Source organism: Telmatherina bonti (genome assembly GCF_933228915.1).
Source record: "Telmatherina bonti genome assembly, chromosome: 23".
Taxonomy (NCBI): Eukaryota; Metazoa; Chordata; class Actinopteri; order Atheriniformes; family Telmatherinidae; genus Telmatherina; species Telmatherina bonti.
The window spans coordinates 13,017,174-13,083,369 of record NC_136632.1 but is presented as its reverse complement, the minus strand read 5'-3'; the positions used below and the strand labels follow the sequence as shown (position 1 = coordinate 13,083,369).

The window sequence follows — 66,196 nt, the reverse complement described above, 5'->3', positions numbered from 1 at the left end:
CTGTGCAACATGTGGCAGGACTAGCTGAACCATTAGGCAGTGTTTGAAGTGTGTAGGTCACATGACTAAAAAGCTATTGAACTTTGAAATCTTAAAAAATTCATATAAAATACCACAGGATGAAAACAAGGAAAATAAAGGCTGTGCAACATGTGGCAGGACTCGATGAGCAATTAGGCAGTGTTTTGAGGTGTTTAGGTCACATGACTAAAAAGCTATTGAACTTTGAAATCTTAGAAAATTCATATAAAATAACCCAAGATGAAAATGGAGAAAATAAAGGCTGTGCAACATGTGGCAGGACTAGCTGAACCGTTAGGCAGTGTTTGAAGTGTGTAGGTCACATGACTAAAAAGCTATTGAACTTTGGAATCTTAAAAAATTCATATAAAATACTACAGGATGAAAACAAGGAAAATAAAGGCTGTGCAACATGTGGCAGGACTAGCTGAACCATTAGGCAGTGTTTGAAGTGTGTAGGTCACATGACTAAAAAGCTATTGAACTTTGAAATCTTAAAAAATTCATATAAAAATACCACAGGATGAAAACAAGGAAAATAAAGGCTGTGCAACATGTGGCAGGACTAGCTGAACCATTAGGCAGTGTTTGAAGTGTGTAGGTCACATGACTAAAAAGCTATTGAACTTTGAAATCTTAAAAAATTCATATAAAATAACACAGGATGAAAAGAAGGAAAATAAAGGCTGTGCAACATGTGGCAGGACTAGATGAGCAATTAGGCAGTGTTTGAAGTGTGTAGGTCACATGACTAAAAAGCTATTGAACTTTGAAATCTTAAAAAATTCATATAAAAATACCACAGGATGAAAACAAGGAAAATAAAGGCTGTGCAACATGTGGCAGGACTAGCTGAACCATTAGGCAGTGTTTGAAGTGTGTAGGTCACATGACTAAAAAGCTATTGAACTTTGAAATCTTAAAAAATTCATATAAAATAACACAGGATGAAAAGAAGGAAAATAAAGGCTGTGCAACATGTGGCAGGACTAGATGAGCAATTAGGCAGTGTTTGAAGTGTGTAGGTCACATGACTAAAAAGCTATTGAACTTTGAAATCTTAAAAAATTCATATAAAATAACACAGGATGAAAAGAAGGAAAATAAAGGCTGTGCAACATGTGGCAGGACTAGATGAACCATTAGACATTGCTTGAAGTGTGTAGGTCACATGACTAAAAAGCTATTGAACTTTGAAATCTTAAAAAATTCATATAAAATAACACAGGATGAAAACAAGGAAAATAAAGGCTGTGCAACATGTGGCAGGACTAGATGAACCATTAGACGTTAATTGAAGTGTGTAGGTCACATGACTAAAAAGCTATTGAACTTTGAAATCTTAAAAAATTCATATAAAATAACACAGGATGAAAAGAAGGAAAATAAAGGCTGTGCAACATGTGGCAGGACTAGATGAACCATTAGACATTGCTTGAAGTGTGTAGGTCACATGACTAAAAAGCTATTGAACTTTGAAATCTTAAAAAATTCATATAAAATAACACAGGATGAAAACAAGGAAAATAAAGGCTGTGCAACATGTGGCAGGACTAGCTGAACCATTAGGCAGTGTTTGAAGTGTGTAGGTCACATGACTAAAAAGCTATTGAACTTTGAAATCTTAAAAAATTCATATAAAAATACCACAGGATGAAAACAAGGAAAATAAAGGCTGTGCAACATGTGGCAGGACTAGCTGAACCATTAGGCAGTGTTTGAAGTGTGTAGGTCACATGACTAAAAAGCTATTGAACTTTGAAATCTTAAAAAATTCATATAAAATAACACAGGATGAAAAGAAGGAAAATAAAGGCTGTGCAACATGTGGCAGGACTAGATGAGCAATTAGGCAGTGTTTGAAGTGTGTAGGTCACATGACTAAAAAGCTATTGAACTTTGAAATCTTAAAAAATTCATATAAAATAACACAGGATGAAAAGAAGGAAAATAAAGGCTGTGCAACATGTGGCAGGACTAGATGAACCATTAGACATTGCTTGAAGTGTGTAGGTCACATGACTAAAAAGCTATTGAACTTTGAAATCTTAAAAAATTCATATAAAATAACACAGGATGAAAACAAGGAAAATAAAGGCTGTGCAACATGTGGCAGGACTAGATGAACCATTAGACGTTAATTGAAGTGTGTAGGTCACATGACTAAAAAGCTATTGAACTTTGAAATCTTAAAAAATTCATATAAAATACCACAGGATGAAAACAAGGAAAATAAAGGCTGTGCAACATGTGGCAGGACTAGCTGAACCATTAGGCAGTGTTTGAAGTGTGTAGGTCACATGACTAAAAAGCTATTGAACTTTGAAATCTTAAAAAATTCATATAAAATCCCACAGGATGAAAACGAGGAAAATAAAGGCTGTGCAACATGTGGCAGGACTAGATGAACCATTAGACGTTAATTGAAGTGTGTAGGTCACATGACTAAAAAGCTATTGAACTTTGAAATCTTAAAAAATTATTATAAAATAACCCAAGATGAAAATGGAGAAAATAAAGGCTGTGCAACATGTGGCAGGACTAGCTGAACCGTTAGGCAGTGTTTGAAGTGTGTAGGTCACATGACTAAAAAGCTATTGAACTTTGAAATCTTAAAAAATTCATATAAAATAACCTGAGATGAAAATGGACAAAATAAAGGCTGCGCAACATGTGGCAGGACTAGATGAGCAATTAGGCAGTGTTTGAAGTGTGTAGGTCACATGACTAAAAAGCTATTGAACTTTGGAATCTTAAAAAATTCATATAAAATACTACAGGATGAAAACAAGGAAAATAAAGGCTGTGCAACATGTGGCAGGACTAGCTGAACCATTAGGCAGTGTTTGAAGTGTGTAGGTCACATGACTAAAAAGCTATTGAACTTTGAAATCTTAAAAAATTCATATAAAATACCACAGGATGAAAACAAGGAAAATAAAGGCTGTGCAACATGTGGCAGGACTAGATGAGCAATTAGGCAGTGTTTGAAGTGTGTAGGTCACATGACTAAAAAGCTATTGAACTTTGAAATCTTAAAAAATGTATATAAAATAACCCAAGATAAAAATGGAAAAAATAAAAGGTGTGCAACATGTAGCAGGAATAGCTGCTCCATTAGACATTGCTTGAAGTGTGTAGGTCACATGACTAAAAAGCTATTGAACTTTGAAATCTTAAAAAATTCATATAAAATCCCACAAGATGAAAACGAGGAAAATAAAAGGCTGTGCAATGTGTGGCAGGACTGGACTAGTAATTAGGCAGTGATTTTAGGTGTGTAAGTAAAGTGAGTAAAAACCTATTGATGTTTGAATTGATTAAAAATTCATATAAAATAGGACTAGATGAAAATGGAGAAAATAAAGGCAGTGCATCACTCACAGATAAATCGTAAACTGTTTAAAATTGTTTTGACATTCATAGCCCCAGTGGTTGCGGAGATAGTTATGTTTAAATTCTGCCATGGTTAATTTGTTGACGGTCCCTAACTATCCGCCGGTGGTGAAGACCGCTGCGGTGAAATTTGCTGTCACAACCCCACGACAAAGCAGCTTAGGGTCGGCAATTCATTACGAGGAGACTGGGTGTTCATATATAGATGGAAGGTATGAAGTTAAGAAGACCGTTGCATCGTGCATCTTAACCCCACGACGAGGTCGGGAGACTGGTGGCTTCGGGTCGGGAGACTGGGTGTCCGAATATCTGTTGAATATCAAACATCAAACTAACTTTACCTCGGTTACAAAGTCCATTTGTTTTTATTGCGAACCTGTGTGAGATGGTTAAAGAAGATGGCAAGACAAGTTAATCTCTTGAAAGGAGAAAAACGTTCAAGGGGCAGCAGAATTTGTATGTAAATGATCTTTTGGGGAACAAAAACCAGACTTTTTTTTTTTTAATAACTCCTTACAGCAGGGATAATAAATCCTGGTCCTCGAGAGCTGGTGTCCTGTGGGTGTTAAAAGTTTTCCTGCTGGAAAACGCCCAACTCGAATCATTGGGTAATTAGCAGAGAAGTCAGTCAGGTGTGTTGCCTGCAGGACTCGGGCCTTGTGGGACCTGGGCCGAGGATCCTTGCCTTTTAAAGTGAAGATTTTTACCAACTTTTTTGGCTTATAACATCAAATAGTCTTGACTTGATAAAAGTATTTTTTTTTATTTCATTGAATTTTATTTAACATGGTAAATATGTCCCAGTCTACCCCAAGTTTTTTTTTTAATTGCCCATGTTTATATTTACTTAAAAATACAGTGCCTATTCAGCACACCATTCTCATCACTGGCACTTAAATGTTTTGCACCCACTGTTGCCGCTATACATGCATTTTCTTTGTTACTCACACTGTCCTCCCCTTAGTCACAACCTCATGACACTAATAAAATCTGACCTATATGGCACAATATATTTTACAACCTGTCGAGCTTCTGGCCACATGCCCAAGGGAGGTGCAGTCTTGGCTCAGGCGTTGAGTGGTTGTTCTCCAATCAAAAAGTTGACGGCTCGGTCATCAGTTGATGTGTCCTTGGGCAAGATACCTGCACAAGACTGCCTCAGGTATGACAATTCATGATGAAGTAAAAAAAAAAGTGGTGTGAGCTTTTCAGTTGCAATGACAATTGAGCATGCACAAAATATCAAAAACACACTTAAACTCCTTAACAATAACCATTGTAATGGCCTCTAACATTGACATGATTCTCTTTTTTAAAAAAAAAAAAAAAAAGCTGAAAATGTTTTCTCTTTTGCTATAGAGCAAGTGACAGCTTTCCACACAGACATTTTTGGCAGTTCTGAGCACACCAAGTATAGACAGTAGACTGGATCTACCCATACATGTCAAATTGTGAGATGTGCCCTTAAAATAGTAGGCATTTATATTTCTGACAGCTACTTCTAAACTGTTTGAAACCAAACTGCTATAAAGTAGATGGCAACAGTTACTTGTTTTAAGAAGACTTAAATAAGCTAAAGGGATTTCCAAATCAGGTAAAAATTCCACAGGTTCACAGCAGGCGACTGAGTAATTAAATGCAATATTTTCTTCATCTCCAAATGAAGGGATTTATGTATATTATGGAACATTTTGAGCTTTGAGTTGACACACAAGCACCCAGACCGAAAGCCCTAGTAGTACATTATAAAACACAACCTCTCAAACAATAGGTTACCATGTCCTTCCAATTCCCACCAGAAGTGATTCCTCAGCTTTAGTCAGTAATGGATGACACAGTGAAGCTTCTATTGTTCATCAGCATTACACAAATTAGTTGAATCTATTCGTAACTCCCTGCTCATGTCACTGCTGCTCCCCTGTGAGAGTAGATTAGTTTCTAATTTCTTCTGTTTGAAGGAATAAGCCTGTAGAAACTTTCTTTGGGAAGGGGAACAGTGTTGCTATATTTGAATGGAACTATTATACAAAGGTCAGAGTTGTCAAACATTTGGTTTGTTTTCTATTTTATATCTGGGATCCATCTTGCCACAGACAAAAGAAGTGTGAGCATGAAGGGACCATTTAAGGATATTTATTTATGTCAAGAACTGGATCAAGAAGTGAATTTTTATTTGTATTAGAGTGAAGAACTTAATTTGCCAAACCTATATTGTAACAAATAGTGCTAAAGTTCCAGAGCATTCATAAGTCTAAAGTTTACTAAAAAAATGTCAGTTTTATTCATCTAGTGTGTCACTTAATCACAGTTAACATTGTGCATCTGAATTCTTTGAACGATGAAACAATAGCAGTTTGGCAGTTTTAAAGGTCACCTTTTTAAATTGATTTGAGTGATAGTGTTGATTGCATGTTATGCGAAAGTATTTGGTTAAATTAGTGTGAAGAGAATTTAACACATTCAATACATATCCATTCTGATTCAGATTATTCATGTTTATGAAATTTTTCCTGTTATATGCTCTGAATAGCAACTCTGCCTTTTACACGATGACTGGTTGGAATTAGTCATTTCGCCGATTTGATTAATTAGGGAATTATTCCTCCAGTGTCAGTAATATATATCATTTTAAACTTATAGCATCACGACAAGCTTCATCCATGCAAATATCAAACCCTCAAATAAAGGTGTTTCTGATTCTACAGTTTAAGTCCAGCGTAATTACATTTATCATATAAATGTAATCAACTTCTATATTATTAAGCTTCTCATTTTATCAAATAACCTACTTTCCATTTACCACCAATATTTCCTATTTTGAGTGCTATAAGTAGGAACGAAGTTGGCTACATCTGTACTAAAATGGCAAAATAAAATATTGTATTTTAGGATACACCAAACCATTTGTGGATCATCTCACAAAGACCTGCATTGTATGTTTTGCATCAAACTTTAGTTTGGTCATTGATTGGGTTCCTGCAGCACCACGTTATTGTCTCACCTTTCATGTCATTTTCCACAGCATGAAGTCCAGCAAGAGCAAACCCATTCCTAAAAAGCAGACGTACACAATCCCCTGTCTCAACAAGCCATTAACCCCTTGCGCAGTAAGGCTTCAGACATCGATTTCAGACTGTCCTCTGTCAGTTGTGATCTCTAAACTCATTTCTCATGTTGCATACAAAGTATAGAGGGCAGTGTGTGAATAAACACAGTGGCCACCAAACTGAGTCCATTAAAGGAAAGGATAAAACAAAACAAATACATTCTGTCAAACAAGTCAAAGGGAATATAAGACAAACTAAAGAGAAATAAAAACTAACAAGTTGGGGATTTTGACCTCCTGTGATGAGCAGCTGGTATTAATTCAATGCAAAGGTTAGAGTGGTGACAATTGTTAAGAGAGGACATGACCTCAGGATATAAAGAGTGTCAGGATGAGGTTATGGGTCAAAGAACGGACGCCTCAGGGTAATGAGGTCAGGCAGTGATACATTACTGTAATAGCTGATGCAAATGGTTTTTTGAGAATTAATAGAAACCAACCAAGACCATATTCATCATTCACACAATATACTACGCTGCACTGTTTTCTTTCAAATGTCTATCAGCATCAGATAAGCTGTTGAGACATAAAAATGGCTTTTAAACCAATTTTTTTCATACACTCAGGATCATCACAATTAGCATCAGCGTTGCTAAAGCGGCCGTCATGTGTTCCTTGACTAAATCTTTGCACTATTTCTTTTGTCAGACAAGAAACTATATGCTAAATCCCTGTATACATTGGCACTTTCACAAATACATGGAGTCAAAGATTAAATGCTAAAAGAAGTACATTTTTCTGTTTTCAATCTTTTAAATTTCAAGTTTCAGCCACTTACTTGATTTCATGATATCTTTAAAAAAAAAAAAGAAAACGGCATAAATACCGGTGGAGCATGAAGATTATTGTGACCTCTTGGCTTCTTGAAATGACCTCAATCACAACTGAGACTGAAGTGTTTGTCGGGTAATGATGACTCATTATGGTTATTAGCAGAAGATGGGAAGAAAAAGTCGAGGAGAGGGATATGTTGCTGGTTAAAGGCATTTCTTCTTCAGTCAATTGAAAATATATGAAGACAGTCACATTCTGTTTTTCCAGAATGCAACACACAAATCACCCTGTAGCAGCTTTGATCAGTAAGCTGATCACAGCTTTGATGCAGTTTTGGACCAATCTGGCTTGGCATATAGTTGTTGAGTGGTGTAAACCTGTTGTAATGTGATGGAACCTCTTTTTTTTTTTTTCTTTTTAGTTTTTAATTAAAGCTAACACCAGCTCCAACATTTACAAGATGCGTATTAAGATAAATGCACAATACAAGCAGTGTTGGGTAGATTATTTCTGGGTGCAGACAAAATAAAACATTGATGTCCAACCTTCTGTTCTGTGAAAAGTGATATTTGAAACTTTCATGTCAACAAAAGATAAAAATAAATTGTGCAAGAAATCATATTTGCATGACTAGTGAAGAGTAAAACTGTGACCTGAAGACCCGCAGACTGATGAAAGCACAGGGGTCTCTGTGAGGACAGCCAGACACAAAAAAAAAAAGACTGCCATGAAAACTGGTTGATCAGACAACTAGCCTGGCAATTATCTCCACTGCAGGCCAATCAGACACCGTGCACTGAGGCAAGGAGACCGCAATCAATCTCCACTGCTTGTAATGAGCAACATATTTTTCTCTGCCAGTGAAAAGATAATCAGTAGCCGAACAGATGGGTCAACAGGTCGCCTCTGCAAGGATGTACCGAAACAAATAACACAAATCTTTATCAGCCAAAGTAGCTTCATGGTTGAATCCTCAAACAAGGTTACCTTCACTCCAGCGAAACCCAATAACAGTGTTGCGTGAGAGATCTTTAGCCTCGAGGAGCAGCAGTTTGCTTATCTACTTTAACACACACGCTAGTTTGAACATACGAACAGTGAGACTTTGTTGTGATCTTTTTTCTTTTTAAAGCAAGGGGAACATCTGCTTTGCAACTGTGACAAGAATGAGCATCTCTGAGTGTTTTTTCTTAATTCGTAGTGCATTTTTAAATTACCACTGAATTAATAAATGCACGAAATTCCCAGCCAAATCTTCACATTTTGGAGCAAAAAGCATTGCTTTTAAAATCAACCGGAGGGAAAAAGCATTCAAGGGAATCCATTAGAGACATGTTGAAAATGAATGTTTTGGTTCACTCATTATTCATGCCCGTGCCCTTTGAAGTATGGCTGTGCTCTGTGCTAGGCTACATTATTTAATACTTTGCTTCATCATAGGAGGAGAATGTATGTAAGATACAATAAACTTATACTTTAGCTGCTCCAGATAATTGGCTTTTTAATGCAATCTTTTAAATACAGTCTAATTTGATAACAATCAAACTTTCAGGGTGAAATAAAATGTGAATAAACTTTGCATTCTCGACAAGATTTGTTGAGACTGAACAAGCAGATTTGGTATGAATCAAATTTGAAACCCAATTAAGATCCAATACGGATTTTTAAAAAAGAAAAAAATTAGAAGGAAAGAAACCTGAAGCCACAGAGTGTGAGTTTGTATGGTGGTTTTTGGGAAAATATTTAATTTAACAATGCCATGTTTATCAATCAAGCTAATATGGCTGCTGTTTTTCATTAAGACACCCTCTGAAAGCTCCCTCTGACTCAGGCTTGAAATGGAATAAGTTTCTTTGTAAGCTGAATTGATTTCCTTAAACCTATGAACCCATAATGAGTGCAGACAAGTATTGTGGTGCATACTGGTTGTTTGACTTGTTCCAAAATGCAGCATTGTGTGCAAGGTGTCATTCATATCCAGAGTTTATGAAGAAATATAAAATGTTGCAGCCCTTTTCCTAAATATTTTAAAAATCGTTTTAATGTGTGATATGAGAAAATGGAAAAAAATGTTTATTTGGACCTTTTATCATTTTAATTTGTTTTTTTCATCTACAAACAAACATTATAATCTAGCTGTGTTCTTTATCTGAGGAAAATGCCTCACTCTTTAAATAATACAAATTAGTTTATATTAATGTCTTTCATCATTCTTTACTTTGTTAGATCATCTTGACTCTGTGGTGCAGCTCTGTTGTTGGTGAATTATTGTATGCAGAGTTAATGGAAGTTGTTTTGTTTTTGCCATTGAGAGATGCAGGTGAAAGCCAAATAAAAAGTAAAATTTTCTAATACTTCTGTGACTTGGGCAATTAAAGGAATAAATTAGCGGTATGTGTTTGAAAGTGGGGGGAAAAAAAACATTAAGTCCCAAACAGAAAGCAGAAAAATAAACCATTTATTGTGCCAATTCTCTACTAAAAGGCAAAAATGTCAGATGCTTTTCTTGTGCAATAAGCTTACAATAAAAAAGAACAAAAGATAAATGTGTAGGCTACAGATGGTGTTGCATGTAAAGGTTTTGTAAGATGCATTTTCAGATGACTTTGTTGTTCAAAGTGAAGCACAATTCTGCTGCGATGTCATGTCCTGATAGTAAAAGTTGTACAGTTATTATATAGAATACATTGTCAATAAATATTTATATTTTTTAAACCAAAACTTAACAAATGTGTTATTATACTGTTGCTTTCACCCTTTGTGTTCTTTTTAATGCCATAGTCTCCTTTCACTGTTATGTGCCCTGTTGGAGTATTTGTCTAACTTGTCATCCATAAGTGTATACATTGTCTTTTTGGCCTTAAAGCTCAGCATTCTGGCTATTGGATAAATAGTTTGAGTTAGGGTACATCAAATATGAGAAAAGCACTCTGAAAGTACAAACCGCCAAGCACAATGTTAAAGAATGCTTTAAAAAATTGCTGGATCCAAAAGGTGATTGGGATTGCCACCAAAATTAAATTAAAAAAAAAAAAAAAAAAAAAAAATCAGTTCTTTCTCACATTTCCAATAACTCCTGAAAATCCATCCATAACTTTAGTTATTTTGAACACAGATAAAAACTCAACCTCATTGACGGATGTAAATATTCTCAACTGACATTAAATGTCTGTAACTAGAGATTCTACAGTCAAGTTTTATTCAGTTACATAAGAGTCTGATAACTATAAAGTGAAATGTTTTATTGCTTTAAAGCTACAAATAGAAAAGCACTCGGAGCGCAAACCTCTGCCAAGCACAAAGTTAGGTAGCAGGGAGGAGGTGATGAATGTCTTGACCAGATTCTCAAAACATTTTGTCACCATTGATATTAGGGCGATGGGGTGGTAGTCATTTAGGTTTTGGGGCTGGGCTGTATTAGGGACAAGGACCACCACAGATTTTTTAAAACCACTGGGAATCACACACATAGGGAGAGGTTGAATATCGTAGTGAACACCAGCACCAGTTCTGCACAGGCTCTGAGGACTTTACTGCTGATGCCATCAGGTCCCACTGCCTTTCTAGGGTCCACGCCTTTAAACACCGTCCTCGCCTCCAGCTCCATAACTGAATGTTTCCTCTCCTCCTGTACGGAGTGCCGCCCCACACCCGCTGTTGGTCTAAAAGTGAGCAAAAAATGTAATTGAGCTTCTCAGCGATGGGTCTGCGCTCTCAGTAGGTGGGCTTAGTGCACTGAGGTCCGTGATGGTGTGGAGACTCTACCACAGCACCTTGGGATTGTTACTTTCCATCTTCTGCTCCAGTATTGCAGCGCAACAGTGCTTTGCCTCCTTCACCTTCTCCTGGAGATTATGTGGTGGCCTTGTATGACGTCATGTCCTCAGTGGCAAGCCCCACCAACATAAATATTGTGAGCCTCTCGTGCTTGTGCTTCTCACCAAGGAAACATCCATCTCCTTCCTCAGATCATCATATTTCTCCAGGCGGGGTTCAACAGATTCTTGTTCCTCATTCAGTGGGCATTCAGGGGGCAAAGGACACGTTGAACTCTTATCACACACACAGATATTTCAAAATAAATTGTTAATTTATTCAATTCAACTTTATTTGTATAGTGCCACTTCACAACAATGTTGTCACAGGACCCTTTTACACAAATCAACATACACATCATTTCAAGCCAATTCATACATATCCTATAATAGAAACCAACTGATTGCATCGAGTCATGACTTCGATCCAATCCCCCATCCTGAGCTGCACATGGCGACAGTGGGAAGGAAAAAACTCCCCTTTAACAGGAAGAAAACCTCCGGCAGAACCCGGCTCAGGGAGGGCAGCCATCTGCCTCGACTGGTTGAGGTGGAGAGGACAGGAAAGACAGAACAACATGTACAACTGCACTTATTCAGGAAGACCTGCGGAAAAACGGAGAAATAAGTTTGAGACGGCAATATTGGTATATACTTATACATTTATGACCTGTTAAACTGGGTTATGTGATGAACACAAAACTGCATCACCGTTCACATCACGTGACGTCAGTCTTAACTCTGGGTGTTTGACAGAGAAGGTGATTATGTTGAGTCAAGGGTGTGTTATCGACAAAGGACCAAAGAAACCATAAGGTGTCCTGTTCAGAAAGAGAAGAAATGCTCAAAAGATAAAAGGTCTGAGCAATGTAAAATGTGCATGTGATGAAACGGCAGCCTGTACACTATTTTTTAATCCTTTTGCCAATTTGTTGCTATTAGCCACAAAAATGACTATTCGGTTTAGATTTGCTGAAGCAACTGTTAAAGTTTTGAGGCATGAAGTCATGCGGTTAATTTCACCAACAAGTTACTTTGTGTTTGCATCACAACAAACCATCCATAGCATTCTGGGTTATCTTGAACACAAACAAACAGATAAACAACCAGATAAATGCTAATAAAAACATAACCTCCTTTGCAGAGGTAGTTATATATTTTTATTTAGGCTTCACTTTGCAATCCTGCATTGCAATATGTAATGAAGGACTCCGAAACATATGTTTAACAAGTTTATTCACCAACAGATAAATTATGATGATCTCACCAAGCTGATGGTGAAGCAGCTCAAAGGGGTGATCCAAGAGACAGGCAAGAGTTCAAAACCAAGATGTCAAGCCGAGGAGTCCAAGAGACAAGGAGGGATCAAAACCAGGAAGTCAAGCCACGATGAATCCAGAGACAGGCAGGGGTCAAAACCAGGGGGTCAATCCAAGAACATTCTTCTGGGTTGGTGAGTGAGTCGGGCCTGGGAAAAGGACAGTAGGAGGTGGTTGCGAGCAGTTATGAGGTCCGACATGGAATGACTGGAGAGCTGCTGTTTATGAAGCTGGAGGATGAATAGGAATAGTGGCAAAGCCCAGTGCAGGTGTAACAGAATAAGTGCATGTAGACAACAAATGGATCCAGAAACTACGTTGGCTAATAAGGTTCCAAAAACACAATGCACTCAATGATGGCATCTGATTTATCTAAAATTATAAGCTTTCTTCTGCAAATTGAATGCCTCTGATTTAGAAAAAGCAAAGCCAACAGATGATATTATGATGGATTGCACCATCTGTTTTGTACAGTCTGGGATCAGGACAGAAACAGTTTAATTTGAAATAGAAATGCATGGCTAGAAAGGCAAACAGTGAAATATGAAAAACAGGTTCTGATTGAAGCTATAATGGCTGGAGAAGTCAAGGAACCTGACAGAAATAGTCCATTAAATGCATCTCATACTCTGTCATTAAGATCTAGTGCATCAAGCTGTGATTGTGTTTGGCATGATTAGATAGTAGGACTTCGAAATGAAGCTCTTTATATTCTTACCCCTAATTCTGAAAGCTTTAAGTGGTCTTGCTCATTCCTGCAATACTCACTGATGGATAAGTTTAGCTGAAAAAATGTGGCTTTGAAGTCAAGTTACTCCATAGATGGGAAATATGCACACAATACGGTCAGCGCAAGATTCTGAAATACATGTAGACACTTTGTCGTCTTTTTATTTTAAATTACCACATTATATTGCGCACAAAGGTATTTTTTCTCCCTTCTAACATAAAAAGCATGAAAATAATAGTGATTAAAAAACTTTTCTTTTTTTCCAAGCAACAGAGTGCTTGGAATATTTTGGATATAGGTGGAATGATTCAAGGGTAATTCAGATATTCCTCTGTCTTTAGCTGCTCACACTGGCCGGGCAGCATCAGGATAATGGAAACAAAATCTTCTGCTCATTTAAAACTGCAACACTGGGCAGAACTAATAGGATGTGCCAAATCTTTGTCAAAATTCTTTAAACATATTCTCAGATGCTGAGGCTGTTTTTAAAAAATAAACGACAAAGGAATGTTAACAACTCTTGATTTTGAGGCATTGGCAATCCACTGTTTTCTTATGTTAAGACTTTTTAACCATTCTGATCTTTTTAACTGAAGAACCAATGGGATGATGGGTTCCCATCATCCCATTTTGTTTTGTTACGTTGATTATGAATCATTAAAACAGAATGCATGAGAGGATGTGTGATCTGTAGCTAACATAACTAGTAAATGTTAAAAGTTCCAATAGTCATGTGATCAGAGTTACTGAGAAAAAAAACCAAACTAATCATTAGCAAAAGGTTTCTTTTTAAATGTCTGATTTCAAATTCAAAATTATGACCAGAAATGATGTGTACATGCCAGGCCTCTAGCAAACTTTGCAAACTTTGAAACTTTGCAATGATACACACACACAACAGAACCATTGTGTGCCAACAACTAGTGATATGCACATGTAACCTATAGGTTTTTATTAATGGCATGAAGGTTCTACCAGAAACAGGTTTTGCCTCAACAGTCAAAATAAGTTAAAGAAGATGCAACAACATTAACATAACACAGATGTCCGCCTTTGGTGTCGTACCTTTAACGGGTTAAGCAGGGTCTCTGTGTATGCAAGATGACATGAAATATGTCCTTGTTGGCAAAAGATCCCAGTTCTAGTTTACATTGACAGGACTTTCCTTGCATTATTAGAACATTTCACTTTGCCGTCCATTGTCAAATGTTTGCAGTTTCATACACCCAAAACTTTATTTTTATGTAAACAAGAGGCCAAAAAGCAACAAAACCACCTCAACATTGTGGTCTAAACAGGCCCTCATAGGACTGAATAAAATTTTCTCATCTTAAACCAGAAAGAACTGGTTCTCAATGCATGGTTTTACAATAAGTGCACCCATTTGAAAATCCATCTTTGTTGACGGGTGACCCTCTGGCACGTCTCCCCTTGCAAAACATCTTAACACTAAAATACATTTTGCTGCATTTCATGGACAGTTTGACACAAATGTTTGTAGCAAAAATCCTTTCTGCAGGTCATACTCACTCCTGCAACCTTGAACAAAGAAACCTTTTTTCATTTCTGGCTGTCATCAGCATATGGCACGCTGGTCAAACACACTTGACGTGGGTTCTTTGTCATATTTCTGTTGAGAGCAGAGCTCCCAGGTCAAATAATACCAAAGTTATCTTGCCTTTTTTGTGAACAGGGCAGAAGATTCATCTGAGCGCACACATCCACACGCTTACAGGTGCCCACATCATTATTGCATGGCTCCACCGTATGAGGTTATTTCAGTGACAGATCTCTGCTTAGAGCTCCTCTGTCATCAGCTCTGTCATATTGCATGGTTACTATGACGACCACTGCATGATGTCAAGAAATGAAGGTTTAAAAAAAAAGAAAAGAAAACAAATCTGCTTTCCAGCAGCCTACTCGCTTTAAATGACACTGCTTTGACAAACACATTGCACACATTTCAATGTGTGCAAGTGAGCTGTCTTAATTCATGGGAATATGCTTAGTCCAATAATCTCTGACAGGCTGATTTGTCTTTAACAAGCAGTGAAAGTGCTGTAAAATGCTTCTGACAGCATTACGACTTTCTCTGTTGGTATGCACCAATAAAAGCATACACTCTGACCTTCTGTGCTTTTCCTCGCCTATCCAGTGTGGCTGTAAAAACATGGCTTGATATTGGATCATAAACAACTGACAAGGCTGCTGCCGGATTAGATTAAAAAAAATGGCAATTTGGCAAGGTAAAAATGAGCTGTAAACATTGAAGGTAAACATCCACTGTCTTTATTAGAAACCATGTCAAGACCATGTCATGCAAGCATAAAATATTTTTCTTTTTCGAATTCTGCTGTCATTGTTGTAATGATTAAAATCACTCCCAGGGACAAAGTACATCAGTGCAAATTTTACATGTTGAGGATCTACAAAAATTATGCAAACTACCCAATTAGCATGTTATCTCAACAAGGCAGCCTTTTAAAAGACAGAGTGGAACTTAAACATAGAGAAAGCTATTATAGTTGTTCCATAAAAGAACATTTTTATTTATAAAGGCAAAGATTTCTCAAGCGTTAGCCTTTTAATTTGGGCGAAGTGGAACTTCAGCAGAAAAAAACAAAACATTTAAGTATTGGTGAAGTATTTGAAATTGCTAGCAGGAACATTTGTCATCATGGAGGACATTTTATTCCATGTGCTCAGTCAGGCCAAACTTTGGTGGAGGGAGTGGATGTTGCCACAAAATTTTTATTTCCCTACACATGGTACCCTTTTCATAGTGTTTTTTACTAGCCATTAGCATCTGCTCACACTCCAAAACACCTGTTTTGTTTTATTAGGGCTAAGCTCAGCACCGGTTTGGTGGGAGCATAAGAGCTAGGCCAGGGTTGTCCAAAGTCTGTCCTCGAGGGGCTGCTGTCCTGCAAATTTTCCATGTACCCATGTTCCAACCCACCTGGCTTGCATTAAATGGATCTAACAGCCAATGAAGTTCTGAACAATGACTGCTTAATTCTAGTCAGGTGTATTGGAACAGGGATACATGGAAAACCTATAGGATTGTGACTTTTGAGGACCGGAGCTGGAAACCGCTGACAAAGGCATATATGCTAACTTTTCTAACTTCACATGTCCCAGGTAAGACATTTTACACAGAGGCTCCAAAAGTGAGTGAAACAATTCAATGGGCAAAAAGGGATGTGATTGATTAATACCACATACAATATATGTTGTCCGATTTGTGATTATCAGAAATGGTGGTCCCAAGACAGCCTATAGAATACAATGTAATGCAGGAAAATAGTAAGTTTGTAATATAACTTTAGTTGAGAATATAACATAGGCTAAGAATATCCAGAGTAAACATTGCAGTGGTGAAAGAAGGCTTATTTTACTAGTCCATAACCAAGTTGTGTTTATGGTGTATGTTTTTTTTTTTTTTTTTAAGAAACAAAACTTGTCTAAACATAGTACTTTGCATGTAGAAACAGCATTTCTATGTGCTTCAGTACTTGTTGAAAAGGGCTGCTCTGCAACCCTCATTAGCATTGTAAACACAGGGGCCATCTGATCCTTCTATCTCTTTGACCTTTGGGGTCACAACAGAGCTGGTGTTATAGCTTTGTGCCTTTACAAACTGTCCGTGTTCAGTCTGCTTAAAAATATGAAGAATCTATTAAATAACCTCTATATGCCAATAGTAAACAGATGGCTCATAATGTAACGTTTGTTTGACTGCAAATGACCATAGATCATGGTGCTGTTTTTCTTGTACATCATCTGAACACTAGAAACAAACCTTTTGCTGCTATTTTTTTTTTTTTTTTGTATTAAATGAACATAAAAAGTGTGATGGGTCATTTTTTTCCCTCAATGTGGTTATCAAGGGGACAGTAAATATTTTATTGGTTACTTTGGACAAAGACCATGACCAGCATGGCCCTAAAGGCACACCCAGTCAATCAAGCAATCAATCATATTTATTTGTGCGTGCAAGATTCATTTCGAAGGCATTAAAAACAATAAAATGAAAATAAAGTGCCCTAAAAATCTATCAGTCAAGTCAAGCATTCATCCAAACCCAGAATATCGGAAGATTTCTGTTAAGGCAACTTAATACGGGCATACATGGTGGCGAGGCTAAGTAACACTTTAGTCAAAAGCTGTTTTCACTCATGCACTGGGGCCCTAAATATACAGAAGTAGCATTTGAGAACTAGGTTTTGCACTTTTACACTGAACTTTCTTGAGATTTTCCAAAGTACCAAGTAAATTGTTGTCACTGGGTGATGCAACATGTGACTGCATTTGCAAACATTCCACAGCAAACATTCACAGCTGTCCATGTGAGCATCATTCTAGTTTGAATTTACCCTTTTCGTCATACAGACACATGCAGTGCTCACACAAACTCAAGATGTGCTGTTCTCTGTGTATTGTAAAGAATTCTATTTTCTCTTTGTTTTAATTCTGAGCATCATATTTCAAAAGTTACTGTGTGAAAGTGGTTTAGTGTGGGGTATTCAGATTTATCTAACACAGTCAAGCTGTAGCAACAACAGTCTAACAGTATTTGCATGACTTTTCCAAAAAAAATTCAATGGTAGCACATCCTATTACACCCTGAACACACAATTAGTTTGACCTTGGAGTAGCTACATCATTTAAAGTGTATTATATCAATTTAGTTAATATCGAAGCCCATTTAGTTTGACTTAATTTTACCCATCTTCCTTGTAATTAGTCTTTGAGTGCAACAAAAATAGTCTTTAAAAAATCAGTTGTCTTCCCAATCATGAAATGAGGTTAAAAGACCAGATTGTTTACCTTAGTAATGAGCTGAGGACATTAACAGGCAGCAACATAACAGCTCTGTAATGTTAAAACACTAAAATATACTTTTTTAAAAGATTTTATACATATGCCATTTTTATTCACCATTGTTGTAATTGGGAATAATCCATAAATGTACATTAACAATGCAAAGAAGGGCCATATCAACAATGTGAGAGACTGGTGAAGCCATAGAGAAAATAATTACTTCGAATTATAGTTGCTTTAGTTGGTTCTTAAAGGTATTGATTTCATCTGTCAACCAAGTTTATTTGTAAAGCACATTGATAAGCAATTCATGTTAACCAAATTGCTGAACAGGTGCAGTTAAAAGCAAAACGGTCCTTGAACATGAGAAACGGCTTGAGGTTTGTGATGGTACAGCAATTAGAAATAAAAACAAAACATTTAAAAAAATCATAGGATGAATATATTTTTTTTACACACCACTACTGCATTTTGGCTTTGTTTTTGCTTAGTAATGAAATTAAGTTTTATTTTTTTCATCTCCATCTGAGTTTGTACTTGTCTTATTTCAGAATTGATCTTAAATAGATTTACATGCATTTTATTTAGGTGCAATGTTTATACTTTGTGATTAAAGCTACCTGACAGTTGGTTTTTAGGGGTACATTAGACTAAAGTTCAAATATTTCTGGCCAGTTCTGCTTTGCAGTGATGCTACACATTAGTTTTACATCAGGCCAAACTCTGACTAAAGAACTCACATAGGAATTATGGGTAGATGTTTGTGATTGATCTGCATTCCCTGTGATTTTCCACATTACAATCTTCACCTTTTGTAAGCATATTGACTGTTCGGCAACCCACTGCCTGTTAGCCGAACATACCAGTAGCCCAGAATCAATAAAATGTGCTTTTTCACCTCATGGAATCAGACTCCTCTTGTTGTTGTGGATGCAACATACCACACACAAAGCATTCAGATGTGAAGTCAGTTCTCCAAACTTGAAAAGGAATCATTGCTGATAAACCAGGTCTTAAACATGCTCAGATGTGACTCTGGTTCTTCTTTATGGTGATGATGTTGATGACAAGTACAAATGTTTAAATTCAGATTAGAAAAAGGAAAAAAAAACCTTAGAGAATAATATATCTTTGTATCTCCCTATTGTGCCTTCCCTAAGCAGATGGAGGCATTGTTTCCAGTCTTTTTACTCTGACCACACCTCAGGTTGGCACACTGACATAAGCAGCACCTCAAAATGCAGGCATAAGGAGGATCAAGGAGACAATGGCTACTTCCTTATCTTCTCTGCAGGCAGTAGCTTGTCTTGCAGTCAGGATTAAATGGGAAAAAGTGGCTCCAGAAGCTAGAAGCAGGAACTGAGATGGCATGCAGAAACATGAACCACACTTTCGAGTTCAGCAGCGTATGACTAATCTTTAGTCTTCTGACCAAACACGCTCTGTCTCTTACACTGCTTTATCACCATGTGCGGGGGCCCAGATTAAAGCCACATTAATTTACAACAGGGGAGCCTTTTTAAACCCAGCCAGTGTGCTGATAAAAATCCAAAGGTCTACGCTCCGTCAAGGGAGGCTGTACATGTAAAAGATGTTGAGGGGTGAAGAATGGGAGGTTGAAAAATATTTTTTCAAAAGAGAAATCTTGTTTCCAGTCATGGAAAATTATCAGTAGCATTACCATAATTATGATCAGTGATTTTACAGGTTTACTTCCTTTTCATATAGCACTCTTAGAGCATAGGTTCAATCCAAATGGCTTTAGCAGTGCTTAAAAACAACCTAAAGAAATAAAATAAGTCAGTCAAAACCGCACCGGTTTCTGGAAATCACAACTAAATTCTCCAAATGTCAGTGAAGACAGGTTGAATGTTTAGTGCTGCTGACAGAAAATGGTGTATTTGTTCATGAAGGATCTTTTCAAGCCAAGACTGAGCAAGTGATAAGCATCAAAAAAGGCTTTGGAATGGCAAAACCTCCAGGCGAACAAAAAATGAGGAAAAAAAGAAAAGCACAATACAGAAATGGTGAATAGAAAGCTAAGGAATTTCACAAGGAAGTAAGCGAAAGATGTCTGAAGATTAAAAGCAATGCATATTAAGATCTACAGGCACACAATTCCATTAACTTGGCTCAGTTTTTCCAATTCTGCAACTTTGGCTCAATTTTCCCAATGAGACAACAAATAGTAATGCCTAACTAAATATCTCTTCATCTAAATATCAAAGACTGATAAATAATCTGACATGATTACTGTTTTTAAGAACAATATTGCAATAAATCAAAGCTAAGATGATCAAAACAACTTCTTTTTTTATCTTACATTATATTCTAGATATACTCTTACATATTTCTTCAAATATTTACTGTTGTTCAACTGGATGCAGGATCTTCTGAAACACACATTTTCTATGGTGTTTTATTTATTTATTTATTCACACCCTTTGTGTCATATTGAGTGACCTAGTAACAGTGTAGTATCAACATGCTTGGCTGAGCATAGCTCCAGTCCTTATCCATAAAGCCTAGGGATGATGTGTCCTTGTGCTTCTCCATCTGCCTTTGAAGTTTCAGGTCAAGTTTGTGTGTGGAAGTGTGCATGTGTGCATGGCGCAAGCTGGCCTTGTGGCCCTCTGTAATCCTGTTAAGCACCTGGACAATAGGGGAACAGCTGGCTTGGCTTCCCTGTGCTCTGCAGTATGGAATGGAGGAGATGATGCTGTGTGCTGCATTGAGATGGAGAGACAAGAAGAAGAAGAAAAAAAAAGTAGGACATCAATAGAATAGAACCATCTATCTACCCTTCTGTGTTGTCTGTCTTATGTCTTCCTCTCTATCTCCCTCAGGTCACCAGTGGCGCTCTTATGGGCCTGGTGCTTCATCCATCCTTGTGGTTCAATACTGGCACAGATGTTGTGGAAAGTTTAAGGGGCCCGCTTGTGCCATTAGTCCAACAGCAGGGCCTGGGAGCAGCAGGGGAAGACTTCTCTAATCAGTTTTATTGGAGCTTTGCTATTGGGTTAACACAACAGGGTCAGACCTAGTGTAAATGTGTGAGTGAGAACACAGGAGGAATTAGTGTATGTTTGTACCCTTGGGCAACAACACACACAGTAATGCGTCTGTCTTTTATTCCTCCATACTCATGTTGTTCAGGGTGAAACCTGAGTCTCAGCTGTGTGGCAGACAAGCCCCAGTTAGTTTATATGCAGCAATCGAATGACTGCATGAGAATTTGTTATATTTGCATACATTTTCTGTGTATGCACATGTTTTTGTTGGGAAAGAAGATAACCACAGAATAAGTGAGTAAAAATTAAAGCTTAAATGTGATTTTATAAGCTGTTGAGCAAACGGCGTGTGTAATATGTCATGAATGATGTGAAGATTTTCATTTTTAGGTTATATAATGCTAAACACATTTACCATAGCAGTGTGAGTATCAAGCACAGTAAAAAGGTTACTATATACCAGTTTTGGTCAAAAGATTATTACATTTCTACTGTAATTAATTTGTCGGTTTCTACAGTCCAACATACTAGGGGACATTATTTGCAATCTAACACTGGCTCCCCACTAACTTAAAACCAAATAGGACAAAGAGAAATTAAGAACTAGCATGCTACTGATTTTTCTGCACTTAAAAAAGCATTGTTGGTGGCCTTTGGATTAAATGAACACAAGCAGATTTCTGCTCAGCATGAGAGCTAATCAACAGCTGGCACTAAAAAGCAAGATGCAATGAAACTAATCAGGTTACCTGTATTCCCAGCTGTCATCCTGCAGATTTCAGTTGGTTAGTTTACAATCCATGAAGTGGAAAAACAAAAACAAACAAAAAAAAGAATACAGGTACATTAAAGACTTCCTTGTGTTGTAAAGGCTCCAAATGATGCCTTTGGACTTTATAGCATTATATTTCCACTTGTTATAAATGATCACAAAGTATGACTTACTTGGTTTATTTGAAAAAACAAACAACATCACCAAAATGCTCCAAAGTGTATTTATTTGAGACCTTTCTAAGGTGAAAAAAGCTATTTAGTTTGTCAGCGCATCCTGAAAATGACCTGAATTCTTTCTTTGGGATGAAGAAATATCTAGAAGACTTCATATGAAAGCAAAATACATGGTTTTCACTTATTTTACCCGATTGTAAGAAAAATTGGTGATCTGATTGAATTTCTGTCCAGGTCAGGAATGAGATCCTGCTCCATGTGGAGAAGGCTTGTTCAGGCACAGGACACCAACAGGCGGACTGGTGTGGCATCTGCAGTCTGCCACACATCTAAGCTGCAAGGTAAAGCTCTTGGCTTGCCAGTCAGTCTACATTCCTAAACTCCACTGTGATCATGAGGTGTCTATAGATCAAAACCAATTGAGATTGCCAAAATAAGTTTCCTCCACAGCATGTTGTTTCTTCCTGAGAGAAGGGATGTAAAGCTTTATCATTTGGTTGGGACTCAGAGTTGCTGCTTCTCCACATCAAAAGGAGCCAGATGAGGAGACTTAGACGTCAGGTTAGGATGCCTCATGATCAAGTGTTCCAGCATGTCCAGGAAAGACCAAGTAGAGGGACTACGTTGCTTGGTTAGGCTTGGAATGTCTTGGAATTTCCAATGGATGGGTTAATTAATTGTCTCGCCACTTTTAAATATGTACGGTACCAGACGGCATTTCGATGGGCTTCCCATTTTATGTGATGGGGAGCTTTTACAGGCTTTGACCGATAGCGTGGGACTATATGTGTGAGCGTGATTGTGTGTATCTCCATGATTAAAAAGTAATTTTATATTTTATGTTTTTTATTTGTGAAGCACTTTGTGTTGTATTCAATTGCATGAATAGTGCACAATAAAGTGATGGATGGATGGATGGATGATCAGTTGGTGACATAAAAATTTTGAAAATCAACAGTCATTCCCCATATCAAGGATCTCTGTTTTTGTAGCTGATGTTATTGCTGACTAGTGTAGTCATTTCCAACGAATTGGTAGGCAAACTATTCGACTAACACCAACGACTTATCCTAAAATCACCTAAAACAAGATCAGTTTAGAGAGTTTTTGTTTTGAGGCATCCTTTTGTGCCCCAAACCACATGCTTTAGATCTCTGTCTTAGGTGGAACAAAGCCTTTACTTCAGACTTATTTAGAGTCAGCAGTGTACACTGGTTCTGTCATGCAGTCAAAGCCAAGCTGCTGAAGGAAACCTATATCTGCGTTCCAGTGCCTAAGGACAACTCCACCCTTACAGGCTTCTTGACCCTGCATGGCGAACACAGTGTGAGGTCAGGTGGTCAGACGCCAGTTTGGCTGCTGACATATCGAGTACAGAGGCTGTCAGTCTCATATTCCCTCTGGTCATGCTGATTCTTTGCTTGTAGGTTCTTTCATATATTAAATGGTGCATTCAATCAAGCATGTGGCATTGCTGTTCCTATGGCTGTGTTTTCACAGCAGCTCAGGAAGGATCATGAATTGGCCATTTGTCTTCTCTCTAAACACCTTTTATTAAATGAAGCAATAAAAAGGAAGGGATTAGTGGCTGATTTAATAGTGATTTCACTTATTTAAAGAGCTTCGTTGGTTTGTAAAACGCCAAGCCCCAAGTGGCTTCATTATCACACGCTTTGTGCAAATTTGTGTAAGATAAGATAAACTTTATTTATATCGTGCTTTTCATAGACACAAGGTCACAAAGTGTTTCACAACAATAAAACAGAAAACCTGCAATGTGTGTAAATGCAAGTGCCTTAATACAGCTTAGTTTAGCATATCTACAAAAACACACTAATGAATGATTTTTGTCCAATGGGTAGTCTGAAATGTGTTTTCAAAGGTTCCTCTGTATTTTGCTGAATGGATCCCAGTTTTGCTGCTTTATTGTTTCTCACTATTGTGGACTGGCAACCTTTTGTTTCTTTTTAAAACTATGTTGATAATTTCATAATTAAATGCCTGGGATTGCTTTGTAAAAATAGAAAAAAGGAAAACAACCAGAGTCAGTCGTTTTGCTTCAACAATCGGGACCAGAATACAATGAGTGGAGGAGAGACAGTCATTACGGATCAGAGCATCAGCCTCCTGCAAAGTAATTAGACAATAATGAATAGTTAAAATGTAATTAATAGAACAAAAAACAAAAAAATGGACTCTACTTTTCAATTACCATTATTTCCCTTCGGCCTTTAGCGTTATGTTGTAAGAGGCACTCTAATTGTGTTTTTACCCAGATGAATGGTTCAGACTGTTAAATAATGCACGGGTTATGGCTACTGAGAGCTTTCTGTGGGTCACCCTCAAGCTCTTCTCACGCCACTGGCTTTGAGACGTTCAGCTGAATGCACTGGCAAAAGTGTTGCTGGTCTTGTATTGATCTTTCTGTACATACAACAACTTCTAAAAGTCAGGTAAAGCTGACTTTTAGACCATAGATAACCATAGATAAGTAAGGTTTTTTTTTCTTTTTTAAAAAGTCACATCAAATAAGTCCTTTTTAGTTGTTTTTGCTTCAGCTCAGCATTTTAAAAGTCTCAATTGACTCATAAATGATACTGCACGAGGGACCGTTTCAGAACATGGCAAAAACAATCTTCTGTCTTTGAAGATTGACCTCTGCATCACCTCAGCTTTGTGTCGACATCAATGTGCTTAAAGGCAAGTTTGTCTGTTGGAGACAGTGGAAAGTTTGCACAGGTAACTTATCTACTGGAATTATTTTAGAGGCCTTAGGTACAGACCAAAGGCACAATTATTGTTCCTGATTAGATCAGCCCCCTCTACCCACATGATGAACTTACCCTTTTGCTCTCAAGGATACTGGAGCTTTTGAACATCTAAATGAAAGAGTCACACAACTTTCATGGGATATATTATATTTAACAGTTTCCTTGTTGAAATGTACGTTTTTACACATAGTTCAGGGCTTAGAGAAATTTACAGTGGCCCATTTTTATTCAGTCACTGCCATATAGGACATTATGTTAATGAGGGGTTACAGTCTGCTTTGAAGTGCAACGCTTTCCGTCTCCAGCAAGCCATTTTTGGTTAACCTTTGACACACTGGCAGGTTCCAGTGAAAGACTTAACAGTAATATATGAAATTACCAGTGCAGCTGTTTGAAGGCACTTCAACCTCTCTCGTGCTAAAGTTAACTACCTGTCAGAGTATATTGAGCAGGAAACCTTACAGGTATGACACCACTTTACTGCTGTTGTTGCCAGTCCTGGTTTCAGACATCAAAGACAAAGTTGCATTTTGTTTTTGAAAACTTGCATTTTCTCTTCCCTGGGTTCCAAAGTCCACATCGCTCAATTTTATAGAGGCCTTTTCAATTTTGTATTCAAACATGAACCTGTCCAGTATCTCATTTACACAAGACCAATAGGACAGGATGATGGAAGCAGAGGCCAGTTCTGCATAAGATGGAAACTGGGTGTTCTGAACAGTAAAATGGATATAATAATATATTTTTTTCCAAGTACTATTGCAGTATTTATGCTTTTTATTTTTTTTAGTGATAGATGGATTCATGCTGGCTGACAGATTTTCCATTTTGTGGGAACTAAGCTGTCTCATCAAGGTCTGACAATACACCAAACAGCACCTGTTCTTATGTTGTAAAAGATGAAATGGTTTGAGGTGAAGTAACAGTGGAGGGAAGTCCATCATAGTCAACACTTCCTGACCTTTTTGGGAATTTATTTTTTCTTGTTTTGGGTTTGGAATGTCTTAAGGATCATCAATCGCCCTGATTGTATCTTTCAAACCTTCAACCAGAAGTCTGTGCATGAAATATTTTGAGGAATAATGGTAAACCTTATTTTGTAGTAACCTTTACTTATAACCAGGTGAATCCAAGGTGGCAAAACGTCTTTCCACAATCGCATTTCACTGTGGGTTAGACACACAGTGTTTCTGCTGTTTGTGCGTATCTCTTTGACAACAATAAATCCAATCTTCTGGTATGTCTTAGTCCACCTCAAGTGTTTGGCCTCATTTGCCTTCCAGCAAAGTTGTTTAGAGATTTTACACATCATCTGACCTCTTCACTTGAAAGCCTTTTTTGTACAAGAAACTTTTCTGGTGGAGAGGCTTTAATTTGTGTGAGGGTGTTGTACTATCTTGGACACATGTAAAGCTCTGTAGTTTTTGTACGTTTCTCAGCAAATCGAAGATTATAGAAAACAACAATGGCACTTTGGTAAAGGTATAACTCAAGTGCAAGTTCAAAAAGAGTGGAAAATACTTTTACAAAATGAAATAATACAGACAGCTGAGGAAATAATCCTGAAGTTAGTTGATGACATCACCCTAAAGTCATCTGCAGAGGTTAGCAGGGAGCAGTGACCTCATCACAAGACCAAACAGGACAGGATTGGTCGGAGAGAAAGGGTTAAGCCTTATCTAGAAGGCTGTTCCTGGATCTGCTCTGATACCCTTGACTGAACCACGATGGTCCCTGTACCTGAATGAGTGGTGATAAGGAGGATGATGCATCTGTGCTCTCTGCTCATTGTCTTAGTAGTGACAGCTATTCGTCATCAACTGTATCTTGCCTTGTGACTAAAAGTTCTTGCTTTGCCACAGCACATGTTAAACTGCACTGCAGTACAAATTGTACTTTTCGTAGAGGAATAACTTAATGCAATAACTGCTCATAGATTGTAAAGATAGAATGATTTAGCCAGAAATGAGGGTGTCCATAGAAAGTACACTATTAACTGAACTTATCTTATTTTGTATCAGACTTTATTACATGTTAATAATGTTGTGGCAGTGGTTTTAGTTTATTGATCATTTTCTGAAGAAAATCTACTTTTTAAAACTTACATCAGCAATGACAGGTTTAGTCTGGTTACATTAAAGCACTGCGTTGGGACTGGGGTCCCTTGATACCCAACACAAATTTTATTGGATCGAGCAATTTTCAGTTTACACAAGGCAGAGGCAGGAAGTTAAGAATTATCGGTGATTCCAATTTTCTTGCCATTTATTCTTTGTTGGTTCATTTTAGAATGAAAGACACACTGGCCTGGAACAAAAAATAATTAGCATCTTTCTGCACAGTAATGTTTAGTAAGACAGCTAAAGATATTTGTTTTATGGTCTTATTTTGAGTAATTTATCTACGTTCTGACCCATTGTATTCATGTACAGTGTGTCAGATTGTTTTATTTTTTGTGTCACAGCTTTCAGTTGTTAATAATCTTTTTTTTTTTTTTAAATTTAATGTGATATAGGTACATGTTGAATAGATGTACTCTTTTGTTTAAAAATGCAGATATTTAGATTTTTTGTTGAATAAATTGTTTTATTCTATTACATGAATGCCAACTAATAAAACACTTCTAATATACTATGTATTATATTACATACAGTATATTGGAAGTATTTTAGTTATTTTGAGTAATCCTTATATAAATAGATGTAGTTGTTTTGGTTGACTTATGCATCGGTGGACAGGAGCTGGTGGGTTTGGATGCAATTATTACAGACAAGAGAGACTGAGACTGGTAGTGGCCAGTAGCAGTTGTGGATAATAAAAGAAAAATCTCCACAGCTGTACAACTGGCAGATGTACAAAATCTACACTTGCTGCAGCCTCTTCATCATTTAATGCTGACACCAGTTTGCCAGAAGATGTAGAGAGGCTGAGAGAGTGGAGGTCCAATCTAACCAGAAACTTGAATCAGCCAACTGAGCCAACTATTAGCCATTGACTATCTGTCCCATCAGTGCATGCTAACCATGTCACAGCTATTGTTTGTGTTACTGAAATTGGATATTTAAATGTTTTAAAACGGCTTTGTAACAAACAAAAAGTAATATTTGAAAATGAATAATAAATAGCATTTTGTGAACTGTTTACTCACTTTTTTTCTGATAGCAGAAAGGATGCATGCCTAGTTAAGGCTTGCAAACTTAGTCACAAGTTATAAAATCAATGTTAATCATTGTTTTGTTTTGTTTTTTTTAACATTTCAGGTCTCTGTAGTTCATGCTGGATGTATCTAAACAATTAATGTTGATTTGATTACCAAATCCATTGGCATCATAATGAATAATAATAAATAGCAGCAATATTTTTATATTGTAGGAGGGCAAATTATTTATTTATTTTTTAATTTTATTGCAGACATATTTAGTATTAATACTTTCCAACTAACCAGATAAAAAAAACACCTCATGTCAATGTTGCAAACTGGCTGTATTTAAGCACAATATCTACTGAAGTGTGTGACAAATACTTTTTTAAAAGAGCTGTTCCTGCATTGTCCTCCTTCCTCCGCTTTCCATCATTCCATTTTTTGCCACAGTTCTCCCAGCCTGAAGAGATGGAGCAGTATGGGACTGGAAGCTAATTTGAAGCCAATCAATATTAGTCTGTGTCTCTTCCTGTGTGTCAGCCCAGTCCGGTGCCCTTGTCTAACTGCAGGCAGAGCGGGGAGGCATCCGTTTGAGGACTATCACTTGACTGTAAATCTATGGCAGCCACTAAACACCACTTCTCCAAACACAATGCTGAGTGCAAAGGCTATCTGACTGAATCCAAATGAGATTGATTTAGATGCCAAATCCAGTTGTTAAATGCGGGCACTGACAAATAGCCCTGTCACCAACTTGATGAACTGCAGAGATGGCATTTGAACTGGTGTTTTTTTTAGGTTTTGTATTTTTGGAGAAACGTATAGGAATAAGGATGCTTTGTAGAATATCTAAACAGAGCCAAGAAAGAGATGCTCTCAAGCACACAAACACAGGTAAACCCATGCACGTGCAGTGTGTTCTTTGCCTTTCTTACATGTAACAAACCCACTGTTCAGTCACTGAATCTTCACAAGTTAAGACCACTCCTCTCCCTCTCCCCTTCCTTCCTTGGAACAGCCAATGAGGTTGGTGTCTATTCATGAGCTGGAGTGGGAACAGGCATGTGTAGGCAGCCTGCCACAGGAGGAGGTGTGTCTCCATGAGCCAAGACTGTGCACGAACAGGATTGAGCTCACACTGAGAGAAGAGGTGGTGGAGTAAAGAGTGTCTGTAGGCATGCAAGTGAGAGTGAGAGAAAGGAGGGACAGGCGAGGGGGAAAGGGAAGCCAGGTGCACTTCACTTAGCTGATGCTCTTAACTTAAACACACACAGTAATAACTTCCATTGACATATATTATACTGAGACACGTGTGTGTGTGTGTGTGCGCACACACCCTGCTCAGAGAAACAGAGGGGATCTCTGAGGATACACCGATGAGAAAGAGGAGTGGGGAAGCCAAGGAAGAGGAGCCCGAGCGTGCATCGCCCCGGGGGGAGCTTGCACACACTGCAAACGGCGCACACACTCCAGCGGGTACTCGGCACCGTTTCCCTGACAACTAGAATGGGCTGCAATTTGTGCACCTTGCAAAAACGAGAGGAACACTACAAACTGCTGTACGAGATTGCACAGGTGAGTAGGACCTAAAGGAAGTTATGATGAAATTGTATGTGGTGGCACTAATAACAAGAACAATCTGTTTTATAAAGCTCTGGATTTCTCACAAAGCAAGAAAAGCAAAAGATAACCTGAGGAAAATCAGGAAAATGTTGTAAAGAAGAGATAGGCGGTAGGTTTAGGTGGGGAAAAAAAAAAACCCAGAGGAAAATGAAGGGGGAAAATAAGAAGTGTACAAAACTGAGTTTCTTCCAAGCAGCCAGGCAGAGAGCCTGTGTGTGTGTGTGTGTGTGTGTGTGTGTGTGTGTGTGTGTGTGTGTTTCTCTCTCCATCAAAGTGAGTAGTGCTAGTTATTTCTCCTCAGTGGCAGAAGATGTGAGAACAAGTTCAGCTCTTCTGCCTGAGCTGGCTTCAGGGGAATTCATCACATCTTCTCTGTCTGTGACTGTCTAAAAGCAATGCAGTTCAAAGGACAAACCAGCAAATGTGTTCTGCTGTTTTCCTCAGTGTTGTTTATCAGAAGTGGACTTCTTGACCTGAAATCCAAGGTGTTTACTGCTGCTGCACAGGTATAAAGAGTCCTACTGAGCAACTGAAAATCAAAATCTAATGCAGTTTATGAAAAGTTCATTTCTGTGTATTTATATGATGAATATATGTATTTGTATATGTGTGTGTGTGTGTGTGTATATATATATATATATATATATATATATATATATATATATATATATATATATATATATATATATATATATATATATATATATATATATATATATATATATATATATATATATATATATATATAAAAAATATGCAGTGGCATATATATGTGCAAAATGTCATTACATGGTTTTATGACGGCTTTATGTTAACGTGTGAGGCTAATTGTGTGGAAACACGTGCACAGGGATTTTCTCTACAACAGAGTACAGTACAGACAGGTGTCAGGTCAGGATTCATTCATCATTTAGTATCTTATTCACATACCAGTGAAACTGAATACGGCACAATGAGACTGCTGGTTAGTTTGGTAATATATATGCTGTAATCTTGCAAGTATTTAATAACAATGTCTAGACATTTTTAACATGTTACCATTACGGTAACCTTCCACAACTGTCAGATGCTGCTTTTATGAACCAAATTCAGTGCTGTAATCTCCGTATCCTTTTACTGTTATACTAAATCCCTCCATGCATGAATAAGTTGGTGTGTGATGATTTGCGTTGTTTGCCTGGGCGTAGAAAAGAAAATGATCCATTTCTATTCAAGGAAACTTTAGGAGGTCAAAGCTTCTTGTGTAATGTTGAAATCAATGAAATGTCCATGCCAAAACAAAGACCCAAGCACCTTATGTAACCCAGTAAGAAATTCAACACGGATTAGCTGTTCAAGGACGTATGGAAAAGGATGGAAATTACAGTTGCATTCGAGGTATACATAACGGCATTTCAGAGTTTATCATTTTGAGGTAAATTGTTTTTAGTAGGTGAAGACTTTCATACGTAAAAAATATTCTGGCAAATATTGAAAGACATGATTTGCAAGAAAAACATCAAAGACAGCAAACGGAGGATGCATCCACAAGGAGATGGAGCCCTTTTTAGCATAAAGTTTAGTGATAGAAATGCATGTATCTACATGCTTACATACGATAGAATGCCACACTGTTGCACTTACATTGGGTCCAGTATAAGTATACAAGCACATATAAATACAGCAAGCTCTTATAACAGTCTGTATCTGGTCTGCATCTGGATTTTAAAATTCTTCACAAACATCCCTTGTAAGATTTTTGGACTTTGAAAGAAATGGTCATCCCTGGTGGACGTCCATGATTACACCTCACATCAGCCAAGGAGAGAAAATAAACATGTTAATATTGTACCTAAAACAGCAGCAACAAAGAAAGCCTCTGGCAGTTTTTTCATGCCATGAAATAAGCAGCAGAGGCAACATAAAACGCCGCGTTTGGACGGTGATTGGTTGGAACTAACACAGAAATGACCATCATGGCTTTATTTCTGCACCACACTGTAGGAATCTTGGCATCGCAGACAATGCCCAAGAATATTCTGTGTGTGTGTGTGTGTGTGTGTGTGTGTGTGTGTGTGTGTGTGTGTGTGTGTGTGTGTGTGTGTGTGTGTGTGTGTGTGTGTGTGTGTGTGTGGAAGTAAGAACACCCGCTTACTGTTAAACATGCTTTTGTGTGTGTGTGTGTGTGTGTGTCAGTAGTGGACACCTATGGTTCTCATTATCAGTGTGAAAGAAAGTGGAGGAAGAGAGAAAGAAAGGAGTTCACAAGACAGTAAGTGTGTCAGTGTGACTTCGTCCTGAAATTCGAGGCTGAGGGGATTCTGCAAATCCAGGGAGACTCCTCAATGATCCTTCTCTCTCTCTCTCTGTCTGCTTTTATCATACCAGACTCATTTCTTCGAGTTGCTTTTTCATACTTTCTCCTTCTCCATAACCTTCATTAGTTCCACTCTCCGTCTGCCTTCCTCCCTCTCAGCAATCTGTTTCAGCCGCTCATTTTACTTTGGCACACACACAACATTTAATGTGTTTGCCCTGTTTTACTTCCAGCAGCACTACACAATAGGACACTCTATGATCATTACACCAGCAAAAAAAAAAACAAAGAATGATGATAATGTAGCTAAAGCCTGGCTGGAACAGGTGCTCGGTATGACAGGCCTGCTGATGTACGGTGTGATGCTGTGTGTCTTATGCCGCTTAGTGTCACAGCCACTGACCCATAGCAATGTGATTTCATCTTGAAAATGAGACCCTTGCCAGTGAGATGATGGTATGCCATTGTTGGAATAGTGAGGGACCATTGGAAAGTGAAAATGTTTTTTTTTTTTTGTTTTGTTTTTTTTTGGCCATCATAAAATCTTGATTTGTCACTTTAGCAAGATCTTTGAAGTCATTTCTAACCCGACTCCAACTTGTCAAAATGGTTTATATTTGTTTTTGGATGGAAGGTAATGACCTCTTCTTCAATATGTTTGGAACAGATGTCTCCTATTAAAAACAGAACAGAGCTTTTCAGAGACCAATTTGAGTTTTCCGCCTGCAGGCCTGCCCCACTGTCTCCTATACTACTGGCTATCTCTGCTCACAGCTGCACTATTTTGACAGGACTGCTTGCTGCTCGACCCCGGTTGCCCAGCGGCCACCAAGAGATTTATGACTCTCGTCAGGGCATTTACATTTAATGTTTCATTTGTGATGCTACATGAGTGTGTATCTCTGCACACTCACTCCGGGGGGCTTCATTCTGGCTGTAGCAAATGCCATTCTGTGTATTTTGCTTGTGGCTGCATTAAATTGTCCCACAGCCTCTGGCCTTAAGTGTCTCACAGGACTCATGTATTGTGCTTTCAGTCCTACTAAAACCAACCCTATTGCATCACATTGTGTGAGACCTCTGAGAGTTCACTTTAATAAGTTGTGAAACAGGTAAAAAAAACATACTTATTAACTTTTAATGTGTTAATAGTGCATCTAATATGGACTTCAATGCTTATTTTCAAAGAAACTACTTCTAAAGATTAAGGTTGTTGAAAAATTTACCTTGTGTGGGGCAACTATTGTTTTTAATCATGATTCATTTCATGATTTTCTAAAATTAATTAAAATGACTGTTTTGCAAAAATTTAATGCACCTCCTTTGAATTGTTTTTTTTAAACGCTTAAAGTACATTTTTCACAAACACTTTGACCCATTTGTACTTATGTAGTTATGAATTCCACCCCTGTCTTCCTTTCCTTTCCAGTGAACTCCATTGGAAAGTGAATGATGTATAATATTCCAAGTTACAATTGTAGTTGTAGATTCAGTAAATACTTCTGGCCAGTCTACATACTGTACTTCAGTAGAAGAAAATACTGCAACAAAAACCACCTGTCACATTAGCAAGGGTCCAGTGAAAGTAGTTCAGCATAATAGTTCATAACAAGTCTTTTATCCACAAAAAACTGTTTTAGGTGTTAATTTAAAGACCTTAAAGGGCTGAGCAAATTGGCTGTTTTTTTACAGGACAAAAGCTGGAGAACAGACACATATTTATGAATACATATGGATATTTGTTTCGGTGGACACAAACCTCGACACAGCAACATTATTTTTAATGCTTGAGATGTGGAGCGATGCTCTCATTCCAAGCCAAAACCATCCTCTGTGACCCAGGATTTATCTGTATACGTATATTCAGAACCAGTGAGCAACAGATTTTAAAGAAAGCCTGTGTGAATGTGTGATGCAATAATTATTGGTGGTAATTAATTGATGTGTTTAGTAACAATAGTATGTAAACTTGTCCATTCCTGGAACAAACTCTTCAGAAGTACCACAAGGTTAAGGTTATCCAGACATTTTGTCAGCAAATTTCATATATAGACAATGAAAACTTGATGTTTTTGACCTCCGATGTGATGAAGATGAAGGTGGCACTGTTCCATGTTGTAAAATGAAAGGGAAGGAAAAAAAATGGAACCCTGTATAATGATTGAGGTGAAAACGGGATGTTAGATCTCATTCTTATGAGAAAAGAGTTAAATTTGTTCTTACAGTGCAGAGTAATAACAATGAAAGTATGTATAGTTTTTTTCTTGCACACTCTGTTTATGGGTGTGTTTCGTTGAGGACCAGGAACTAGGGCAATCGCTGGTGTGAGCATTTCCTCTAGAGACAGATGCTGCGCCTCATGACCAGCCTGTTAGACAGCATAAAGGGGGCTAGACAGACAGCCCTTCACCCCGCCACCACCTATGGTGTCCAGTGAGTGCCACGCAGAGCAGGGGAGGCTGTGGTCAGACCCACACAGCCGTCACCGCCATATGGTCAAATCAGATCTGGACCGTGACTTCATTTGTAAAGAGATGTGAAATGCATCAATGTTATCTCTCACATCATCCAAAGAGCTAACATGCGTTCTTTTTTCTTTCTTTTTTTTCAGACTATTGGCAAAAGCTACGCAAAAATAGAGCAAGATACTTTGAGCATGGATGACACAGAAGATTGTCTGTTTTTGGACATTATCTCTGCTCACTGTTAAAATGAAGTGTTATCTATCAGAAAAGCACAACACCCACTCTTTTGTTTCTGTTTTGTTCTCTCCAGTGGGATTTGAAGCTTTACAGCAAGTATTGAATGAAGTGACCTTTCCATTTTTCCTGCATTTTTCAGCCCCACAAGTTGTCCGTCTATCTGCGTGGGTCAGTAAGTGTGACCTTTTCACCTGTGAGCATAATTCCCTCTGACAAGTACACCTGCAGCACAGTTTTGAAATGCATTTTTGGAGTGCATGTAAAATCAGAGACCAATCATCCTATCTTCCAGACGAAAGCTGCGGAATCGTAGCAATTATTACAATCTGATTTGTAAGTTCAATGTGCTCCTTTAGCTTTTTCTTCTCATTCCAGAATATGAAAGTTGCAGATTTACTTCGATAAACTCTTAATTAAAAATAAAATAATTCATTTCTATCCCAAAAATATGAATCTTGCTTTATGCTAATGAGCTCTGGTGCTTAGCTTGGATCATTTGGTGTCTTCCATCATGCTTACAGTTGTTCGTTGGAGCATAGCATGGTGATCATGCTACATGATTTAGAGGTGCACATGGCCTTGTCACTGGCACCGTGGGTTGCACGTCTTCTGGTTGTTTCCCTAAAAATGGAAACAAGTAGAACAGTAACATTCATTGTGAGCCTCATACAGGCAAGAGCATCCTTGCATTGTGTGACAAGATATAAATGTGTTATTTTTTTTTAAAAATATCCATGATTTTTATGTAAATGTTTTGATATTGAGTGAGAGAAAGATACACAATAAGTGAGAGCTTCTGCACATCCAGTATGTGCGCAAAGCTCTGTCTTTGTGTTTAAGTTTGCATTTCTATGAGCAAAGGGGCTGGTGGGTGTGTGTTGAGAGGGCATAAAGTCAGGGGAAGGCAGGTCCAGTGTGGGTGGGGGAAGGCAGGGCCAACAACAATTGCTGTTTTGCTCCACCAGCCAACAATCTCCCCCTGCGTTGGCTCTGATAAGCCCAGGATGAAAGGCCTTTCTCTGGGCAGAGTGACACTTCTCACCCTGTTTTTTTTTTTTTTTTTTTTTTACACCTTCAAGACAAGGCATCTCATGCATATACACACAGCTGCAGAACACAAAGGTAGATATACATATTTGCATTCACTTTGTAAGTGTTTGTACCACACAAGAACCATCCATTCATCAGTTTTTGTCTGGTTTTTCCATCTTTTACAAGGATGTTAAAATGTCCTTCAGCCTCTAAGCAGCGGACAAGAGGACTTATCAGTTATTATCAACCTCTCCCTGATCACCACTCTCACCAATCAACCAAGTTGCCTGGTCAAGATGATATGAGGCAGGAAACAAGAGGAAAAGGAGAGAGGTGGGGCGTAGAAGGAAAAGTAAGCAGCTAAACCAGCCAAAGCTTGAAAAGATGTGTTAAACACCATCAATAAGTTTTAAATCCCTCCTTTTTTCTCTTAACCTCTCCAAAATAACCTTTTGCCCTCCTCCTCCTCTTCCTCCTCCCATCACTTATCTGTCACCAGACACTGTTTCAAGTCCGTTCCGTTTCACTGCTCCTGTCTGTCTTTCTGCCTGTCTTTTTTGACTCATTAATACATTTTGGCACCCCTCAACCCCCCTCCCTTAGAGATACAGTTTTTCTTTTTTTTATTTTATTTTTTGTGTTGCTGCAAAGACCCTGGAAAGGGGGCTCTTGTTTTATGTGTGGCAGAAAATGCAAGTGATCTTGTTTGGTTTTGATGTATGTGCTGTCAGCCAGTCACTGTTATACTTGAAATCAAATGTGCCAAAATAACCCAATAATGCTCCTTCTGGTCACATGCTGCAGGCTATGTTTTGTCAGGTTAGTGAGATGAACCATCTGGAGAAGGTATAGATATGGTGAAGGCATTTGCTGCTGCATAGATGCACACAAGCACATATAATATGCAGGACAAAATAAGCTAGATATTTTGCCATGACTTGAAAGGGGGTGTGCTTTAACACAACTTGTGAGACATAAAAACCTGAGCATGAGCATAAAATTTCTGTCAGATCTTTTGAGTGTTTTTCTGGCAGCAAATGTGCAATTCTCATTTGTGACTGAGCATCAGTTACACGACAAAAGGTACACCTCTACTCTACATCTTGCCTTTATTCTCAAACTTCACATCATCTAATCAAAGAATGATACACAATCCCGAGTCGCTTCCATTATCAAGCCTTTTGTTCCAACTTTTCTGCAGCATCGTTTCCAGACAAAATAATTCTACATGGTATTTGCCTTGATGTCGTTATAAAAACACAAATGGTCTATCTTTTTGCCACTGTCAAGGGTGTTTTGAGCCTGTTGGCTGTATCCTGGGACCAGGTGGTCTAAAGGGAGATTAAGTTACACCAGAGAGCCGGTGTTGAGTTCCCACTTAACCAACTTGGGCTTAGGACTCATTAGGCCCATTCAGAGCCTGGCAACGAGTCTAGTTACAGATAGAATAACACTAAACCATCTGCATAGTAGGGGGGTGATTACATTTAGCAGGAGGTGTAACCATAAGCCTTATGCTGATATGAGAAATGCCCCCAGGATGAAGAATGGCTGAAGCTTGTTTCTTTTTTTTTTTCTTCCTTTTGTTTACTTGTTGTTTGTGGACATGTGTGACCCAGTTTTGTGGAAGGTGTTAAAATGTGGCTATGTTTGGCCACCAGATTTATTTGCAAAAGCCACTTCCTTAAAGAAAAAATGTTTAAATTTATTTGTACAAATAACAATCGAATGTCAAGAAAATGGTGGCCAGTTTGAGCATGTGTCATGAAGAGAAAAAAAGGGGGCAGTGCAAGAGATTAGACAATAGTCAAACAGATTTTTACTGGGTGGAAAGAAATCAGAGAAGATACATGATGCAAGACAGATGTCCAATTTACCTTCATTATGAGGTACCATAGTGTGAATATCCAGCAAAGTTAATTTCTCCCACTGTAAAAGACGCATGATGCAACTTTTTGACTCAGTGATCCGGACTTGTTTGATGGGACACTGATATGTATTATGTGCACATCCAGAACTTACACTGCCAAGCAGGGTCTTAGAAGCAACTTTTGAAGGCCAGGTGACATGTTTATTCTCCACTGCCAGCTACAGTACAACCACAAAGAGCAAATCCAGCAGATGTTTTGTGTATTGCGCCATAATTATCTCGTATTGTTAATGAGTTTGGTGAGTGGAGCTTCGTGTGAGAAAACATTAAAACTGCAACAAATTTTATTTATCACAGATCATATTGTCATTGCAACTTTAACAATGGTATTACATTTTCCTGATATTCTACAGCCTTACCAGCAACACACACAAATGTGTGTTATTTTTTGAGAATATATCTGAATTAACAAGTCAGTGAGCCAAGCAACTGACCAATATATTGGCTTTATAATAGTTTGGAAGATGTAATAAGCCATTTAGACTCATAATACAATTTTACATTCATAACATTGAATATGGTGTATTGTCTGACTGAATGAGCGGTAAGTTGCACAACTGCATGTTTATCACTTAACTAACCAGCCATGCTAAAAGATATCTTTTAGTGCAGGGAGAGCTCTTCTGCTCACATCCAGTGAAGTGTACAGCCATTTTTCTACTCCACCAAAGAGCAGACTGAGGAAGCTTTGCCTTATGAGTTATGCTAATGTGTTAGGGGCTTCCAGTGAACTTACAGATGAATCACTCAAATATGAAAGGCAAAAAATTTAGTGAGAAGCAGGAAAATGGTAGCTACATACTCAAGCCTTCTTTAAAAAATTAGATTTATGCAAAAAGCTGCTTAAAATGCTTTGATTTTCCTGTCCCCACTAACATGTTTTCACTTCCTGAGCGTCTATGTTTTTGCTAATTATGCCCCCTGCATCTGGAGCTGACTTTTATGCCCTTAACCAGTTCTGTGCATGTAAATAACTATCTTTAAAAAACTAAATGAAATAATGTTTTTCTGTCTTTTTTTTTTTTCTTTTTCAATGAACATTTCTTTCATTCTCCCTTAAAACAAAGATAATAAAGTTGGGCATAGTATATTGCTGCTTGCTTTGATGCTTCAAGCAACAAGAGTCTACAATAGTTTTCTGTCAACATAAATTCAGTCTCACTTAACCTTTTGATTTCTGCTAAGTTATTATCTGATATTTGGATGTGGTGCTACCTTCATAACACAACTGAACGCCCAGCTAATGTGTGTTTAACTTCCCGCACTGCAACAGCAACAAGTTAATGGGAAACATCTCTGACAAATTCGACAAAAAAAAAGTGATTTTCATTTATGCTTACATTTCAAAAGGCAAGTTCTCACATTTCCATTTCCTTTTTTTAAGGTAGTTTTTTGTCTCCTCCTCGTTTATTGCCCCACAGGTGACTTTTATAGCCAAAATGTACAAAAAAAATATATTAATAGTTTACTTGCCAAAATCAAGGTGAAATAAATAATCCATTAATTCATCTTTTGGGAGTAAACTTGGAGTCATATCCACAGCTTATTTTAGGGACATAGCAAAGGGTTTTATCATCATTGTTCCTTCATAGTCACATCATCCACAGTGTAAAATCCAAAATACTTTCAGGCACTGTTTTCAGTTTCTTTTCTGTTAGTTTACTCAAGGAAAGGATGCACATTGCCATGAAAATAGATGACACCAAACAATTGTTCACTGATAAAACAATGATGTTTTCAGTGAGTTGAGTTAAAGAATTTTTAAACACTCTGCATCACAAAAATCACTCGTAGCACTCAGTTTTATCTTCAGAATTTGAACAATTGATGACAAGACAAATGTTTTAAACATATTTTTAAGCTTTTAGTATGATACTGGTGGCTTGTGCTAACTTTCATTGTCACAAAAGGACACAAAACATTAGCAAAAATTAAAGATGTTACGCAGAGAAATGAATAAGGAATAATACCTCGCTCATGCAACCTTCAGTTGTCACTTGCTCCAGGGATGCTCCCATTTCTGTAATTAACTGACTCATCAAACTTATGTGGGTTTATGAGATTTTTCAATGAGACTTGAAACAATAGATGCATCAAATAATTTTTGTAGCATTGATTGTATAAATTATGTTTAAATTGAATATATTACTTTTGTGCCTAGTCTAGGATGACTATATAGATGTCATCTAAACAGTCAGAAAAATGGAGATTAGTGGCCAAAATACAAAAATTGCAGGGATGCTTAGATTGACAATGTTTGTTGCTTAGCGTTGTCACATAAAAAAGTACGAGCTAACCTCTTTGTGAACTCAGCCGTCTGGATGAGTTATGTGGGTCTAATCGGTGACCCCCGTGAGTCTAATTCAAACTCATTGCCAGTATGTGTCATGGGGTTGGAGTACGGACCACTCCATTGTTGAGCTCAGCTCAGTGGCTGTTGTTTTAATGGCAGATGAGAGATTAATGGCGATATAATGACTGTGGGGAGGACACAGTGTAACAATAGAGTCTTGCTACAGCACAGGCCAATTACGTTAGTCAGTCAAGGCAACTATCTGCATGAATGCACATACACACAATTATGTGCATAAAATGTGCATAAAATACGCAATAATCCCCAGACACACAAACAAATTAATGTGTACAGAAGTGAAAACAAAAATGGCCTTTGATTGATTGATTTCTAAATGAAGAAGTTCAGCTTTGAACCAGCATTAATGCTCCCCATGTCACCAGGAAGAAAACAAACTGCAGTAATTCTCAACCCACCGGGCCCCCTGATGCTACAAAAGGAGGCTAATTTATGCATTGGTGACATGGTGTGCTAGGAATAGGAGCATGGCAGCAGAGCTGGGTGCCTACTCCTGGATTGCTGTAATTGTGATTTGGTTGCTAGGATGTTGAGGGTAATGAATGTCTTGTTGATGCAGTTTGTCATAACCCGCACCAACTGTGGCAGCTTAAAGACACAGAACCTATTAGTTTAACGCAGATGCATGATGTATGAGCCCACCAGGTTGAAGGTGTTAGTCATTTTATGAGAGAATATCCCAGGCTACAGTAGATATAAACAAGATTGTGGATTCAATTAGACTGTCTTAAGCAGAGCTCTTGACTTTTACCATCAGGTTTTAAGTCTTGTGATATGATAGTATTGAAATCAACTGCAAGTCACAGAGTGGGAAGTTGATTGTGTCTGAAAAGTATCACGGAACTGCATGAAAAATCATGTTTCATTGTAGAGCTATAATGGTGGGAAACATCTGCATTCATGAGGGCTAATTGAAAGGAATGTTGCCTTGCATAAAGAAGTGGCACAAAGAGCAGGAAATAAGATTGCTTCTAATGCATCCACTGACAGATAACCTTTGATTTCCCCCACTTACATCAGAAATTGCTGCTTGGAATGACAATCACAAGTCAACAGTCTCTGATGCCTTTGTGCATGTTTTTACTGCTCATGTTAAGCTAGGAAGGATAAACGCGGACAGAGATGTCTTTGTTTATAGAGTACTTCAGCAACTTGGGATTTATTGTACCAGCTGAATCACATCCGTTGACTTGCAGTGAAGGTGGAACGCAAATGATGTAATAGAAAAAAGGACTGAAAGAATATGAAATAAAAAGCGTGGGGACTTTTAATGTAAAAAGCGCTATTGGTCTCAGTCAAGCAAACACAACCACATAATGAGGTTAGGGTCAAATCAAAGTGTCAGAAAAGCTGATATATGCAACGATTATGAGATAACTCCCAAATTGTTATTAAAATACTAAAAACCTCTATTCCCATGGTAAAAGCTGTTCAAATACCTTCCGCTCTATAAATGCAGCTTGATTAAAGTGCTAAAGAACTGGAAATCTTGCTTTCAATAGCTGAAGACTTGACTCTGCAGTGCTAGAAAAGCATTGTTCTGGAGTAAAAGGCAAATTGTGAAGCTTTAAAACCTAAACTGGTTTTTACATGTTAGAAACCTAATGTTAGAAATAAGCATTAGCATTAGGTTAGCATTAGCACTAAAGCGAGCACATTTTTGAGTATTTACTATCATTTAACCACAACATTTAGCTCCCTAAATTTTGTGTATTGGATAGAAAAATGGGAAGTGGAAGTTGTAAACAATTTAAAAAATGAGTACTTATAATTAATATGTGCATATTAATGACTGGTTTGTCTTCAGAGTATTGTGATAGGGATGCCATATGTGAAAGTCCTTAGTCATGCATGGGTTGAGATAATTTGAGCTTTGTGAGATGGTGCATGGTGCTAGAACTATTTCTCAAAGATGGGTACTTTGTAGGCATAAAAGGATGGACATGGTCAGTAAAAATGCTCAGGTAGGCTGCAGAGTTTAAATGATGCTGTTGTACAATGGGACCCAAAGTGTCCCAAGGAAAAAAAAAACCCTACACTTGCATGGCAATGTGCTGGCAGGCACATTTTTCCAAAGATCAAACGGTCTTTGTCAAGACATTTATAAAGAATACTTTCAACCTACAAAGCTTGAAAATGTAAGAAGATCTCAAACATCCATACTGGGGATTTATGACAATTTAATAAAGGGATGTTATGATAAAGCAGTTTACATTAAAATGCAATGCATATTTAAAATGCATTTTATGAAGACTTTAAAAAAAAAAAAAAGTATTTAGTTTTTGTCTTGAGTTGCTAACATTGATTGATCAACAGCAAAGGCAGTTTTACTGAAGGACACTTCAGCAGTGCTCACTAATGATGAAACGCTTGAATGCAGGATAACAAGCTGAAGGACAGTGCAGCAGACACTTTTAGCAAGTATTATTTAATGTGTGGGAAGTGACTTCTGTTGTTGCTGTGAGACAGCTGAAAGCATGCCATATTGAAGCAAAACGTCCATGCAGTTTTATATTTACGCTTCCTTTGAGAGGATGTTCAATAAGCTGGCTTTGGGAAGGCAGTTTTTGTTTTTCTTGTTTTTGAGGAAGCACACAGAAATTACCTGCACAATGACGCTGTGTGATTTTAAAGGAACTGACCTGACTGCTTCACAACCATCTTGACAGCAGCTGTTAATTTAATTTTAAATGTGTTACAGTGACTTTCTCATGCAGAACTAATTGCTTGTTTTTGTTGGAAGTGAAAGAGCCTAATGCCTGTTAAAAGAAAATTAAAATACATTGAAACATTCAGGACATGTAACTTGGGTACACACTTGCACACATAAATACAGATGCAGTCACCAGCAGAGAAAAGCACAACTATAAAAAAAAAATAAAAAAAAATAAGCTGAACTGAATTTATGCCAGTAAGTATCCTAAAAGAAGCACATAGTGAAAGCTCCTTGAACCAGTTGCCATGCTAATCACACACACGCAAATGTACCTCAAGCATCCAACAGAAATCCTCTCCATCCCTGTCTGATTTGCATTTTGCTTAACATTTAATTGACTCTCATTAAATATCTTGTCAATTTGATTAATTGGTGTGATACAGAAATGTAAAACGCCAGAGCATTACCTTGCATACTGAATGGTTGCTGATTGGGAAAAAAAAAAAAAAACAATCTATCTTGGCTAAACATGCAATACTGAGGTGAAACTTGAAACAAACAAGTTGAGTCAGGATTTTCCGTTACCCTTAAGTGCTGAGAAATGTAAAACATAGTGGTTGAAGGATGCTTTGGAGATACCTTTTGTGAAGATGAACGAACATGCAGGCACACATACTGTCTCATACCACTTCTGTCTATACCGAGATAAATCATATTGAATATTACAACTTCCTTAGTTTAACCAGATTAGTGTCATTGTTTGGACTATTTGGTATGTCTTTTGTTCCTTTTTCCTGTTTTATTTTGTAGTTTTCTGTCTAGGCTTGTTTCCCATTCATTAGTTTACCTGGATCAATTTAACTTATCAATTGCACCTGAGTCTCATTGTTTTCCTTGTATTTATACTCCTTGGTTTCTGTTTTTGTTTGCTGGTTAATTGTGTTTCGCTTGTCTGTTCCTGATGCTTCCCTGTTCATTTCTTCATTGCAATTACAAGCTGTACCTGCATCTCGTACCCTGCCTCTCTATTCCTGCATTTGGATCCCCACACCTCCACCATCCTTGACAATTAGCTGTTGAAATGCTGCTGTTTGTAGAATCATCAGCACATCCAACCCATCATGGACCATAGAGGAGAAGGAGGGCTCTGTGAATCAGCTGTTTGTTTGCATGCAGATTGTATTGGAGACACAACATACAACAGTGGTCACATGACATGGACAACAGATAAAAATTGTCTCTTCAGAGAGACAGCTTTAAAGCTAAACTGTCCAAGTAAAAGATGCAATCTGTCCATTTCTGCTTCAGAACCACAACATTATTTCTGTATCACTTTTAAAGTGTAAGTATGACTTTCCTAGAAGTTTCTGATTGCCATGGATACGGTTCTTTAAACCCCCTTGACTCCTATCTCTATATATTAAGGTAAGGCTTTCGATGATTTCTAGGACAGACGCATAGTATGTATGTTTGAAAGTCACTTATATATACAAACTTACAAGAGATAGAAGTTCTAATTGTGTTAGTTAAGGACTATTTAAAAGGAAGTTTGTTCTGAACAATCCAACTGCAATGTTTAAAGATATAAAATTGTGAAGATGTCATTTTTCAAGAGAAACGTCGCTGACTTGCCAAAGAGGAGGATTTGGATTAAGAGGACACAAGAACCAGATAATAAAATTGACAAGAGATCAGAACAAACTAAAATGTCCAGTTTTGATCATATTACTAAAACATTGCAGTCGCTAAAAGATGTGATGTGGATGTGAATAAAGTTCTGGATATTCTATTGTTTAAGGAAGCAATGAGCTGCATATAAGAGTTGATCCAGGATTTGCAAGTCTTCCATATGGAAATACCAGTTGTGATATATTTTCACCTTATTGCACATTTTATTATCAAGCAGTGAAGACTCCATGATCTTCAGGAGTCAACTTTTTCTCAAACACACTGAAATAATGCCTGTAACTCCCACCAAGATATGTGCCAAAATAATGGCCTTTCTTCAGATAATTGATCGAAACACAACTGTAACACAGAATCATGAAAACAAATCCCTCATATGAATACTCTCATCCTTATCATCACCTCAGACGGTACTAAAATACTGCACTAAACACTTTTCAGACTCAAACACAATAACATTGAGTAAGACAGTAATGCACACGCTTTCTATAGCTGTTGTGCACTGATCTTTTTAATGTCAAATACTGTTTGAACACAGAAGCACAGTCACAACCATGCATTACTGATGCTCTCCTCGGGTGATTTAAAAAGTATTTTCATCCATCTTCATATAATGCGACATTTAAAAACTTTAAGAAGCCATCACACACCTACTTTACAATCCAGAGGAGCAAATATGTGTCGTTACATCAATGTAAGAGTTTGGTCTGATGCTGACTGGATCTGCAAACAAAGTTTTACTGTTGATGGCATAAAGAAAACCTCAGTTTCCAGTGTGTGCTACAATCTACACAACAGTGAGTTAATCAGTGCAAACTTTGGAGTTGCTAGATTTTTTTTTAACACACCATTCTCAAAAAGCACTGATGACCCATAGCATGCCTGCATGCAGAACATTTTATCACAGTATTTATAAGAAAATTATGTGTTTGTCTGAATACGCTGACAGTGTAGGATATCTAAAAAGGAAAGGCAATTGATGCAGTTTATTGTCCCTTCACAAACATCTGTGTGCCTAACTGCTGTCATCTTTGATCAACCACAAAGTCAATTAATCACAATTTCTCATGATGGAAGAGAATGATTATACAACTACAGCATCTGGGGAACGCTTGCTTTGGTCCCTGTTAAAATTCTGTCCAAGGTCAGAAGTATTTTACTACAGCAATGACAACTCGTTTGTTTCAAAGAGAAATTTCAACATATTCTTTACGCAAAATAGAAAAATAGAATAGAAAAAATACTGATTTTTAAAGCATGATTTATAAAATTATATTTGATCCATTGAATGTCATAAAGCTAATTGCTGCATGTAGTGAAGGGTATGTGATCATCTGGGACTTGGACATGTCTCAGTGTCTGTGACGACCTCCAGACACAGATTGCATTTCTGAATTACAAAGGGGAGTCAGGTGGTCTATCTGCTGAGATGCTCCAACAAATGTCTCACTGTGAATCAACAGAGGGACAAAAGCAGAAGTTCTGCTCCACTGCTTTATGTCTGAAGAACAGGGATTACTTTGTTGACCTCAGTGAGAGGCAACATATTTGCTCGGTCAGTGACTGGAACAAATGGATTGGTAGGAAAGTTTAAGGTGTCACAAAATGATGGCAAAACTGACAAGTTAGTAATGATACTACAGGAAAGGTTAGTTTTATTTGAAAATTAGCCACTAAAAGGGGGTTGTCCCACATTATCTGAATAGTCCGCAAGACTGACCTTTTTGAACACTTTGATCTCTTTTACTCTAGGTGAACGGACGTGACTTCTCCAAGGCTGAACATGAAGACGCTGTGGTGGAGGCCATCAGGCGAGATCCCATTGTTGTGCAGGTTCTTCGGCGAACCCCTGCCAGAGCCACGAATGCTGTTGTGCATAACCCCAGCAGCTCACCACATGATGTATGTGTGGCTGATGTTTGCACACAAACAGACATCACCTTTGAACATATCATGGCATTGGCCAAGCTTCGGCCCACTACACCACCAGTCCCAGATATCTGTCCATTCCTGCTCTCTGACAGGTGAGGTCAAGCACTTAACTGCATGATTGCTGGTAGGTTTTAGCATTAGACCTGTTTAATAAGAGGTAGCTGAGTTTATTTCATGCAATGAGATATCACAGATACATCATCAGTAAATTTTGTGAATCAGTGTTGGAAAATCTTTTTTTCGTATGACAAATTCATCTGAAGCATCTCCAACATGGCACTGCTGTTCTCTTTCACTTAATAAGAGCTTTTAAGCATATGTACTAGTGTACAAACCCAAAGTAAAGCTGAGATATTGGGATACTATGCACAGCCAAACTGGCATGCTATAATTGGTTCTGTGTGCTACATCCACTTTTTTCTATATGGACTTTTCCTGGGTGAATAACAACTAATGATGGAATGACACCATCCTGATACCCCATCCATTCTGTGTATATATTTACAAGGGTTGCTGGACAACAAATTAAATGAGTTAGTCTTATAAAACAAATAGTTGCTCATAATATATGTGCAAATCTGTGAGATGTATAATAGGTGTAAGTAAGAATTTATCAAAAATGGCACATGATGATTCCATTGAGGAAAAACAAAAACACCTAAATATAAGGGATAAGCAGTGCATATATTTACCTTCGCTGCTTTTTGCTTCGTAGCTGTCATTCCATCCACACCATGGAGCACGAGTTTTATGAATGCCCAGAGTATCTGTCCAACACACCAGCAGATGTGGAGAGGACAGAAGAATATGAGTATGAGGTACAGTTTTAGTATAAGTATGTTACATTTTTTATCATGTTGATCCATTTATTTAGGCTTGCATGAAAACCACAAGAAAATGAGTGTTATTAGAACTAGTTGTCCAATTCTGACTATATCACAACAGTCTCTTGGGGTGTGTTGCTTTGTATTTTAGAAGTACAACTATTACTGCCATGTTCTTTCAGCAGGGATTCCAGCATGTAGAGTAAAACCCTTACAGATAGTTCAGAAAGAAGAAGTGGTATCTCTTGTCTGATCAACTAAAGATGACAATTTACTGCATTATTTGTTTAACTTCACTGGCTAGAAAAAAATGCATCTACATTCTGCACTCTTGCACTGTTGTGGCAGATGCTTTTGAGGCCCTAAAAGATGACATTGATGGGTAATATTTGCTACTTTTAGTGATCCTCGCTGGTTTAATAAGCACTTCCTGGTTCAGTGAACTGCATTGTGGGTCATTAGGCTCTCTGCTGCCAGCTGTGTCCTTCTTCCTCACAGCATTGTCTTTATAAGTGCATCCTGTGTGAATTGGAAGCAGGGTGGTGGAAGGCTTGTCTGTGTTAATAACAGTTCTATCAGAACGGTGTCCGCTGTATAACATTCACATACTTTACCCCCACCTGACATATACACACACCAAAGCGGCTGCCCTCACTTTTCCGTGTTCATCCGTGTGTATCTAACTGAAACAGGAATACTTTTCCTCTTGGATGAAATGGAACAGGTTATTCCCAGGAACAATACTTCGGACTGATAGGTTTACTTTCATATTAAACTGATTACCCACACAAGTACACCGATCATAATACTCCTGCAACTTCCACTATCTACCACACTATAATACTGGCAGGCATCAGAAGAGATCAGGTTGCTACTTCTACATAAACTATGGATACTTTAACTGAGAATAAATAATGGCTTTCCATTCATAACTCCTACCAGAGTTTAAATTGTGGATTTAAAAAAAAAAGGTTGAGGAATGGCTTCAATTGCATTTGGATATTTATATCTTCCCCTGGACAAAGTAAGGCTTAATAATACTTTGTTAATGACAACCAGGTCAAATGGTGTGCCAGTTATGTTTTAATTATTTGGTTAATGGTTTGTTAACCAGTGCTATACTTCAAATTCTAGATTCATTCAGTTTGTAGTAGTCATCAAACAAAAAGAAATATTGGCACACAAACTCACCTTTAAGAACAGAACAAGTTGTCAAATCTGGAGGCAGTTAGCAAATATTTGCAGTTTTATTCAACCAAAACTCTGTAACCATGTATCTCGTCAGCTGCATATTGCAGCTTGTATAAACATAGCATATATTTCTGAGGACCTACACAAACAATGCTTTAAAAATACATTTACAAAAGGCAGCCATGGTAAAGACACATAACATAATTGAAAGAAAAGAAATTCACAGGCTAATTGTTAGCTGAATATTAAGGCTAGCAGTAGTTAGTCATGCTAGCTGCAGCTGAAAATTAGAACAAAAAAGCTCATTTTTACCATCCTAAACAGTCTTATAAATGTATTGCCGTTTGAACAAAGAATGTATTGCAAAAATTTGATTAATTACAAATGTACAATATACCTATTTTTAACTGCTTAAATAGTGTAGAATTTGAGCTAGTTAAGAAGCCAAAAATTAGCATCTTTCTGTTGCAATTTTATCTGGATTTTCCAAGCAGAGAAACTCTGAGCACTGCCAGTTGCAAATAATGGAAAAAGAAATAATAGAAAACAAAAAAAAATCTATATTCTTTTGAGATTAGTCAAAAATAAATAATAATATATATATATAAAAAAACACTCTTCTAAATGTCAACTGAGCAGCTGTTCAGAATTTATATTGTGATGGTGGACTGGATTAGGCAGAGAATTTATTAACAATCCACCTGTGTGTTCACAGTGTGCACTGCTGTATGTGTGCAGTGGGATAATTACATTTGCCCAAAAGATTTATTGGTCGTATTAGCTCATAATTCATATATTTTGACAGTAAACAAAGAGCTAGTAGTGAGGAAACAAGATCCGAGCTGCAGTTGGAGACACTGTTTCATGAAATCTGTTTCTATTTCTGTCACCGCGATACTGGTAAGGAAACAAATACACAAAAAAGAAGGAAAACGAAGAAGTAAAACAAGATTAAAAAGAACTAAAGCATTTTTTTCATGAATCAACAAGAAGCCTGACATTACCTGAATGATTATGTTTTAAAGACAGCGCAGCTATGTGCTTAAGGGAAGTCATTGTCTGTAATGAGGTAACAATGAGCCACTGAACATTACACTTGGCAGTAATTACTTCTGAATGAAACATGGAAGTGATTGTTAAATGCATGCCAGTCTGTAATGTTTTACCAGATGTTTAACGTGCCTCTAAAAGACAGAATGCCACTTACTGTCGGTACGACTTTAGGTCGCCTGCACACATTTACATTGTAAGCAAGATGAAATCCATTTTAAGTCACTACCATGCCATGCGTTCTACAACACTCCATGGATATTATGATCCAATCATCACTAATCAAGCCTCAAATGCCAGGAATTTACTTAAAACCTGGCAAAACACCTGATGTGCGCTGACATGATGCTATGTAATATCAATTAACATGGCTGCTATTTCACAGTCAGCGGTTTTACAGATCAACCAGCGTATTAAACTGGTGAGAAGTGTGGGAAGTAAAGTGCAGTACATGGTGTTAGTTTCATAAACTCCTTTCACAGCAAGCCTTTGAAGGTCAGGGCTGTTTGCACAGGGGGGTTAAATGCCACAAAAATTAATTTCTTCCCCTTTCAGTCTCTGCCATCATGGTTTCCCAAGACAGAATAACAAGGGCCTGAGGTTTAATTCTTGCCCCACCCCCCCACATGTCCCTTTTTACCCCGTGGCCAATCGACACCACTTCTTCATATCACTGCACGGGTGAAATGAATTTGGCAGTGTGAGGTTAATAAAGATTACCACTGAAGTTATCTTTATGCGATTACCTTTATACACAGCAGAGATCAAAAGGAACCAGTTGTCAGAAGGACTAAATTAAGAGAAATTTCCATTAGGTGGGGATCATAAACATTAAAGGCCTGTCTCTGCATGGTGGGTACAGTATGATATTTGCAGGTTTTCATTTAATTAACGCACATTTATTTTTCATATCATATTTTAATTTATAAATTGTAATTAGATTGACAAGCATTAAAGCTTTTGGGAAAAGTGAAATTTAGTCCCTTTCTTTGTTTTATTCTCTTTTAATCAGTCAAATGCTAATTAAAAGGTCGTTCGATTCCTAATGTCAGTCTCTAAAATGGGATCTACCTACTTCATTTTGGTTCTCACATTAAGTTAATAAATTAAAAAAAATATTTAAAACAAATCTGAAAATAGGTGGTCTCCTTTGTACCATTGCACTATTTATTTCTTTTGAACTTTTTTTTAACCTTTATTTTACAAGGTAAAATAATTGAAAACTATAATTTTCTTAGACAGACATGACCTGTACAGCCGGCAGTATCTCAAATTGGACAGCTGACACCCCAACATTCACCTCCATGGCTTCTTTATGGCTTTATTTTCTCTAACATTGCAATGGATAATGGTTTGAAATGATGCTGGATATGAGGACATAAGGTCTTTTGTTTGACTGGAGCAGTGCTGTGAAGAAAGTTTTGGTTTTATGACAAAAAGGTGACACTGTTTGGCTACAATGATCAGTAGGAGTATAACAGAATCAGAGTGAGCTTTAAATCTTAGAGCAGTAAGAGTGATCAGAAAATGTAAATTCTGTAACTCTATGTCCAGTATCAACCTTTTATTAAAATGAAATCCAGTGCATGGATTTATTTTTGCTTTCTTTGTCTTATGTGCAACAGGAAGTGGAGCTGCATCGGCAAAACTCCCAGGAAAAGCTTGGCCTAACACTGTGCTACCGGACTGATGATGAGGAGGACACTGGCATCTATGTCAGCCAGGTGCAGAGAAACTACTGTTTAGCCATGCAATTTACGGTTTGGATGTGTACATAATTGCTACAGTCCCCTGAGTAGCTCTTAAAAGCTTTTTAAAATGCTCAACAGGAAGATCTTTTCATGAAGGTCCCATTATGGCCATTTTTGGGAAAGAAAATAATTTTTGGAAATTAATTACCATGCATCCTCGTTGTGAGACAAAGAAGAGCAAAAGTCAACCTGAATTAAGAAGGAAGGAGAGAAAAATGTTTTCCAGTCAAATATCAACACAAAACGAGACACGCATGACCAAAGGGGAAGTCAAGTCTGAAATATGATTCCCTTCCTGCCTTTACGTTCCTCCTCCCTTTTTAATTGAAAAGTTTTAATTAGCTCTAACTATTTTTCGCTCCTAAACAATAAGATAAATGGCACATTCTTCTATTTAGTGGAATCCATTTGAACAAAAAGCGATAAGAGAACCTATTTTTGTGATTTTCTTCTTTTTTTTTTCCAATTGTAATCATTGCTGACTCATAAAGAAAACTTCCTCTTGCAAAACTGAAGATAAGGTAGAATGAAAACAAATTACTTAGCTCCAAGCCAAACTTAAATGAATGAAGCAATTCCAAGGAATTTAAGTAGTGCAAGCTAAATTAGAAAAAATCCTTCTGACTGCAGGTGCAGTTTCAATCCCATTATAAACACACTGGCAAAGATGTGAAAAAACAAGAGGATTGTTTAACCAACAATTGGACAAGAGAAGCAGAATTACAGACATATTTGTAAATTAATCTGTGAACTGTTTCAGAATGCCAGCTATTCCTCTGGTTTATACCTGCTCCTCTTGCTCTGTGAAAACGATCTCCCACCGACAAAACACATCTATTTTAGTGTTTGATAAAAGCATGAAATGCTAATCTTTCCTCATTAAAATGCATGTATGGGTAGTATTAATGCAACTTAATGGAAAACTCTGGATTGTTTTTTCTTTTTTTGTAGTCTCATATCTACACCATTCTCCTTTTTCTGCTTGTCACAATATCTCTTGATCTTCAATGCCAAAAATGTAAGTGTTGAATGTTGGATTTGCATGTGTAGCATGCATATCCACTGGGATCCCATCTAAAAAGTAGGTTTTGATTCATTCTGCTAAAATAGAACTGCATCCATGTTCCAAACACTTTTATGTTTTAGTTGCACCCCCCCCCCCCCCCCCCTCCCCTCGTACCTCCAACTTCCTGCTCCACCACACACAGACTTCACTCACATACACTATTGTATGTAAAGACTCAAGTCACATCAGTGTCTTTCACCAGCTACTATAACCAGGAAGACCGTGACTCCAACTGCTTCCGAGGAGGAAGAAAGAAAAAAACCTTTTCCATATTAAAAAGGGGAGAATGTGACACATCCCTGATGTTTTTTGGAGAATACAGAAATGCACAATGGCTTGATGTCAGGTATGATTTGTGTTCTTTCATACAGGTGGAGCCGAACAGCATAGCAGCAAGAGACGGGCGCATCAAGGAAGGCGATCGGATTCTTCAGGTGAATATTTTCCTCTCTCTAACCAAAGTGAAATAACACCAGCTGTAAAAAGAAAATAAAAAAAAATCATGTCTGACTTTTGTTTTTCTTCTCTTTGTTTAACTCTATACTCTTCAAAATACTGTGAAAACTGAAGAAAAAGGAAAAGGCTTTATATTCCTTTGGTAGAAAAGCCATGGCATTATATCCTCCAAGCTGCCTGTAAGACAGCCTTGGATGAGAGTACTCAAGCTGCTGTTGTCTCCAGTCTGGACAGGGATATGTATATTTAATCACCTCGTTTTACCAGGGAAAATTAAAGTCCGTAACTGCAGTTGTACCAAGCACTACATCATCTCTAGGACCACTCTCTTTGTTACAGCCCTCCTTTGTCTCTCATTTTGCAGAAAACCTCCTGTGGGGTTAGAGATTGTGAATAGCTTTCTTTTTAACTCAGGTCTCTCTTTCTAACTGGAGCAAGAACTTTGTGCGTTAAAAGCAAATTATAGAGAATTTAAGAGTAAAACTAAATTCCAGTGGGTTTTTTTTTTTTTTTTTTTTTAGCAAACTGTGATGATTGTGTGTAAAGACAAGCAGTAATGATGGCTTCAATGATTTACAGTAGTTTTATGAAATAATTTCATTGGCCCTTGTTCTCACCAAAAAAAACAAAGGGTGGCCTCTTTGTTTTTCAATAAGTGACGCCAGGTGTGTGCTACTGAGGCAAGGACCCCTCCACTGAGCCTTAACAAGAGGCTGCAAAATGTGTTTCTTTTAATCATATGTATATGTATTTATAAACATGTTGACATTTGAGTTCACATGTATCTCATGGGTCAAACCTCTTGCAGCTTTTTGACAAGTTTACAAAGGACACTTTGTGCTTCTTAGAGGCTTCTTCCTGTTTTTTAATGTTTCTACCTTAAAAGTATTTGTTTGTTCTATACCTTGTTTATTAATTATATATTCTTGTATTAATTTTTTTGTCTTTTTTTTTTTTTTTTTTTTCGTTTTACACCGATGTTTGCATAGTAGCTGAGTGGGGCACCCGCAATTTAATTGTATATGACCCTATGTATACACACTGAAAACCGCTTTCAAAGTATATGCTTTGTTGTCTGACACTAGACTATCAAAAAAGACAAACAAAACAGATAACTGGGTCTTGTCTATCTTTGCAGTCATTTTATGTGATATTGCCACTAATTTAAATAAAGTTACATTAAAGATCTGGGCAGCAGCAGATCATACATCAACCATAGCTCTACTTCACTGCAAATGCTCTATTAAGTGCCTCCATTCTCTGAATATAGTGTTTGTTTCCTAGTTCTTTGAATGATTATGGGGGAGTAAGGCCTGCTGTACTTCTGGCCCTATTATCTTCGTCTGACAGCCCCATTAGTCTAGTGGAGGAAAAGATGAACGCCACCTGTCAAAGAAGAGTTAATTGTATGTCTGGATGGTGTGGTGCACGCAGACTCTCACAACTGATGCCGTTTGACGAGTGATTCTGCAGCCTGTCCATTGCCTCTCAGAAATGAACAAAGGCGGGTAGTAGGGACGGCTTGTGGAGAGTCAACAAACCTGCAAGAGGAAAATTCCGGATGCAACTTATGTTGCATTGCTTATTGGGATCAACAAGCTTTTTCACAGACTTTATTGTGCATCTGGATTTAAAGCAATTTGTTCCATCATTCATTCATTTTACAACCATCTTTATTTGTCTCTAATGCAGATAAATGGCTGTGAAGTGCAAGACAGAGAGAAAGCTGTTGCCTTGTTGTCAAGTGAAGAAGCGAGGAGCATCATACTACTGGTGACTAGACCAGAAATTCAGGTAAAAACATACACACACACCTATACACTGCCTTCCTGCTTTGCCTTAACTATATCTGTCATGTCAAATAGACAGAACACCATTTTTTCCTTGTTGCTGTCCATTCGGTCAGATTGTTTACAGCTCTTACACATTTACACACATCCTACACATACAAAGAAAACCAAAAGAGACTTGTTGCTGACACGATCTTGTGATTTCAGCTGGAGGAAGATCCTGGATGGCTGGATGATGAGCATCAAGAGCTGGTTGAGGAGCTGAAGATGGAAATCCTGGAGGAGAGGAGGAAGAACAGGGAGAACAGCTTTGACAGGGGAGATGAGGTGAGGGTGGAAACTAAGTGAAACAAAGTGAAAGTAAGTGAACTAAGTGAAAACAAAAGTTGAAAAAAAAAACAGGGGAAAGTTGGCAATGGGGAAAATGGTGAGAATGCTGTATTTAATGGATGTAGCGCTGAGCAATTTTTTAATTAGACCAAGACATTACATCAAATTAAGCAAAGTAAGGAGATTTTTTAGATTAATTTGTTCTTTCTCAACTATCTGCAAAAAACTCTCAAAAATAATATACATCTTAAAAATGTGGCGATTTCATGCAGTTATGTTTTTTTCCTTTTGTAGAGACAACCTTGATGCACAGAGGCATTTGACAGTTTTAGTTGAACCATTAAAACTTATGCAAAGAAACAGTGAACTTAGTGGTTTGATTCCCTGTATCAGCCCCTCCACAAAGTAAATGTCAGAAACTTTCAGCCTCCTTCACTGATTAAAGACAATCGAGCCTCCTTGATTTAATCGGTTTCAGCAGAATGAACAAATCATATCTTTTTCTAAGACCTTGAAATGATTTGGGTTTAGAAAAGTGGTCCAATGGCAGAAGTCAGAACAAATAACCAAGCAGTAATCCTCAGATGGGGCTGCACGGTGGCATAGTGGTTAGCACAGTGGCCACACAGCAAGAAGGTCGCTGGTCGCAGGGGCGAGGCTTGGACAGTGACCTTTTTGTGTGGAGTTTGCATGTTCTCCCTGTGTATGCGTGGGTTATCTCCCGCTGTCCAAAGTACTCTAAATTGCCCATAGGAGTGAGTGTGAGTGGTTGTTTGTCTCTGTGTGGCCCTGCCATGGACTGGTAAGTCCATCTACCAACTGGGAGACTGGTGTACCCCACCTTTCACCCAAAGACAGCAAGGATAGGCTCCAGCTTCCCTGCGACTCCTCATCGGACTAAGCGGTTAGAATAATGAATGAATAATCATCAGATGGGCTTTTTGTCTCTGCAGCTTTTTCGGCATGAGGAGGTTGGGGTTGCTCATTTCACATTTTGATTTCATCAAATCCTTCAACATTTCCCTTATCCATAAAAGTAGCCCTATATTTCTCATAACACCTTGAAAGAAAATGGTTTATAATATCTGATCTGACTGCAGCACATGGCATAGTATCTAAATCATGTGGAGCAGTTTTATTCCTAATATCTTTTTCCCCTCATATACCAGCATCAAGCTGAAGAGGAGAATACAACAGACACAGCCACTTGTTCCTCCAACAATCAAGACAGTGGGTTTGGGCGTAGTACAGACAGTCCGGAGCACCAGCCCCTGCTAACTAGACTTCACCGCAGAAGTCCTGCCCGCTGCCTGAGAGATCGATGGCGGTCAGAGCATTTACAAACGAGGCGAGGGGTTGTCGCACCACAAGAAACCCAGGGCCTTCGAACGCTGCCCATGGGGCAAGATCATGAAGGGGTGGTGAGTATTCGCAATGGAGGTGGGATCCTTGGTTTAGAGAATCGCTTCCAGCAACTCCTCGAGCTCAAGTGTCAAATTCGCAATGGAGGAGAGTGTGGAGTGTACTCCATTCGACACAGCATAGAGTGTAGTCTGACTGAGCAAGGTGGAGGGGATGGAGAAGAGGAAGATGATGCAGGAGGAGGAGGGGTGGAGCAGGAGTTGAGGATGCTAAACGAGGAGCTGCGTAGCATTGAGTTAGAATGCCAGAGTATAATGCAAGCACATCAGCTACGCCAGTCCCACCAGCTAGAGCGGTCACAGCCCCCACCCTGCTCCCCTGGAAGGAGCCCCAAAGATGGACACAAACAACAAAGCAGGCTGGCAGACATTCATGAACACCCGGAGAGGTCAGACACTGAAAAGACCCGGGAAAAGGACAGCTCCAGTGCCTACAACACAGCAGAGAGTGCTCGGTCAACACCTCTAGATATGGAGAGATCTCCTGACCACTCTCTGCAGAGACATGTCAGCATCATCAACGAGAAAAACCTCAGACTGGCCTCTTCCACACCTTCCAGTCCAATCCCTATTCCCAAACCTGGAGGTACAGCTCGACGGTGCAGACCGGCAGATCCAGGTCCACTTATCTCGAGCAGCCCAGACCAGAGCAATCCTTCCCGATCTGAGTCAGACCCAGCTCTGCCAGCAGACGATGAAAGGTGTGAGAAGAAGAGGAGGACCAGAGATTCGAAGAGAGGGCTTCCCTATGGTTCTCCCTTTCAGACAGCCACCTATCATGGCCATGGAGGATCCAAACAACTTCAGGTATATCTCATCAAAAAGAGAAAATGTTGTATCTGATACTGATGTTAGTGTGAGTATGGCAACAGTGACCAAAAATGTGTTTTTTATTGCAGAGCTACATGCAGCTGCTACAACAGCACTCCTCCCTGGAGTATTCTCAAAGCCAGCTGAGTCTCCTCAGTGTATGTCGAGATCCTCTGCATCGTAACGGACGGTCTGGAGAACCCCGTCTGGAATGGAAGGTCAAAGTTCGTGCCGACGGGACACGGTACGTTGCACGAAGGCCTGCTCGTGATCGTATACTGAGGGAGCGGGCACTGAGGATCAGAGAAGAGAGGAGTGGTGGTATGACGACAGACGACGATGCTATTAGTGAGATGAAGATGGGCCGCTACTGGAGCAAGGAAGAGAGGAAGCAGCACTTGGCACGAGCCAGAGAGCAAAGGAAGAGGAGGGAGTTCATGCAGAAGAGCCGCCTCGAATGCCTAAAGGAGGGAACAACAAGTGGAGCGGAGGGCAGGAAAGAGATCAATATCTTAGAGCTCAGTCACAAAAAGATGATGAAAAAACGGAACAAAAAAATTTTCGATAATTGGATGACCATCCAAGAACTGATGAGCCATGGGGCAAGAGTCCCAGAGGGCTCCAAAGTACATAATGCCTTCCTTTCTGTCACCACAGTTTAATGGATGCATTTAAATAACGCCTATTTATAACTGAACTCTTTTCTATCAGGTGGTCTACATATGTGGGTCCACCATTTGGTTTCAAAGCTGCAGTTTAAGAAATAAAATTCAAATTGTCAATGGTGATGACTTTTGTAGCATTCGCGATGCAACTTCGTACCTACAGTTTAAGAATGTTCAATTATCGGCATCAAACCTGAGCCATCAAAACTGCGATATTAACTTTTTTACTCTGGCTGTTTTGGTATTGAACTGGGAACTAGTAGCATGTTGGTTCAAAGATGATTCATGAAGAACATAGAAGATCCAACACAGTAACTTTGTGTACACTTTGTATTATGTCTCTGTACTCTTCATTTATCAGTTTCATAGCAGATGAAGCGCTTTCACTTGCCTCGTTCAAGGTTGCAGTTTTTAATGAGGAAATTAAAGTATTTTTCACAGTTTGTAATCTGTAACTTTTTGTAAGGATTTTTTTTTATATAATGAATGACAATGCACTGTAAATGGCTCATTGCAGTTTTTTTTAATACATTTTATCACCAAACCATTAATGTCGAGGTGAGACTATTTGATTGTACCGCAGCCCACGCTGTACGCCAGTCCAGCAGGAGAGAAATAAGAAATCTCAAATTGCTGGAGGAAAACTTCTCATAAAATAACCTTTTTTTTATTATTATTGTATTATAATATTACCTGGGTCAGAGTTGTCAAGCAGCTGTATAGCACTGAAAATATCAAAATGCCATCTCAAAGGCTCATTTTATTTGTGAACTGGGATGGCTTTTTGAAACTGTTTTACCTCAACTTCCAATCAAACTATCAAGATCTGAGTACTTGGCAAACGGGATCAATTGCTTAACATTCAAAATTTAATTTAAACCATAAATATGTGATTTATGTCACACATGTTAATGGGATTTGTATTTATATTTATATTGTTAACTGCTGTTTGTATTTATTGTAAATTATTTTTATGTTCCATCATTTACGTTAAGTGGCTTGACTCAAGAGGGCAACTCTTCCGAAGAGGTTGTATTGTATTTGCAGCTTTTCACCTCAAACGTGCTGCTTTTTAATGTAAAGTTAATTCAAGGGGCCTTGAGTTCAGTATTTGTTGATGGTGGTGTTTGTAATAAAAGAATATTAAAGCCACAAAAAGGTGTCCCATGTCAGTGAACTCTTTTTTTTGTCATCACTTACAAGTGTCTTTATGTTGCATTTGCTGGCATACTGGGTCTGGGGAAAGCAATGTCAGAAGTTCTAAATTAAGTGGTGAACATGCTTGCTAGACATTTGACTTGAGGCTTGGCTGAGCATGTGAGCTGCAAGCTAATTGGCACCCAGGCATTCAGTATGATTTCTCCATCCATCGAGCATCTAAATCGAGTAGTAGGCTCATCAGATTTAGCCTTATTTAATACAAAAAGTCCAAAAAGTTCTTTACATTTTTTAGATTACATTTTTGAATTGAAGTGTTTTTCTTGCTAAATTGTAGTTGTTACAATGCAAATTAACTGAATCCTCTGACATCAAACACAAATTTGATTCTTGTTTGCTTGTGTTAGTACAACTTGCATGGGAGGAGGCAGCTCAACCAGTTCCCTATCTTCCTCCCAAGAAGTCTTCTGACATTAACCTGCCTTGCTCTTGCTTAAAAGTCACACATTACAGGGGTTTGACCCTGCAAAGGTAGAGGTAGATTGGAGCATGAAGGATGCAATATGTCTCAAAGTGCTAAATGGTTAAATCAACTGCTCACATAAAGAAAAAAAAAGTGTATTATGAAAAAAAAAAAAGAAATATAATCACTGACTGAATTTTCGTTCACTAGCTTGTCTAATCTTTGAAAAGCAGCTAAAGCAAAATGTGAATTAAAAACTTTCCTATTGGTTGTATTTGGTGAAATGACTTCTGCTCACATTCTTCCAGCTAGTGAAGAAGTGGTCAAATAAACCAAACTGGCTAATGTGCATGGCAGATGTGGCACAAACAAGCTTACAGTGTAGGTTTACTAACTTTTTTACCTTGACCCTTTAAGACCAGTGGTAGTCCTGATGTCGGGTGAACCAGCAATCCTTGTGAGTCCTAAAGGGTTAAAATAAAGTTTAGCTATGTGATGGCACTTCTCCCTAAACTGTAAATTATCCAAGACATGTTTAAGCTTTAAATTTGAGAAATACAACGCAATTGAAATCGCTGAAACTATCTGGTGCTTCATACAATCTTCTTCTCAGCCAAGTAGATGACAACATGTAAAAGTTGGGAATCATTCACCTTCCTCTCGTCTGGATGAGTAAAAGCAGCCAGGATTAAGTCCTTTTATGACAAACCATGCATTGTTTCAGATGTTTTTAAGCACACATGTTGGTGTTCTTGTTACATAGTTTGCATAACCAGTTCCAATATATCATGATCACAGTTATCCACTGCTGGCACACAAGGTGCACTGTCCCGTGGACTTTAGCCGTTTACCTGCTTGCACTTTCCAGACCCAAATTAACAGCTCATGAACTGGCTTTTGCACAATATGAGAGCAAGCTGTTAAGGATATCCACTTAATGTGATTGTGTTGAAGCAGGAAAACAACTAAAACATGCACCGGAGTGATCCTCAACAACTGGAGTTGAATAACCTTGGCCTCTATTATTCACAGGAGCCGGATTTGTGTCATCTTTATGATTAAGATTGAAATAAAATCTTAGTCAACGAACCACAGACGTCAACTGATGTTAAAATGAGCTCGATACGAGTGTTTTTGTCAGCTTCTTCATTTCTGACTACACTCTATATGAGCCCAACAAGCTGTAATTTCCATACACAATAGCAGAGGCTGACAGAGAAGGACCATAATCGACTGAAGTGAAGTGATTCACAAACCTTTAACAAAGTAATTACTGCAAACTCTGGCATGCTTTGATTCAGCTCGTTTTGATCCCAACAAAGGGTTTGCAAGCCACTTTTCTTTGCATCTTTTCATAAATTTCTTGTCTCACTCCCCCTTTTTTAAGTACTTATTCCAGGAACTCTGTGATGGTTTTAGTTACTTTCATGATTTTAACAAATAAAAAGCCAAAAGCACACCAACGTAATGCATTTTTCAGTGATCACAAACATGCTGTGTTCTACAATGAGCCAGATAGACCGCCAATTCATGCTCAAGTAATGAGCTGGGTGTGATGTCACATGTCACAGTCCTTTCTGAATCCAGATTGGGACATGTTGCTTTTTTTTTCATATATTCTCTCACTGTGCGGTATGACTTTCTTTGGTTTGAAAGATTGAGCTTTAACTTAAATGCAACTATTTAATGCTGAAGCACAAATTTTAGTTAAATGGAAGCAGCTACAAATCCCCCGTTTCACCCTGCAGGCCTACAACACCGAGCTTCCTGATCTCCATTTCCGCACTTGCATGAAATCAAAGCATTTTGATGTTTCATGGCATGATGGCACACAGAGTAATTTAGCCTCTCCCTAGTTTACAGCACTCATGCATTCATACTGGGATGACTGACAGTGTAAGGGGGTTGGTAGTGGTGTAGGGAATGTGCACGTGTGGAGAGGTGCATGTCCATTCAGCGATAGGAAGCATCAAAGCTTAACTATACTCTCATTTCAAAGCATTAAAGAGACACAGATGAAGCCTCCTCATCCCCTGTCAGTTTGCTGTGTCTGTCCACAGCCCACTGAACTGAGGAATTAATGAGACACTTCAGACTGGCATCCCCATCACCAGGTCTTTATGCACAATATTAAATCAGGTAAGCACTGCACCCACTTCTTTCAGAGCCTACTTATCTTCTTATATTACTTCCAACATGCTATATCTGTGTGACAGGAGGTGCCACAAGAAATTTGTTCCAATCTACTTAGAATTATAAATCATTAATCCCAATATGCAAAGTAAAAATAATCAAATGTATGTTGATCTGTACACACTACTGGTACTATATTAGCCTAGAAAGAAAAAAACTGGGCTTTCCATGCATGTGTGAAGAATACAGCATGACAAAAATACATAGCTGAATGCTACGTCTGTGAGACATTAAAGTGGCATAAATGCCACAGAATGTGCTTCCTCAAATAAGCAGTTTTTTTTTTTTGTTTGTTTTTTTTCTCAGATCCACACAGAAAAATACACTTCGCTTCAGAAAGAAAGCAAAAATTGTATTACTTTTTTTAGAGACACAAGCATGTGAAAAGAAACAAGATGAGGCAGGCTTCCTCTGAAATAACTAAAAACATGACCAGTCTGCAGGAGGGTCTCTGCATGTCCTGGATGAGGAAAACCCATGAGACATATATGAGCTGAAGGGGTTGATAAAGATGATGCAGAATCATATAAATGAGGTTTTTCAGGAGTAATTAAAAAAGCTGCAAGTGCTCCCTTATGGGGAAAATGCCACATTGATCTAGTGGAGGCTGAGATGGGAGAAGCTGGAGAAAGTGCAAGCTCAGAATGAGCCCCGTGAGGTCTTCCATGTGATAAAGATGCAAGAGAAGCACAACAGCAGAGATGAGTGAAGGAGTATAGATTCACTGGAGGTTAAACAGGGCTTGCAAAGAAAGTGTATTCATGAAAAAATATAGAAATAATAAAAACAATAATAATAACAATAGAAATCACTGAATAACAAAAGGTACAGAATGTACAATGTGAAAATAGTCTGTTTGGATCAGTCTTACCACACACACCTTTTTGTGACTTCTGTAAAAAACCCTGTTCTGAGGACCTAAGGGATGCAACATTGTCAAAATTCTCAGATAAAATAGCATTAAAAGCCAGTAATGGACCTTAACATGTATTCTGAAACTGACAGGAAGCTAAAGTAGAGACTTTTAAACTGATGTTATATGTGCCATCTTTCTTGTCTGCTTCAGAACCTGTGCAGATGCATTCTGGAGATGCTTCGGGGGGATTGTTTTCTTTGTATGACCAGGAAGTAGAGCACTTCGATGTTTGATTCTGGTAGTAAGAAAAGATTTGTTAAAGTGTCTCCAATACCTCCAGAGAGAAAAGTTCAGATTCTAGTGATAAGATGGTAAAAACAAACTTAGTTACATATGGTGAAAAAAAAAAAAAAAAAAGAAAGAAAAATAACACTAAAAGTCTTTCCAGTTTTAGATGGTTTCAAAGTGTGTAACTGTAGATGTGATGGCAGTTTCTCTGAGTTGCATTACCAATAACTAAAACGTTTTTTTCATCCATATTTTAATATCAGATGTCCAATTTAAAAGGTAACCTTGAAAGAAATTAAAAGACCTACGTGAGTTAAAATTAATTTTGGAACTATGGTTAAAAATAAAGTATTCATGCTACTTAATAATAATCTTTGACTCATATGGATGTAAAAATGTCTCTTCAAGGATGATCCACAATTACATACATACAACATAGCAAATGACATATTTACATCTATAGGTACTTGTTTACAAGAAGTGTTTTGGAGAAACTGTAATGTACTTCAGTTTCTTTAGAGCAATCTATTAAAATGACTACAATAACAGCTTGACAGACATCCATGGATTATCTGTACCTCCTCAATCCTATTTCAGGGTGGTGGTTTTAAAAAACACCAATTGTAAAGCGTCTTGAGATGGCATTGCCGTGATTTGACGCTATATAAATAAAGTTGAATTGAATTATTTTTGCACCAACAAGGTGTTGCCTGTCATCTCTCCCACATGCACTTGGGAGAGAAGCTGCTATCTGCTGTTTGTCCTGATAAAATTAAAGGACTCTGGACAAATTGAGAACAAAAGATAAATAGTAACTGAAAATGATGTCTTTAAGGAAAAGAAAATCCAGCAAAAACCTGAAAGAACCTAAAAGATGCAGCAGTGTGAGATCAATTTGAGAGAAAACAGATCAAAAGGTAGCTAACATCCAGAAAGTTTCTTCAAGAAGCCTGGAAAAGGATTCATGACTTCTTACTGAAACGTCAAGAAAGTTTACTTAAGCAGGTAGAAGCTGTGTGGAAGATAAAAAATGTGCTCACTGCAAATGCTGACTTTCAAACTCATTGGAAACTCCACAAACTCTGTTGGATTTACAATATTTACACACATTTCATTAAAATGTTTCATCTTATTTCCATCCTCTGCAATATTCTTATAAATCATAAGTTGCTCAAGACTTTGACGCATTATTGTACATTTTAATATAGCCCGTTAATCCCACATTCACACATAAATGTATGTTCTTTCTGTGCAGTCTACTGACTTCACCGTTCAGAGTAACAGGAAGGATGTCTTGTACTGACTTCAGAGTTGTTGGCAGGAGAACAAATTATGCTACAGCGCTGTTCAGCATTACTCAGGGTTTTGTCTAGAATAAGCAGACCCCAAAATAGCTGGTTATCATTCAATCAGTAAATCTGTGGTATGATCCAGACATTGACATTAAACTGTGTGTGGCTACTGGTTTTTTAAGCCCTTGTAAGTGATTTCTAAAACTGCTGTGGTTACGCTTTTTAACAATAAAAACAAGTAGTTTGCACTGTAAGAACAAACATACTTATATATATATATATATATATATATATATATATATATATATATATATATATATATATATATATATATATATATACATATATATATATATATATATATATATCCAAAACTGGCTATACAAGATATTCTCATTATCTAAACCTGGATGATAACTGTGTGTATTTTGAGTGGAATTATACAGCGTGTTATAAAATGTTCTCTGGTTGAAAATACATGATCAAAAATATTACCATCTCTGTGAATAGTAACATATCTGTGAATTATTCATATTTTATTTGTTTAATGTCTTATTGCAAGTCCAAATACAATTAACAGGCTCATAAATAAGCAGGCTGAATATTTAGGATATATTTCATATTTTAACACTGATGTAGAAACAAAAATCTACAAAAGTTTTAAGTCAGTGTTTTTCAGTCCTGATCCTCAAGTACCACTACCCTTTTTACAGGTAATCCTACTTTATCACACCTGAATTATATGAGTATCTCGTTTGCGCATATGCAAAAAATCTGGTGAGGAGGTTCATTAATGTGAATCAGGTGAGTTGGAGGAGCAGCACGTCTAAGACATGGAGGCAGAACTACTGGAGGGTCTGGATTAAGAACCACTGTTTTAAGTCAATCATTTCTGATATGTTTAAAATAAAAGTCACTTTGTTCCTTGCTGGAAATAGAATGTTAGAAAATACTGGGGAGGTATTTTCATGGAAAATCCACTTATACTCTACACTATATACACTATATATACTTATTTTCCAAGAAAGAAAAAACAAAAGAGAAAACATTGTACTGTAAATTCTGATTGGCTGGTAACTTTAAAAGCTACAACCAACATTGATGATTAATAAAGTTGATTTAGAGCCCTGTTCAAACATTTATAAGATCCTTTTGAGGTTAACGATTTTCATTATAATTTTTTTTAGATTTATTATTAATTCATATTGATTGGGCGTGAGTCTGTACCCTGAGACTGCACCTTGATTTTATTATATATTGTATCATGACAATATATAACAGTATCTCAATACATAACGGTATCTTATCTTAACTATTGGCTCAATATGTCCATTTTAAAAACAATAAATCTTTTTATGCATGTTCAAAGTGTCTTGTAGCTATTGGTTTGAATGTGCCATCCATCCATCCATCCATCCATCACCTTTATCTTCGTGTTCTACTTCGTGTTCTACTACAGGGTCCCATAGCAGAAATTTCTGAATGATGTCTTGAGAAACTGTTTATTTTGAGAAATATATATAATTTAATTTTTTTTTTTTAATTCAACAGTGAAATACATAAAAGAGGCAACTGGGGGGTATTGTGAGTATATGTAATATGTATGACAATGGTATTACTGCACTGCAGTAATTCAAACGGCTGTAACAACGTTGCATCCATGAGATGAACATCTTCACGTGCAATATATAAAGAAACATCGTTATCAAGTTGACAACAAGCTGTCCTTTACACATAATGTTAAGAGCAGTGATTATATCCCTAAGGTTGATGTCATTGAGTACTAATCTTACCAGCAGCACATTAACACCAGGATTCTTCTGTGAAGTCGCTGACTGGCAAACAGTGTAAGGTTCGTGAATTTGTCTCAGCTCATTAATATGCCAAGCACAGTGACATAAAGGGCAAAACGGAGAATCAAAAATGTTTTCCTTTCTAAATGTGTGCTTTCAATGTGGCATTGAAGATCTGCAAATGTAAATTTTATTAATCAGTGTTGCTTGTATTGCCAACAACAGCGACGTCAGTCATATATTTTCATGTTCAGCACAACGGAGAGATGTGTATTATCATGGATTAAATGAGTGATTAGGCTGGGGTAATGACAGATCATTTTCCATTCATTAAACTTCTATTCATGGCCCCAATTATAGGCTAAGGGCTCAACAGATTTCTAATTAACAAAACTACTTTTACTATCTTTTCCCTGTGAAGGACAACAAACCGCACTCATTTGGAAGCTCAGTAATATCTGAATTAATTTGTTGTTGTGCTGTTTTTATAATTTGTTGGGGATAAGGGGTAATTCTGATGGGCCGTTTTCCTCTCAGGGTTTCAGTGATTATTCATTTATAAGACATTTATCAGCAAGGGAATAAGAGTGCATTGTTTCCTGTTAAGACTAAATGATAAATAGGTTAATTTTTTGCATCTTCTGAATGGTCCCACTCACAAAAATGGTCATAAATAACCTTCCTAAATATTAGATTATGAACAGTAGAGGTTTA

General features: G+C 37.8%; 1 protein-coding gene across 1 annotated transcript; it reads left to right on the top strand.

Annotated features, from left to right (window-relative positions):
* Positions 1-29,363: 29,363 nt before the first annotated feature.
* On the top strand, positions 29,364-57,436 carry pdzrn4 (PDZ domain containing ring finger 4; the record flags this gene model as incomplete). The annotated part of the gene is made up of 9 exons (XM_079262910.1): positions 29,364-29,432; positions 45,906-46,177; positions 46,801-46,903; positions 50,776-50,874; positions 52,339-52,401; positions 54,116-54,217; positions 54,421-54,540; positions 55,713-56,771; positions 56,864-57,436. 9 exons carry the CDS (start codon positions 29,364-29,366, stop codon positions 57,434-57,436), a joined length of 2,460 nt encoding a protein of 819 aa, XP_079119036.1.
* Between the last annotated feature and the right edge of the window lie 8,760 nt (positions 57,437-66,196).